At 51.9% G+C, this 68,270-nt stretch overlaps 4 protein-coding genes across 4 annotated transcripts in view; 2 read left to right on the plus strand and 2 right to left on the minus strand.

The window, feature by feature from the left end:
* Window positions 1-7,739, minus strand: part of FBXO24 (F-box protein 24) — a 12,960-nt gene extending 5,221 nt beyond the window's left edge. Inside the window, exons 1-9 of the mRNA XM_042471858.1 lie at window positions 7,546-7,739; window positions 6,248-6,346; window positions 5,935-6,121; window positions 5,274-5,512; window positions 3,339-3,615; window positions 2,544-2,702; window positions 1,864-1,985; window positions 1,097-1,228; window positions 182-352 (exon numbers count right to left, since the gene is read on the minus strand). Of these exons, the coding sequence (XP_042327792.1) occupies window positions 182-352; window positions 1,097-1,228; window positions 1,864-1,985; window positions 2,544-2,702; window positions 3,339-3,615; window positions 5,274-5,512; window positions 5,935-6,121; window positions 6,248-6,346; window positions 7,546-7,653 (1,494 nt within the window). The 5' untranslated portion in view covers window positions 7,654-7,739. The remainder of the gene's footprint in view (window positions 1-181; window positions 353-1,096; window positions 1,229-1,863; window positions 1,986-2,543; window positions 2,703-3,338; window positions 3,616-5,273; window positions 5,513-5,934; window positions 6,122-6,247; window positions 6,347-7,545) is intronic.
* Window positions 7,740-11,915: 4,176 nt separating this feature from the next.
* LRCH4 (leucine rich repeats and calponin homology domain containing 4) lies at window positions 11,916-52,207 on the plus strand. The gene is given in 18 exon segments (XM_042471857.1): window positions 11,916-12,143; window positions 39,431-39,575; window positions 39,729-39,855; window positions 40,663-40,704; window positions 40,706-40,769; window positions 40,934-41,070; window positions 41,631-41,749; window positions 41,962-42,058; window positions 42,275-42,362; window positions 42,518-42,674; window positions 43,635-43,769; window positions 44,508-44,565; window positions 44,797-44,845; window positions 45,117-45,245; window positions 48,793-48,902; window positions 49,521-49,658; window positions 49,810-49,887; window positions 50,203-52,207. Coding segments are annotated over 18 exon segments (2,073 nt in total). The 5' UTR covers window positions 11,916-11,950; the 3' UTR covers window positions 50,410-52,207.
* Window positions 52,208-54,403: 2,196 nt separating this feature from the next.
* On the plus strand, window positions 54,404-65,268 carry SPAG7 (sperm associated antigen 7). Its single transcript, XM_042471859.1, has 7 exons — window positions 54,404-54,689; window positions 54,834-54,901; window positions 55,013-55,101; window positions 61,364-61,448; window positions 61,558-61,647; window positions 63,012-63,168; window positions 63,929-65,268. The coding sequence occupies exons 1-7, from the start codon at window positions 54,602-54,604 to the stop codon at window positions 64,063-64,065; spliced, it is 714 nt and encodes a 237-aa protein (XP_042327793.1). The 5' UTR covers window positions 54,404-54,601; the 3' UTR covers window positions 64,066-65,268.
* Window positions 65,269-66,364: 1,096 nt separating this feature from the next.
* The window catches only part of ENO3 (enolase 3), a 7,638-nt gene continuing 5,732 nt past the window's right edge, over window positions 66,365-68,270 (minus strand). Inside the window, exons 8-12 of the mRNA XM_042476882.1 lie at window positions 67,853-68,050; window positions 67,232-67,433; window positions 66,985-67,093; window positions 66,791-66,849; window positions 66,365-66,636 (exon numbers count right to left, since the gene is read on the minus strand). Coding sequence (XP_042332816.1) covers window positions 66,567-66,636; window positions 66,791-66,849; window positions 66,985-67,093; window positions 67,232-67,433; window positions 67,853-68,050 — 638 coding nt within the window. The 3' untranslated portion in view covers window positions 66,365-66,566. The remainder of the gene's footprint in view (window positions 66,637-66,790; window positions 66,850-66,984; window positions 67,094-67,231; window positions 67,434-67,852; window positions 68,051-68,270) is intronic.

Raw genomic sequence — 68,270 nt, forward strand, 5'->3', positions numbered from 1 at the left:
GAGAGGGAATGATAGGAGCTCAGATCCCAAGGATTCCCTGGGAAGGAGAGGCCCAGGGATGAACTGAGGCTCTGAAACCTTGTCTTGTGTCCATGCTACATACTCCATGCGAGTCCAGTCCAGCGCTCAAGGGGGCTTCATTACATGATTTAGCCCACCATTCCCTGTCCCGCTTGCTCACCTTGATCTGCAGCCGAACAAAGGAGGCACTGCCCTTGGGCCACCCAGGCAAGCGTCCTCCCGCTCCACAGCCACAGCCCATCAGGTCCTTGCTGAAGTCCGCACTTTGGCTCAGCACCAGGGTGTGGTTGAGGCCACACCAGAGGTCAACCGGGCACTTGAGGTAGTGCACCTGTTAGCGGGAAATGGGCAGAGGGGGTTACAGAGAGATCATCAGGGTATGGTGGAAGACTGTCCCCCCAACACACATTTCTTATGTAGACTGCTTTGTGCTGGCAGCGAGAGTTGGTGGTCCACAAAGACTCCCGCCCAGCTCTGCTGCTGTATGAGGGTTGTGGTCAAAGTTTGGAAACAATAAGTCACAAGTAACATAGTTACCTCTAAAAGCAGTTTAACAAGGATGCAGCACAGCTACATTTCAAATGTAACTCAATGAATAAGAGGGGAAGTCACTCCACTGGTGTAAGAAGCACAGGTTTCTAGTTATCTGAAAATGCTACCCTTTAAAGGCATTTTGGGGGCATTCTGATATTAATGTTTTGAGATTTAAACTGCGTTTATCAACCTTATACAGCTTATTTTCCCTCTTAAACATCATGGGAAAGCAACAAGCAGGTCAATATTTAACACGAGGGGCATTCCTCCTCCCATCACAAGGAATAATGGCAATGGGATGCTTCTCAAACATAATGGCAAGAAGGAATTACTTTTCAGAAATAACCTCCCTGGCTCTGTGGATCCTGTGAACAGAGAGAGGCGAGACTGGCCCCAGTGCATAGGAGACAGAATGAGGGGAGACTGTCAGGAGCCCAGCACAGAGGGTTGGGGTGTCTGGTTCCCACTTATATGTGCCACCCAGTGCCCTGTTTTAGGGAGGGTCCCTTGGGAAAGGGGCAGGCCGAGAGAGAGGCCTCACCTGGGCTGGCTCCCCACGGTCTATCTTGTCCCCCGTGCCTAGCTGACCATAGCGGTTGTTTCCTTGCATGAAAATCCGACCAAACTCGTCCACTAGCCCCAGGTGGTTGTAGCCAAGGGCGCAGCTGAGCACCTGGAACAGAAGCAGAGGGGCAGAAGGGCTGAGAAAACCTGACCCACATTTGGGGCCCAACAGGTGGAGCAGGAAAGACGATGGCAGTGGGAGGGGAAGGGACAAGGCAAGGCTCCTGCTGGTCAGCTCCAAAGCCAGCCTTCAGTGCCCTCAGGACTTGCCCTTTCCACTATGCTTGAGGGCCGGTGACCAGGAGTGGAGCAGAAAGCCAGAAAACCTTGGCCCCAACCCTGAATTGTGCAAAGTCTGGACCCCTGGTTCTCCAGCTGCTCTATGAATTGTTGCTCCTCTAAGAAGTGGCTGCTTGTACAGGCTATGGCTGCCTAGGATCAGGCTTCAGGAGGCAACATGGCACTTGCAGCCTACACAAGCCTCACAAGAGGCTTTAGTGCCTGGGCAAGGAAGGGGAGAGATGAAGGTTCCTGGACCCACCCACCCCCACCCCAGAGAAGCTGAGAAAGGCCCCAGATCTTGGGGGCTCCCCCCAGAATCCTCTCCTGCCACCAGTTTCCTATATGATCTGCTCCTGCTTCAGCAATGATTCCCCCCCCCCACCTCCCATCTTGTTCCATCTGCCTGCCTGCCTGCCTCCCTGGGGTGGGCAGGGCCAGAATTACTGCAGCCCCTTGAGTTACCTTAGCTGGGAGAGAGAGCGCCAGGGGCATCTGCTGATCCAGTGGGTCAAAAGCATGCAGGGTTCCAAAGAGGTCACGGTAAACTCCGGGTGAATGGACCTCAAAGTACACGGTGCCCTCTTCTGCCGGGGAAGACAGAAGCAGGGTCAAGCCCAGCCATGCAGGGAAGTGGGACTCCCCCACCTCACAACACCTGTACAACCCAATGGAGAAATGCAACTTCCTGAGGGGATGGATAAAGGATGGTGGGCTCTCCCCAGGGCAGCCTAGCAGAGGCTGGAAAGAAGGGCACCACTTCTACCCTGGCACTGATTCTGTTCTCTCTACCTGCTACTTGCTCTCTGTGGGCTCTCTTGCCCACTTTTTCAGCACATTTCCTGTTTCCATCTTTCTTTGCTTGTATTTCTGGTTCCCCCCACCCACTGCAAGCCTCCTTTTCACAATTCCCACAAGTCCCTTCTCAGCCTGGGGCCTCTCTCTCCCAGAATCACTTCTAAGCCCCCAAGGTGTGTAGCTTAACCGCTACTGTCTTTATTCCATGCAGAAAACAGAAAGGAGACAACCTCCATGTGCTGCTGGATGATCCAATCTTTATTCTTTTAAACAGGTCCATAAGTCATAACTAAGGCTTCTGTAGAGCCTGAGGCTGTCCTCACCAGCAAGGGAATCTTTTGAGTTACCTGTCAGGTAGACTGCACTGCTCTGGTTGGAGTGCATGTTGCGGATGGAGACGTGGGGAAGGCACTTGGAGACTTTGCGCAGGGCCAACTGCACTGTGTAAGAACGTGGCTGGTCCAGCTGAGTCTCATTTACCACCAGGCTGTAGATCTTTCCTTCCTCTGTGGATAAAGGATTGCCCCACAAAGGGCAATGATGGGGAGTGTTAGGTGGCCTCATTCAGACAAGCAAAAACAAGTGGCATTAAGGAGTTGCATCAGGTTTCTAGAAGGAAGGAGGGGGCTCATAGCAAACAGCTTAAGGGCTCTGTGCCTGTTCTGAGTATAAAGTAGTTCTTCAGTCCTCCCCTTCACCCACCCCCAAAAGAAGTATATATTTAGTAGGATCATGTGATGATCTGCAGCTAGAGGGGAAAAAATACTCTTGGGGACTTCAACTCACAGAATCCTCCCAGTCAGAATGGGGATTTTATAGGATGCAGTCCAAAAGGCACAGTCTTTTTCATCTCCATGCTTTGGTCATGGGATCCCACCACCCTCTGGTGCCAACATGGGCTACTCCGTGGGGGACAGTAACACCCAGCAGAGTTTGAAGCAAATCCATTGGCTCCTCATTGGAGGGGAGCATCTTATTCTCCCATCCCAGATTGAGCAAGAGCATGTGGGGGGCACACTTCTTGAACTGTCATCAGGGTTGCCATAGGCCTCTGCGTCTTGCTAACTCTGTGTGCCACAGGGGCGGGGATGTGCGAGGTCAAAGGGGCCAGGGGAGGCCAGTCTCTGGACTCCTCCACTTACCTGTCAGGAGCAAGAGGGACCTTTCCGTCTCCTGCCCCACCAGCACAATCTGCTTGAACTTCATAGAGAAGTGGAAGGTCATCTTGAAGACCCGCTGCCCGCTGGATTGCAAGTAGACTTCCACGCAGTCACAGAGGCGTACCCCAGAAGCTGTGCCAGTGCCCTCGCTGCGGCCTGAGGTGGCTGCAGTGGCTGAAGCAGTGGCTGGCTGCTCCCGAGAGGCCAGCACATACAGGTACTTGCGGTAAACCGTGTCACTCCGGGGGTCTGTGGCAAACTGTGGGCAGAAGAACACAAGCATCAATCAGTCTGGAAACGGGGATCTAGAAGAGGAATAATCTAGGAGAGGAAACTTGAAGGAAGGAAAGCAATCAGGAAGGGCCAGTCTGGATATCCCCTGCCCACTTTGGGAGAAAGGTGGCATATAAATGAAGCAAATGATAATAAACAGGGGTTGACCAGTTGTCGGTCACTGTAAGAAAAGTGGAAAAGGTGGGTGACAAGTGGACCTGAGGCCAACATGTCTCATTCTTTGTTTCTGTCATCTGTGCTCCCTTCCCTCCAGTCAAACTGGTTGTCATTCCACCAGATTTACATATCATGGCGCCAGCAAAGCAAACAGGCAAAAACCCAAACACAGCATTGCTGCTCGAAAAGTAAGGCACACGTTTTGCACCCCCAAAAGGAAGGGCTCTTTTGCTTCTCTGTGTATGTGCTTTCAAGTCATCTGATGACTTATGGTACCCCCAGGAATTTCATAGTTTCCTTAGGCAAGGGATCCTCAGAGGTGATTTTGCCAGTTCCTTCCTCTGAAATAGAGCCTCCAGCACCTGGTATTCAATGGTGATCACCCATTCCATTATTAACCTGGGCTGACCCTATTTAGCTTGCAGGATCAGACAGGATCTTAGGTATTTAGGCCAACATGTTTTCTTCTGGCAACAACAAATTCAGAAGCCTGACAGTGTAGTGTGTGCCTCTTAGCTGCTCACCTCTGTCTTAAAAACTGATATATTGCAACCAGAGCTTCTCTAGGCCTTCCCGAGGCTCCATCAATTTATCCTCAAGCTGCCTCAGGTCCTTTTGCCATGTTTCCCTCAGGGGAAATGAAGCTCTCCCTCCTTCCCCACGCTTCCCTGGGTCATGTTACTCCAACCTGGATTGTCTCCTTGTCATTTGAGCTATCACAAAAGTAAAGCCACTGAAGCCAACAGAAGGGCTGTGATGGCACAGCAGAGAAAAGGACAAGATTTTATCAGCAGAGCCTGGTGGCGTTCCTATCAGTGCGGATGATGACACAATGCCCAGTTTTAGTTTGTTGTTGTTGTTAACTGTCCTAGAATACACACTTGGAAAAGGCCTGGGAGGTGCTGAACTCTCTCCCTGAAGCAGTTTCCACAGTGGCTTGCTGTGTCCAGCACTCAAACCATTACACCATGCTGGGTCCCAAGGTTTACTAATTTATCTATTTATTTATTGGATTTATACCCCACCTTTCTACCAAACTGGGATTCAGACTTACTTAAACGTTGTAAGGTAAAATATGCTGGCAATTTTTTTTACCTTGCTTTTTTGCCTATCGCACAGGCCACTCCTGGAATATGGCTCCTGAGACCTTGTCTGGAATTGAATTTGGCCCTTGGTGGTAGAGGTGGACTTAAAAGAGTTTTCCCACCTTTGTGTTAAAGGGGGGGGGGGGGGGGGGGTAGATCTTTCTCCTTTTCCTTTCTCTCCTCGGGTTGAGGGAGAGAAATAAAGACAGGGCTGGAGCATAGAGATGGTGGGGACACTCCTGCTTTTTCTTCTCTTTCTCTCCCACCCCTCCTTTTCAACTGCTTCTGACAATGCAGGGCATTCTAGCCCTCTTCTGCCCCATGTTGGAGGGGGAAGAAAGGCCTGTTGGAGGCCCAGGGACTCCCCCTCCTTAGCACTTACGTCTTTGGCACTGCGGCACAGCACCATGTAGCGGCAGGCCCGGCGCCACTGAATGTGTCCCATGTTGGAAGAGACCAGGGCATTCTTGAGGAAGAACAGGGTGCCGTTGTAATCCAGGATGAAGACGTGGTCCTTGGTGGGCAAGAACTTCTGGTAGCCATGAGAGAGCAGTGGGGCAACTGTCTTGCTGACAAAGTGCCGTCGGCCGCTGAACATCTGGAAGTACAAGCCCTTGGTGTCTGTGCAAGGGACCCAAGGGCAGGGAAATTTGGGTCTGTCTGGAGGAGCTAAGACTCCACACCACCGTCCCCTTCCCAGTATGCGGGAGCCACTTTTGAAGGAGAGAAATTCTCTTCTCTCTGAATTACTACAGCTCAGAAAACTCGGTTGGATTACAGCTCCCAGGATCCACCAGCCAGCACAGCCAGAGGGACTCTATTAGCCAAACATATAACAATCCTGAACTCTGAAAAATGGCCATCCCACCTTTCTCTTGTCAAAGCACCACCATCTCCCATGCAAAGCTAGCCTTTTCCCACATGCAAACGCACACACATACACATCCTTTTCTTTGTGCAAATTCCTTCCTGCTGTCCCTCCCACCATTTTCCTTGTTACCCCCCCCCCCCCAAAAAAAAAATTTACACCATGCTATACTGACAGTTGAGGATGGCTGATCTCTTCCAGGGCCGGCTGCCCCCTGAGTTCTCATCCCGCAGCCGGGGTGAAAGGCGACGGCAGATGCGCTGCCAGACCCCCTCGCTGTCGCACACCTCGTGGAAATACCGACAAGTCTGGCTGAGAGCCACAACATCCCTCACAGGCAAGAAGGAGATGATGTAGTACAGCTGGAGAATGGGGCCAAGGGGAGACAAGAGCAGGGCCAGCGAGGCTCAGTTAAGATGAAGGTCATCCTAGACTTTGGACCCCACAGCAGAACCCTTCACCCATCTAATCCAACCAGGTTTACGTACCAATTCTGGAGGGAAGATCTGGATAGAGGTAGAATTTCCTCTGCTTTTTTTGTCTTCGGGGCTCTCAGTGGATGAACTCCTTCGCTTCTTCTTGGGTTGCTGAAAGCAAGGGAAAAAGAGGTGGTGAGAGCGTGAGAACCAGAAACCATCTTACTTCCACATGTTTACAGCAAAGAAAAGCACTCTGTGCCAGACCTCCTTCTGAAGAATCATGTACCTTAATAAAAGCTGCACAAAGGGCAGGATTTCAAGAAGTCAAGCCTCCCCTTATTCCCAGCAGCTGGAGATGCAGCAGCAAAAGTAAAGGAAATAAAAAAGTGTGACTTGTACATCTGCAGAAGCTGGGGAGCATCCAATGGAATCCACAGAAGGAAGAACAGCTACATCCCAGGACACTCAAAATATTCCTCTTTCATTAGTAAAAAACCCAATTTCCTGTTAATAAAACAACCATCTTTTGAGCATCTTGTTCCTTTTGTTGAATATCTTGTTACCTGACCCTTGTCAAAGGCCCTGGAAATGTGTCAGGAAAGTCATAACTTCCTTCTGAACTAGGAATTGCCTGCACAAAACAAGGGTCTCCACGGTTCTTTAAGGGAGATCCGTTCGCCCAATGCAAAGCCACTTTCACAATCCCTTTTATTTGCTGTGCAGATGCTAGGAATGCTAGATGCGGGGTGCACTTCCTTGGAAGAGCACTAGGGGGCAACCGCGCCCTTCCCTTAAAAAGGGGGACTGTTTCTGCCAAAGTCATCTTTATTTTTGGGGAACAGGTTCTCTCCTTCCTTGCTTTGGGTGGATGCTGCTATGAAGTGTTTTTTCCCTCCTACTAGAGTCAATGCATGTGACAGTTGTTTACACAGCTAAGGAAACATGGGTTGGCTTTTATTTTTTTGCAGTTGCTTTGCTGTGTTGACGCAATGGCCTGAGGCACGGCCTCATGATTTGACTTCCTTTCCAAACACTTTCCCCCCAAAATGTGGTGAATCAAAATCTTGACATATTCTGATGAAAGGCAAGAAAGTCTGCTGAAATAGCCAACTTGTGTGGATCTCTCCAAGCTGCAATAGAAATATCATGCAGAAGCTGGCCTGAATCTGGCTAGCCGATTTGCCTTCAATCTGCAGATGCACTCAAGCAGCGAGAGAAGCCACAGCCCTGTTTGGACTGTGTGCAATCTCCGAGAAGAAGGCCTTCCAGCTCAAGCCTCTTCTTCACCCTTCCCTGCCCTCCCATTCTCACAAACAGCCCCACAAAGGCCTCCTCCCTGCCTAGTGGGCAAAATAGAGCATGCTCACTCCAAGGGGCTCCTCACTGCTAGAGATGTGGGAGAAGCGCTGGAGCTTTCTCCTTCTGAATTTTCGGGCGATGTGCCTGTCGCTCATCATGTCTGCCCGCCCAGCCATAGCCTGCAGGGTGGGTGCGAGTTCTCAGACCCACCCTTGCTGCTGGGACCAGCATGGCCAAGGCTTTTGAATGCCTCTGCCCACAAAGTCAGTCACCCCGGGGGACATGGCACTATGTGATAATGGCCTGTCCTGATGGCTTCACAGAGCCTGGGGTTTCCCTGGTAACTAGGGAACTGTGACATCAGTGCCCACCTGGGACTGCCTTTGTGAGCCAGGCACTGGGGACCCTCCTGATCCTGGGGTCCAAGATCAGGCAGGATGTGTGTTGGGCTCTGGATCGAGCAAAGAGCTTCAAGTGGGAGCAGAAGCCTGTGTGGTCTGGTCTGTCTCCCAAAATCTCTGATGCGCATGCTCAAGGGGCCATGGGACAGGAGAGAGGCTGGGCCTTTCTCTTCTTGGAGTCAAAACTAGTTGCCTAATTGTTAGTGATTGTTACCTACAAGATTTCTGCCTTGCATTCCAGGTGGCCTTAAACCTGAAAGGCTGAGAGACAGAGGGTGGATGAATCAGGACCAATCCTGTCTCTTGTGTATCACACACACACACACACACTGTGTTGTGTGAGTGTGCCTTCAAGTCACCTGTTGATTTATGGCAACCCCATAAACTTCATAGGGTTTTCTAAGGCAAGGACTCACACTCAAATGTGCTTCTGCAGTTCCTTCCGCTAAAATATAGCCTAGTATAACCTGGTATTAGTTGGCAGCCTTCCCTCCAAGTACAGTACTAACCATAGCTGACCTTGCTTAGCTTCTAAGATCAGATGGGACCTGGTGCTCTTTGGGTATTTAGGACCCTACATAGACTATGCTGACTTATAATTGTGAAATGCAAGTAGGGTAGGATAAATAAGCTAAGGTAAAATAAGGTGAAGTCATTAACTCTTGGGTTAATGGGGGAGTATGTTAGCTTTACTCGTTTAGTAGGGAGTGGGATTCTGGTCCTACTTATTTTGGGGATGAAAGGAAAGACAACTGGAGAGGGGGAGATCAGGCAGGCCTATGTGTATATCAGTGAATGGATCATGATGACATGTCTTTGAAAACTGCCCCAGAATAATAAAGATACAACAGGCATCTTCTCACTGACCAAAGCAAATGCAGCATATGCTGTGGCCAGATTTAGAGTTTTAATCATTCCAGGAACCTGTCTCTTGGATGGTTTCACCTTCGGATCTTGCCTGCTGGCTTGTTGCCTACTTCTCCTTCCCTTCCAGAGAACTCAGGGATTCTAGATCCTGCCCTTTAGTTCCAACCCAGAAGTGCCCACTCTCATTCTAGAAAAGGCAGGTGTCACAGGATTTTTGGCTTTTGTCTCCAGACCCTCTTCTTTTGTCTGCCAGCCCTCCCCTTCTTACCAGCGATCAGCACCACTTCAGGCTCTTTTCAATGGCTGATTCTTTGCTGGCGTCCAGAGAGGTCCAATGTGGATGGTAGGATTAATTCTTGCACCTGATGAGAACTGGAGTTCCATAGATTGGAAAGCCACAAGCAAACACTATGGGAGCAGAAAAAAGACACAGGTTACCACAGTTCAGCTGAAAAACTCACTTTAAAACATAACCTTATGCCTGCTTGGTTGTACTTTAAGCTCCCCAAAATCTGTAATCTAACAGGCCATAGGGACTTTATCCCCTGCATACTTCAAGGTATACAGACGGCACCCAATTATTGCTAGCAGGAAACAGGAAAGCTTGGAAGAAAATTCTGGAAGGAAGTGCTAAATCGAGGTGCAGCTGAGTATTAAGAAGACAAAAATAAGGACAGAAAATGTACGTAACTTTAAAGTGGGCGATATAAGCGCCTACATTTTCTGTTCCTTGGCTCAACCATCAATCAAAATGGAGACTGCAGCCAAGAAATCAGAAGCTTTCTCAGACAGACAACGATGAATGAGCGTGTCAGACAAAATCTGTAAATGTACAGATTTCTCATTGGATACATAGTCAAGATCATCCATGACATTCTGATTTCTAGGTAGGGATGTGGAAGATGGACCATTAAAAAAGGGCGACGGGGGGAGGGAAATGCCACTTGAAATGTAGGGCTGAAGGCCACCAACATTTTGCTTTGGTTCTGTGTCCTTCCTTCATGGCAGGCCCTTGTGGTCTCTTCCAAGGCTATGATTCAATGGTTCCATGAAAAAGACTTAACAAATGGGCCCAAGAGCAAATCAAGACCGAACCTTGCCTAAAAGCCAAAGCAACTAAACTGAGGCTATCGTACTTTCGGTATATGATATCATATAATATCATACTTGGGAAAGAAAAGAGGAAGACCGCAATACAGGGGCACAGATGCCACCAAGGAAGCCCTGGCTTTGCAAGACCTGGGCAGGGCTGAGGATGACCGAGGGAGGATCCGGGAAGTCTCTCCTCCGCCACAAAGTCGGCGCTGAAGATGGGACGCTTGGCCGCCTACTCCCTCCTACGTTGCTCCTTAGAAACCTCACCCAGTCGCTCTTTTAAAACCCGTCTCCTCTTTTTCCTTTCCCTGTTCCCATCCCACACAAAGGCGACGGAAGCGCAGCTCTGGCGGTGACAGAGAGCGGTGGGCGCCAAACTGCGTGGCCGCGCAGCCAGAAGGCAGGCTTTGCCGAGCCGAGGACAGCGACAACTGCGTGTGGCGTGAGGCTGCTGTGACACAAGCAGCAGACAAGCGGTGGGCAGCCAGCCCCCTGAGGCTGTGGATGAATGCCCCTGCCTTCCAGTTGAGCGCTTCAGGGAAGCGGCTCTGCCGAAAGCCCTGGAAGAGCAGCAGCAACTTGGTTCCCGTGGGTCTGGCGGAGAGGGGAGCCAGCACAGGGCCCCTCCAGTCTGCCTTGGCCAGGCCCTCCTGGGATAACCCTGGGCCCAGTTCTGGGCAAAACAATTCAAGGAGGACGAGGAGGAGATGGAGCCATGTGTCCAGAGGAAGGGGGCTCAAATGGCCAAGGGCCTGGAAGCCATGAAGCCCTTTGAGGAGCGACTGGAGGGACGGGGGGCAGCCCTCTTTCAGGACTTGAAGGGACCTGGCTGGAAGCAGAGTCGCCAACAAGCCTCAGAGATGTCCCCCGAAGCTTTTAGCAAACCCCCGGAACTCCCCAATCTCTACGGTCGTTACTCAGCCAAAATCCCCGGAGAGAATCCCCCGGAGATCGGCAGCCTTTCCATCCATTCCCTGCTGCTCCAGAGAACAGGAAACACAGAGCAATGGAGCCTGAGTCTCCTTCCTTGGAGGCCGGAGGGCCATCTGCCTCTTCAGGGGCTGCTTTAGGGAGAGGTCTCTCCCAGCTCTGCCCCGCTGCGCCTGCCCCAGTGTCCCTGTCTGAGGGGCTGCTCCTTCCAAGGCCCTGCTGCTGTGGGAGAGCCAAGAGGGGCTCCCTTGGGGCAGCGGTGGCCTCGGAGGCCAGGCAGCTCTCCAGCCCTTGAGGCAGGCAGGCAGGAGCCAGTCTTGAGCCCCAGTTTCAGGGGAAAGGCAGGGGACATCTTCAACGTTCAAACAATAAACTATAGCAGACAACGAACTGAAAACGGTTCCCAAGGAACTCCACTCTGCACATGCTCTAGAAAGGCCTTTCATTGAGAAGAAGCCATAATACAGGGGGAGGGGACTGTCTGGCTTCACCGCCCCTTTTTCACATTAAGCAGCGTTGCTACTGGCCTAAAAACCCGTCAATCATTTCCCCCTCCTGTTGATTGGCTCGCCCCTTTGTCACTCAAACTGCCCCCTCGCCGCTCCTGCGGTACCTCGAGCTCTGATTGGCCTTTGGGTATTTCGCCTGCCAAAAGTAATAAGACCCGCTCAGCCGCCTCTGCTCTTTCAACCGTTGCCGCCATAAGCGCGGGAAGGCGCCACCTTAGGCCTGATTGGTCGCAGGCCGTTCCGTCATTACCGAAAGTCCGTTCGCGAGAGCTGTGTTTGCTGCGATTCCGAGTGACGATTGGCTAAGAGTTCCACGCACCGCCTTCTTCCACTGGGCCGGACGAGGCGATTGGATGCGGCGTTTAAAGGCAGCCCCTCCCTTGCAGGCGATTGGTTGAAACCGACGCCAGTCTACACTCCACCAAGAAGTCATTCGCGAGACGCGAACGGATTGGAGGAAAAGGAGGAAGACCCTACTGTCTCCTCCTATGAGATTGGCTTCCGGGATCGGGTTTATCCAGCCTGGCTGCCGGCGATTGGCGGCCTCCTGCGTGGCCGCATCCTGATTGGTCGCGGCGGCGGCTCGAGGTCCGCCCACTCTGGCTGGGGTCTCGCTGCCTCTGCCTCGGAGCTTTTATTCGGGCAGCGGCTGCCGCAGCGCAACAAGCGGAATGGCAGCGGGCGAGGGCGGGGCCGAGGCGGTGCCCCCGCCCTCCCCCTCCCAGCCGGGCCCCCTTCCGGGCCCCGAGCGCGCCTTGGAGGAAGCGGCGGCCTCGGGCAGCCTGACCCTGGCAGGGCGGCGGCTGAGGCACTTCCCCGGAGGAGCCGCACGGCGCTGGGACCTCAGCGACACCACGCAAGCCGGTGAGAGATCCCGCCCCGCCCCGCCCCGCCCCGTTTCCTAGCAACTTCGCATTGGCTCCGCCCACAAATAGGGCCCGCGCTCTCCCTCTTCCGCGTTTGACCTCGGCCCCGCCCCTTAAGGTTCCTTTGGCCACACCCTCCTCCCTAAGCGCCTCCCACCCTTTTGAAGTGAGCTTTTTTGATTGACTGGAGTGGAGAGAGGGTCGGGACCTTGGACTAGGTCTGGCTCGACCTTGTGTGTCCCTGTTTGTCTTCACAACGCCCCTGCGAGGTGGGCCAGGCTCACCAGTTGGGTCCTTCTTACTCAAGGGGTTGCCCCAGGGGCTTGCCTCACCTGCCAGGGGGCCAGGCAGGCAGGCAAGGTCTGTGATTTTTGGAGCCCTTCGGATGAGGGACACCTGGCTTAAGAAGACTTCTACGTGCGAAAGGGATTTAGGCGGCCAAGTAGACCACAAGTTGAACATGAGTCAAGAGTGTGATGCGGCAGCTAACAAGGCCAATGCGATTCCAGGCTGCATCAATAAAAGAATAGTGTCCAGATCAAGGGAAGTAATCGTCCCACTTTGTTCTGCTCTGAGTCTAGTTCTGGGCAAACAGTTCAAAAAGGACATTGAGAAACTGGAGCCATGTGTCCAAAGGAGGGCGACTAAAATGGTGAAGGGCCTGGAAACCATGAAGCCCTATGAAGAACGACTGAGGGAGATGGGGATGTTTATCCTGGAGAAGAGAAGGTTAAGAGGGGATATGATAGAGCCCTGTTTAAATACTTGAAGGGATGCCAGATTGAGGAGGAAGTAAGCTTGTTTTCTTCTGCTCCAGAGAACAGGACACAATGGAGCATTGGATCCAAGCCCCAGGAAAAGAGATTCCAGCTCAACATTAGGAGGGACTTCCTGAGAGTAAGAGCAGTTTGACAGTGTAAGATGCTGCCTTTGAGTCTCCCTCCTTGGAGGCTGTCTTTAAGCAGAGGCTGGGTGGCCATCTGTCAATGGGGATGCTTTGATTGTGAAGAAGGGGCTTGGACTGGATCAGGGCCCTTCTTGGGCTCTCTTCCAACTCTAGGATTCTATGAAAAGGGCCTGTGCTGCCAACCTAGAGTTGGACGCAAGTAGAGCCATGTGCCGGCTCAGACCAAAAGGCCGCTGTGGGACGCTGGGCAACCAGGTGCCTGTTCAGGGAAGTCCACCGGTGGGATTTTGGGCCAGGAGTGCCCTTGCACCCGCGCTCCCCAGCCAGGGCTCCCACAAGGTGTACTGCCTCTGCTGCTGGAGGCTCCATTTGGCCCTCTTGACCAGTTGCCATCGATCCCCCCCCCCCCCAGCCCTGTGGATTTGGCTAACTTCCCCTCAACTAAAGCCACCCAGATTGGCACAGCTGTCAGTGGGGCTTGTGGTAAAAGATCCTACGATTCAACAATGTTGTTGTGCGATTTTTCTTACTTGAATACTTGGATGCCTTGCTTTAAAAACCCCAGTGGAGTGGAGCATCACAGAAGCTGAAGCCGTCAGACCAAAAGGCCTAAAGGTCAACCGACGTTTCTTTGTATAACAGAAAATGATATAAGCGCCTGTTCAGATAAATGTCTTTGTGCCAAAAAGAATACAGAGTCGGTGCCTGGCCAACCTTCTGTGGGAAGGCCCCCCAAATGAGACTCTCCCCTCCATCCTGAGCCTTCCTCTGCTCTCTGCTTCAGCAAATGGCCCTGAGTTCAGGTGCAGCACCGCTCAAATTCTCCTCAGTCCATAGTTCTACTGATTGGACTCTTCTGATCCTGGCCATCTCAAACTGCAAGATCAGAACAGAGACAGGAAGCCCTTCCTTCTAGCCTTCCCTCTGAAGGGAGTCTCCCCAGCCCTCTGCACGTTTTGGCCCCCTCTTTCTGCACTCCTTCTGCCTCTGCTGGACCCTTTCCCAGAGCATCTACCATGTTCCCAGTGTGGTTGTGCCACTGGTTTGCTTAGGGGCACCACGACACCAGTACTTTAAAACCCTTTCCTTGTTATGCCCTGAGTGGGATCCTTCCTTGGAGGCCTTTATACAGAATCTGGATGGCCATCTGTCAGGGGTACTTTGGTTATGATTTCTTGCATGGCAGAAAGGGTTGGACTGGATCAGGGCCCTTGGGTGGCCTTGCTTGTGCTCAGAAGGGTGACCACATTGTCACATCTGGAGAGTTTTTAAAGACACAATGCAAAGCTCTTCTCAGAGTAGGGGCTGTGAAACACAATGCTTTGGTTACTGTCCTTCTATATAAAGGAGTCCAGCACCAGTGGGCCTTACTGGTCAGGTTGTGTCCCTCGGGTCAGAGGCTGTTTCCTTTGGGCTCATCCAGGCCTCGGCACACTTCAGAGATGGATTTGTCAGACGTTCTGGCTGCTTTGAGCTTTCTCCTGCATGTCTGCTCAGCCTACATGAAGAAGGAGAAGGCGGTTTCCATGACAAAGTAAAACTGCCATTGAGAGGCAGCTGCTCAGGGCTGTTGCCTCCACTGAGGAAGGGGACCATCAGGCTGAGCCCCCTCCTCAGGGGCAGGGTCTCCAGCTAGAGCAGCCCTGGCAGCAGGTAGGTGCCCAGCCTCCTTTTGAAGAGAGCCAGTGGAAGAGGTCCCATCATCCCTCTTGGCAGCAGGGACCATTGCCCAACCCCTCCGACTGTCCTTTTAACGTTCTGTTGAAAACTACCCTCCTGTAACTTCAAACCCTTAAACCCAGTCCTACCTTCTGGGGCAGCAGAGAATAAATCTGTCCCCAGTTCTCTCTGTGGCAGCACCTGAGGTATTTAAAGAGGGCCACCATGTCACCCCTCAGTCTTCTTTTCACCAGGCTGAACATGCCCAGTTCCTTCAACTTTTCCCCATATGATTGGCTCTCCATACATCTTATCCTCCTTGTTGCTCTCCTCTGAATCCGCTCCAACCTCTCTCTCTCCTTCTTAAAATGAGGCACCCAAAATGAGATGCAGGACTTCGGGTGAGGCTTGACCAGGCTCCTCAGGGTTTCATCCTCAGGATGCTCTGGGTGATGAGTGCGGGGGAAGACAGAACCTCTCCTGGAAGGGAAGACTTTAAACATCTTCTGGATGTTTGTGTGTGGAAGTGAGGAGCCAGGATCGAGGCAGCTGTGCTTTGGTTGAAGGGGAAAGGGAGGGGAAACAAGTGCAACTTCCTGTTTCTCGCCTTCCTGTCTTCACAGTGATCTGGACACTGCCTTCTGCTTGAGTTCCCAAGGAGCCACAGGCCCCAACACTGCTGCCACCACCACAGCCCTGGCAACAGAACCAGACAGATGGTGATTTGGGTGGCAGGGATTTATAGTGCGGTGCTGGGTGCTCAGAAATTGAGGGCTGAGCCCTCCTGCTGGGTTGCTGGAATTAGTAGAAATGTCTGTGGTTTGGATGTGGGGTTGAGCCCACCCTCACGCACCCCTGCCATCAAGAGGATCTGCCGGAGCAGCTCTTTCTTTTCCTTTGAGGGCGAGGTTTTGTTTTCTTCCGCCTCTTTCTGCTGAGGAAATGGGTGTAGAGGCTTGTGTCTGTAAGAGATCTCTGTCTTATACTGACATGGTTCTTGCTGGCAAAAACTGGAGCAAAATGGAGGTGTTGAGGAGAGACTCCTTCCAAAACTCCCAGCTTCTGCTCATTTTGGATCTCATAGAATCATAGAGTTGGAAGAGACCCCAAGAATGGCCCTGATCCAGTCCAGCCCCTTCTTCTGCCATGCAGGAAATCCAGATCAAAGCATCCCCATTGACAGATGGCCATCCAGCCTCCCTTTGAAGACCTCCAAGGAGGGAGACTCCACTACACTCCGAGGAAGGAGTTTGTTCCACTGTCGAACAGCCTTTACTGTCAGGCCTCCTAATGTTGAGTTGGAATCTCTTTTCCTGCAGCTTGGATCCATTGTTCCTGGTCCTGTTCTCTGGAGCAGCAGAAAACAAGCTTGTTCCATCTTTAATATGACACCCCTTCAAATATTTAAACAGGGCTATTATCATATCACCTCTTAACCTTCTCTTCTCCAGGCTAAACATCCCCAGCTCCCTAAGTCGTTCCTCATAGGGATTCATGGCTTCCAGACCCTTCACCATTTTAGTCTCCCTCCTTTGGACACATGGCTCCAGTTTCTCAATGTCCTTTTTGAATGGTTTTGCCCAGAACTGGACACAATATTATTCCAGGTGGGGCCTGACCAAAGCAGAATAGAGTGGCACTATGACTTCCCTTGATCTAGATACTATACTTTTACCTTTTTAGCTGCTGCGTCACACTGTTGACTCATGTTCAACTTGTGGTCTACTAAGACTCCTAGATCCCTTTCACACGTAGAAGTCTCTCATTCAGCCAGGTGTCCCCCATAATCCTATATCTGTGCTTTTCGTTTTTCCTCCCTAAGTGCAGTACCTTACATTTCTCCGTGTTGAATCTTATTTTGTTAGCTGTGGCCCAGCTTTCTAGTCTGTTCAGGTCATTTTGAATCTTGATCCTGTCCTTTGGAGTATTAGCTACTCCTCCTAATTTGGTGTCATCTGCAAATTTGATAAGTATGCCCCCAATTCTGTCCTCCAAGTCATTGATAAAGATATTGAATAGCAGACTGGGCCCAGGACAGAGCCCCACTGGACACCTCACTGGTCACTTCTCTCCAAGGTGAAAAGGAGCCATTGCTGACCATCCTTTGGGTTCGACCGGTCAACCAGTTACAAATCCCCTTAACAGTTGCCTTGTCTAGCCCACATTTTACAAGCTTGTTTGCAAGAATATCATGGGGAACTTTGTCAAAGGCCTTAGTGAAATCAAGATCTACTACATCCACAGCATTCCCTTCATCTACCAAGTTGGTAATTTTATCAAAGAAAGAGATTAGATTTGTCTGGCATGACTTCTTTCTCTGAAACCCATGTTGACTTTTTGTGATGATGGCATTGCCTTCTAGATGTTCACAGACTCTCTGTTTAATGATCTGCTCCAGAATCTTTCCTGGGATGGATCTCAGACTAACTGGACGATAATTGTTGGGATCCTCTTTCTTCCCCTTTTTGAAGAAGGGAACAACATTTGCCCTCCTCCAGTCGGCTGGGATCTCTCCTGTTCTCCAGGAGTCCTCAAAGACTATTATTGCCAATGGCTCCGATATGACATTTGCCAGTTCTTTTAGTACCCTTGGATGTAGTTCATCTGGTCCTGGAGACTTAAATTCATTTAGATTAACAAGGTGTTCCTCTACTATCTCTTTACTTATTCTGTGCTGAAATCCCCCTATTCTGTCCTCTGTTCCATTATCCTCAGGTTGAGCTCCCTTTGCCTTTTCTGAGAAGACTGAGGGAAAGAAGGTCTTGAGTAACTCTGCCTTTTCTCTGTCTTCTGATAGCATTTTGCCATCTTCTCCATTCAGTGGCCCTACTGTTTCCTCCTTCTTCCTTTTGCTGAGGACATATCCAAAAAAGCCCTTTTTGTTGTTTTTAACCTCTCTAGCAAGCCTGAGTTCATTCTGCGCTTTAGCTTTTCTGACTTTATCCCTACATGTGCTCCGGTCCGGTGCTGGATATCCGAGGAGCTTGGCAGCTCCCCTTGTATCCTGACACTGGGTAAGGAGGTAGCTAGAGGGAGTGCTTTCTTCCTGGCCCTCTCTCTCTCTTCCTCTGAACTTATTGGTTAAGTGGAGTTGTCTAATTTTAAGTGTGTGACCTTTGAAGCCGTAACAATCTGAAGGGAGACCAGGCTAGAGCCTGACTTCTGTGTGTGTGTGTGAAAGAGAGAGAAATAAGAGAAAATGAGAGAGAGGTGCATTGCTTCCTGTGCTCCTTTGCATATGTTCCTTGCAGTTTTGGGCAGTTCTGCAAACTCTGAGAACAAGGTGGCAGGGGTGCCACCATAGATAGCCAACTTCTCTCCTCCTCTTCTTTGGTGCCACAGGCATTTGGGGCTCGGATGCCTCAGTTATCTGCTTATCTGTGGTTGCCTTGGGGGGGAAGATGCTGTCAGGCTTTTGAGGCCATAGAGGGCCAGATCCTTCTCCCTGGGGAGGGCCAAGGGAAGGCAGCTGAGGCTGTGTGGCTTTGTTTCTTCTAGAAGCCCAAGTCAGGCTGTCTTGCTGGCTACTAGGAGGCCTGCCCTCGACCACTGCTCCATGGATGTGGAGTTGCTGCGTTCTCTGCATCCCCCCCCAATGCTTAGAAAACCAGGGACCCATCTCAGCCAGCATCCTGTTTCTCATAGCTGCAGGCCAGCCAAATGCTTCCAGGAATCCCACAAGGAAGACACTGATGTTGCACACACACATGGCCCAGCCCAGCCCCTGGTTCCCTCTTGAGAGTGAATAGCCATTAACAGTCTCCTCTTCTTCTGTTAAAGCTGTCTCAGCCAAAGCCTGCATCTTGTGGCAGCGAATTCCACAGGGTAATCAGTGTGCCCTATTATTCTATTGTATTGTTGTTCACTTAGGTGCAGTTCCCTTTTGGCCCAGCTCAGGTGTTTTGAGGGGAATGGCTTCCACCTTCATTGATGCTCTCAGAAACGCAGCCTCTCCCTTCATCCTCATTCAGCGCCTGCAGAAGCCTGCCTAGCCCTCTGCTCTTTTCAGGTAGATGCAAGCAGCATGGGAGAATTGTGCAGCTCCTGCCAGTCGAGTCTTGTCCTATAGTTTTTGCTGCAGCCATGCTATGCTTACTTCCCTCTGACAAGGTATAGTCATGTTTATGTTTCCTCAGAAGCAAACTACATTGAGTCCCATGGGGCTCAGTGTGTGTGGGACTGCAGCCTTAATTTCCTTTTATAGGAAATCTCTACTTCTCTACTCTTGCAGGTGAGAGGCAGGAGCAGTGGGTTGCTTTGTTACATTGGAAAAGTTGGGAGCTAAGGCTTCCAGGTTTTGAGGCGTGGGGTAGAGGATCAGATCAGGGGTGTACTTCCGATCCTGTTCTTGGCTCTCTTACATGATCTAACATGCAACCCATCTTTCTGTCCTTCTAGAACCCAGGTTAGAAATGGTGCACTCAACATATAGGGGCTTGAGCATCAAACCAGCACCTGAACCCCCAGACCTAAATCGGCATAGCTTGGCTCTTTTCTTTTCTGCTCACTGAGGTTAGATCTGGTGGTCTCAGGTGGAAGAACAGGGGCAGCCATTCATTCTGGTTTCTCAATTTGTGGTGAGGTGTGATGGGTATAAACCGAGGTGTACGTATCTATGGGAAACCGTAGTTTCTGGTTCTAGCCGTTTGGAATTTCTGGCTTGTCAGTTCTTATGTTGGAAAGTTGTGCTAACTTTTTTAGTTCATGAGACTTTTTTAGCGTTCCTTCCAACTTCCTGCCACGCAGTGTCTCCATGAACCGGGGGGGGGGGCATTTCCACCTCTTGGATCCTTCTTATTGGCCCAGTTGAGTTTCCATGAAAGCGATGCAGTTTGCCATCTCTCCTGTTCTGTCTTAGAGCTTGAGCTGGCAGCATCTTTCAAGGCTGGGCGCAGGCAGCTCATGCAGACAGATCTTGCTGGAGGTGACTCTCCCATGGAAAAAGTGACTGGAGACTGTTCCAGACTGAGATGTGGAGTCCAGCCCCTCTTTGCATACCTTACTTAGCTGTTGATTAGCCTGCCGTGGCACATTCCTGCAGAGGAGGCCTGCTTTGTTTAATCCCTCCAGTGAAACCAAGCTGTAAAGCAGCAGTTTATAGGCAGAGACTTTTTATGAAATCTGGGATCCTTGTCAAATTTCTGGGGGCCCATGTTTCTTACATGCATGGCTGGGAAAGGGCCCCCCTCCTGGTATTTGGGCACTGTGTGGATGGTGTACACCTGCATTCAAACAGAGAGGAAAAAGAGCTGGTGTGGATTTGCAAAGGCAAACCATAGCTTTATTTTTTCCCCCTTACCCTTCTGTTTCTGTTTTTTGTATATGTACATGTATGTATTGGTCTCCTGATGCTCAGAACCTAAGGGCCATTTTTTACATATTGATGGCACTGACTTATTGGGAGAGCAGGGCAGCAGTTTGCGCTTGAATTGTGTTTCCCACATTTCATCATTTCTTCTCCTGTTGGTTTGAGTAAAGTGCTGGAGGGGAAAGATGGCCAGCCTGTTGCCCAGCTGCACTGTTGATACACCGGTTCCTTGGAGCAGATTTGGCATGGCCCAAGCATATTTTCAGAACAGTGTAAGTTGCTCCTGAGGATGACCTTTGGGGTGGGGGAGACATTGCCTGGAGACGCATACAAGGCCTTGCGCCCCCCCCCCCCCCCCAGAGCTGGGTTTCAGAGCAGGAACTCAGGCTGGTAGTTTTGGTCTCCCCACCCTCCCCCTCCAGTCTCTTTTAATTGTACTGCTGTCTGTAAAAAGTTTGTTTTCTCTGCTGTCTGAATCTCCCAGAGAGGTGTTATTAATTCTCTTAGACATTTCTGTGCCCAGAGCACAAAGGGAAAGTGTGTGTGTGTGTAAGAGATGAGGAGAGGGAGAGGCTGTCCTTGCACACAGCAAACCATGGGCTGTCTGAGCTAATCAGTGCCACGCTGCTGGGGACTATGTCACACCATAGAAGAGGCCCTCGTCCAGAGTTCTGCATCTTGCAGAGGAAGGAGTGTTTTGAGATGGCCACAGACCCACTTACAAAGCCACCTGGAAGTGTTACTGGATGGAGGAATTGACCACTGGCTTCATCATATTTGTTTGCTTCTTTTTAGTGCCCCTGTCTTCTAGGTCTGAAGCTCATTCTTCCTTGCTCCTGGCGATCCACCTGCTAGCTCAAGCCTTTCAGATCAGAACAAGCTGCAGGTGTAAAATCATGGCAGGGTTTTGAACTGTTCTTTGTGGGAAGCCTCCGTGTTTAGCCTGGGCGAGGGAGAGTGTTCATCCCCATGTGCTGTCAGTCCCGGAATAGCCTTTCACTTTGTGGCTGAGGGAGTGTGCCTGCTCCAAGGCCTGGTGGCCAGTGATGGCTCCAGGAAGGCATTAGCGTTAAGGACAGCTGCACTGAGTGGCTTGGAAGGGGTGATATGAGCCAGTATTTGTATTTATGGTCATCTTTGCAGGCTCTTGAGATGCAAAAAAGCCTATGAAGCTGGTAGTCCTAACTAGCAGTCCATGCTCTGGGTGAACTGCATCGGGAGGGAACTGTGACCTTGCAGTGGGATGCATCTGATTTTGGGGGACAGAGGTGCCTGGGTACACTGGAGACCCACAGTGAGGTCTTGAGGAGGTGGCAGTGGATGGCTGGCATCTAGATAGCTTTTTAGCCCAGGAAAGAAAGAAAGCAAGCCTCCTCTCTTCACCATCTGCACTGTTTGTGGCTCCAAACTGACCAGGACCTTTTTCCCCTCCAGGAACCTGATCTCCTCCAGGGCCTGGCTCGCATTAAAGGGAAAGAGGAGGGACTCGCCAGAAGAGCAGGAAGGGAAGACGAAGGAAGGAAGGAAGGAAGGTCCTCCTGCTTTCTGTCTCTCTCTCTCTTTGTCTCCTTCCTTGCAGACCATTCTTCTTTGGACCCCTGGCCCAAAATGTCTAACCAGAGAGGTCTTTCTGATCATGGGCAGAGGCGACATGGTGGGGGGCTACCATTCCCCTCCACCCACTGCTTGCTAAACTGAGACGCCACCCCCTCCCCAGCCAAGCAAGACAATAGAGGCAGCCACCAGTGGGAAGCAGTTTTTCGGCTTTTGTTAGCTGCAGGCAGCAGCTGTCCTTCTCATTCTGGCAGGTGGGTGGACGCGGGATGACGGCAAACTTCAGAAACAGCCCCCCTCCTGCCAGCGCCACCAGTCTGCAAACTCCAGGGCAAGCAGGAGGGCTCTGGTTTAGGTGCGGTTGTCACGCCAGCTTTCTCTTGAATGAAAAGTAGAAGGCAGTCGGGACAGGAGAAGGAGATTGGAGAGGGAGCAGCCTTGTGCTGGGCTAGAGGAGGGGGCCAGGCAGGGCAAGACCCCCACCACCATGGAAGAAGGCTTGGCAGATGTGGGACTTGGAGCCTAAGGAGGAATACCCACCCCTTCTTTCCATCTTTTATTCTCTTGCTGTAGGGGTAGCTGGATAGAAAGCCAGTTTGAAAAGTTTGAACTGTAGCTCCCAGAATCCCCTAGCAGGCATCTGACAGAGGCATCCTCTAAGAATGGAGACTAAATACAGTCCCCCCTCCTACTTGCGGATCTGAGATCCATGACCTCGACTGTGTGCGGAGGGGCGATCGCCTTTATTTCTAACAGCACCCTATTTGAGGCTTGAATACACATGAACCTCCGTTTTTGTGGGGGGAGGGGGTCCGGAGTGCATCCTCCGTGCAAATGGAGGGCCAGCTGTAAAATCTTTAGTCATTGAGGTGCCACAAGAGTCTTTGTTTTTACAAACGGCCATGCCCACCAATCAAAAATGTTTGGACTGCAACTCCCATAATTCCTGAGCCATCATTCAGTGGCTCACTGGCACTTTCAAGAATGTGGTTTCCTTTGGGAAAAGAGTTGATAGAAAAGCCTTGGGCACTTGGTGGTGGTGTGTTAATGGGGGGGGGGGGCCACCTGCCACAGAGCTACTCTCCCCCCCCCTTTCTAGTCTGGTGGGATGAGAGGTCTCTTCTGGGGGGCATGCCTTTCTCATCAGCGCCCCCCCCCCCCCGTTATTACAGGCCTGGTTGGTGAGGGCACAGGTGACGGGACCTTCTCGGTGGCTTCCCTCAGACTGAGGAATCTCAGCTCCCTTCCCATCAGCAGGCAAGGGTCTTCTACTTTGCCATGGCCCTTCATTTGAGTGATGTTGTGCATCTCTCCCTACGAAGGACCCAAGGAGCCTTACAGCAAGACTAAAACAAGGTATAGCTAAACACCTGGTTGTATTTTTTAAAAAGCAATCAAGTGAGCTGAAAAATATTCCTAATTTAAAACAGTGTGTAATAATTTATAAGAGATGCCAATAAAGATAAAATGCAATAGATGGAAGTGGCAATGGGCAATGTCCTTGGCTAGCCCCTGGGATTCGGAGGGCAGCTGTGAGGATGAAGCCAGCCCCACACTGGCCTTGGAGGGCAGGTTTGCAGAACAGCCAAATAAGCCTCAGGCCTTGGGAGCACATGACGCTGTCCCATGCAGGGAATTGAATAAAGTGGGGGGCTTGATACTGGATAGGGCCGGGTGTCCCTTGGCCACTTGTGGGGTGGGGGTGTACACTTGGAGACATCCTTCTGCTGTCTCACCCTCACTTCCCAGTTGCCCTTCCTTCCTTCCTTCCTTCCTTCCTTCCTTCCCTCACTTTGCTGAGAGCACAGTTCAGGGGAGCTCCTTTTAGGTCTTGTTGTAGGGAAGGACCTTTAAAGGTTTGTTTGTTTGTTCTTCCTCCCTCCTTTCCCTCTTTCCCCTTGCAAGGCATCACCTTCCTCTAACCCTTGGATCACTCTCAGCCCTGAAGAGTGTTTTGTGGGAAGGGGGAGGCACTTTGCCAAGCCAAGCCAGCTGCTTGTGGGGCAGGGTGCGGGAGGACAGTGGGCAGAGAATGAGCAGCCAATTGCTGGACGTAATTGGATTAACAGACTTTCTCTTCCTTTCATGCGCTTGGGGTATGTGTCTGTCTCCAGTGCTTCTCTGCCTGAAGTTCACTTCCAGAAAGGGTTCCATAGATGTTCAGTCTTGCTATCTTTCAGTTTCAGCAGCTTGATCATCCAAGTCTGTGCTGAAGCAGAAGGAAATGTAGCCGCAAAGGGAAACTGGGTGACTTGCGCAACTGCCACGCCACCGACACACTGGCTCCCTGGGGCCAGATAGTGCAATTCTGCACTTCCATGGTCAGGGAAGACCCTTGAAAATCACCTGGGTGGGAGGTAGTCATTACCTTTATCTGGACATCTCTCTGTTCTCCAAAGCATGAGAGAGAGGCAGACACTGAAGCTGTTCCCTTCTTGCCCCCAGAATGCCCCATGGGGGTCAGCAGGTGCTGCTGCCTGGCCCTCCTGCACTTCCCCAGAAGGCCATGCTCATGTCTTAGGAAACCCTCTTTTGCCCAGTGTTGTTTTTTTTTAAATAACAGTTCCTTCCCCTTCTAAAAGATGAAAAATACTTTCTAAGGCTCCATTATCAAATAATATTTGCCAGCGATTGTGACTTTGTCCCATTTGCTCTCCTCTGAAACATGCCCTCCCAAACTTCTCTGAAATTGAATTTGGGTTGAATTGGTAGGGCCCAGGGCCAAATGTTTACCCCACCACAGGTTGCTGCAAGCCAAAAAAGTGTGTTTAGAAATGCAACCTAGAGGTAGCCACCGGTCAGTTTCCAGCTTTGGGTTTTATTTGTAGCTCCAGGAATGAAGAATCTCGTCCTGCTTTCAATTTTTCCTTGCATGGGGGGAAGGGGCACTGGGGACTGCTAGTTCCAAAGAGCTTTTGGCCGGGAAGGGGACATCTGATGTCGCAGGTGGGTTTCCCTATTCCCTGGGCGCCTCTTCCCCCCGCCTGGAAGTAGCAGCTGTTCAGCCTGGGGTTTGGGCCTCCATTCTGAGGTCTCTCTCTCTCTCTCTCCACAGGTGTGTCTGTGTGGCTGGGTGTGGTGGAGTGTGTGTCTCTTTGTGAGATTGGTTGTGGCATCTTGTATCCCTGCAGCCGATTACAGCAAACAGAACCCCTTACCTGTCACTAAAGCGGCAGCTGGCACAAAGTGGAGGAGCTGGCAGAGCAACCAGCCAAGCGCAGTTGCCGGGAGCTCAGAGGAACCCTTCCTGGCGCATCCTCTTCATGTGTTCCCCCGTGGGCTTTCCTCAGACCTGGGGTGGGGGGACCCTGCAGTCAGTTGCAACATCCTGGGGAAATATGGACTCCTTCCTGGAAAGCTGGTCTGCAGTCTTGGTCCTCCTCCAGACAATCTAGATGGCTCCAGGGTTCCCAGAGCCCTGGGAAGGAAGGGAAGGGGCACCAGAGCTTGGGCTGTGCTAGCTGGGGGCATTCTCAGGGTTACATTTCCCCTTCCCCCAAAGAAAGGAACTTCCCAATCCTCTCCCACACAGCACTTGAGCTTAAGGGAAATGTGAGACATTCCTCTCCTCCTCAACCCTCCCAGCAGCCCAGTTGAGTGGCCTGGGGGTCTTTCAATGGGGCAGCTGCTGGGAAGGACAGCCCTCCCTTGCTCTGTTTCTCCAGGCAGTTTCCTTTGGCAGATAACAGGAGCCCAGTTATCCCATCTGTGCCCTTCTCTCATCCTGCCTTCTTTGCACACATTCCAGTCTGCCCCATAGCAGCCATCTTCTCTGGGATAAACATGCTTTCTCCTTTCACCCCTGTTAGCGTGGTGCCTTCAGCTTCCCTAATGGTGTTGTTAGATTTGAACTCTTAAGCACAAGGAGCCTGTCCTGGTCATTGCTGTGAATGACAAGCTATAGTAGCCTTCTGTTTTGTTGAGCCTGGGATGAACCACAGCTTCCTGGGGCCCTTTCACACAATCATAGTGCTATGATTCCACTTTAACTGCCATGACAATATCCTGTGGAATCCTGGGGTTTGTCTTTTGGTGAATCATGACAGCTCTTTGTCTGAGAATCCTAGTAGTAGTAGCAGTAGTAGTAGTAGTAGTAGTAGTAGTTGCTATTGTTGTTGTGTGCCTTCCACTGACTTCTAGGGTAAGATGACCCTAAGGTTGCAGGTTTCCTTGTAAAGCTTGTGTCCTCATGCCATTGCGGACTCATTCACTCGCGCGAAAGTCATGCTGGCGTTTGGGAGAGAAGGAGCTGAAGAGAAGGGTTGGTGGCCAGCCCCACAGTGTGTGTCTGTGTGCTGAGATATTGGGGGGGGGGCAGAGCTATTGGGACTTTATCCGCACTAGGAGCTGTCTCTTATCTCTTCTGAGAAGTAGAGCAAAAGCTGAAAAGGGAAAGGTGGAGGGGAAGGGGCCTCTCTAGTAGGATAATACATATAAAATACATAGCAATACAGGAAATGATTCAATAAAACAGGCACCAAAAGAAATAGCAAGTGAGAATTATGCAATGCCTGGGAACGCTTCTCTGAACAGGATGGTCTTCAGCTCCATTTTGAATCTGGTTAAAGAAGAGATGGCTCTTGTTTGTGGGGGAAGAAGGTTCCAGGAGTGAGGGGCAGCAAGTGAAAAGGGGCAAATCCAGGATGAGGCAGAGGAAATCCTGGGCTGAGACAGTAGGCCTTGACTACCAGAACGGAGGGCCCTGGTGGGAAGGTGAGGAGAAAGAAGGTCTGATAAGTAAGGAGGGGCAGCCCATGGAGGGCTTTAAACGTTGACAGCAGGCGCTTATACTGAATGCGGAAAGGGAGGGGGAGCCAGTGAAGGGATGCCAACACAGGAGAGATGTGGTCAGAGCGGTGGATGGAGGTGATAATGCGTGCAGCTGAATGCTGGACAGAGATTAAAGGACGGAGGTGAGAAAGAGGAAGCCCAGCCAGGAGGACATTACAGGAATCCAGTCGTGAGATCACTAGGGCATGGACCAGGATCTTGGCAGTAGAGACGGAGAGATATGGTCGGATTTTGGCAATCTAGAAGCCTTGGCTGTGGTCTGGATCTGAGGGATCCACGACAGAGAAGAGTCAAAGATAAAGCCAAGACTAAGGGCTTGCTGGACTGGTTGAATGGAAATGTTGTCCACAGAGACAGAAAAGGAGTGTTGAAGGGTGGGCTTAGGAGGAAAGACAAGAAGCTCTGTCTTGGACACGTTGAGCTTCAAATGCCGATGGCGCATCCACTGCAAGACAGCTGTGAGGCAGGACGAAACTTGCTGTTCAAGCCTTGGAGAAAGGTCAGGGGCGGAAAGATACAGCTGGGTGTCATCGGCATAGAGATGGTAGGAAAAGCCAAGAGAGCTAATGAGTTTCCCTAAGGACAGCGTGTAGAGAGAAAACAGAAGTGGACCCAGAGCAGAGCCCTGGGAACTCTAACAGAGAAGGGACTTCATCCTCTGTTCCCTTATCTGTTGGAGTTGTATGGGGAGAGGCAGTCCTCCAAGTACCCTGGGCCCAAGCCATTTAGGGCTTTATAGGTAATAACCAACACCTTGTATTGCACCCGCAAGCGAATCTGCAGCCAATGTAGATCTTGCAGAATAGGTGTTATATGGCTAGTCCTGGAACATCCAGTAACCAGCCTTGCTGCCATATTCTGGACCAATTGTAGCTTCCGGGTTTGGTACAAGGGTTGCCCCATGTAGAGCGCATTACAGAAATCCAACAGAGAGGTTACCAGAGCATGTACCACCGTTTCCAGGTCCCCCCGGCCCAGGAAGGGACGCAGCTGACATATCAGCCGAAGCTGATAACAAGTGCTCCTGACTGTCGCATCCACCTGAGATGTAAGGTGGAGCGACGAGTCCAAAAGCACCCCCAGACTGCGCACTGAGTCCTTCAGGGGGAGCGTGACCCCGTTCAGGACAGGTGGACAAATATCCTTCCCTGGGCCAGGGGAGCCTATCACGAGTACTTCCGCTTTCTCTGGATTCAGGCTGAGTCTGTTTTCCCTCATCCAGCCCATTACTGACTCCAAGCAAGCATCTAGAGGAGAGATGCCATCCTTAGTCACTGCATCAGTCGGAGACACAGAGAAACATATTTGGGTGTCATCAGCGTACTGATAACACCGCGCCCCATGTCTCCGGATGATCTCTCCCAGCGGTTTCATGTAAATGTTAAATAGCATGGGGGACAAAATCACTCCCTGAGGGACACCGGATGTCAGGGCCCTCTTATCAGAGCACACGTCCCCCAGCTGCACCATCTGGATAAAGACAGTGGTCTCCCTTGGACCAAGGCCAGGCGCTTTCCTGAGAGGCCACAGCCCTAGTGGGCAGCTGGAAGCTGGGGAAGTGTGGAGGCTGGGGAAGTGTGAGGCCTCAGGTGCAATTCTCCCCATTGAATTTGTCTGCTGGATCTGACCTGTGGGGCATCTAGGGTGAGTCCTGGCCTGGACCAGAGGAAGTCAAAGGGGTTAAGAACATAGGGTGTGATGCTTCCTCATCCTCTAAAACAAGACCCAACCTGGTGCCCCCAAAAAGAGGGAAGTAAGAAATGGAGGTGTTGAGGTGGAAGTGTAGCATAGCATGGGGGGAGGCTCCCCATTTTGCTTCATGCACTTGTAGGGGGGAGGAGCAGCCAGTGATTGCTTGCAGGCTCAGACCCATCTTTTCTGGGAGACAGGACAGCTTGCAGCCAGCCCTTCATCTCCTTGGGGAAAGCTAGAAGATGGATGGGGGGGGGGGGGGGGGGGGGGGGGGGGGGGGGCTTGGCAAGGCCAAGGCCAGCCAGCCATTCCCCCCTCCCCATTGCATGCGGAGGAGCTTTCATGCCTACAGATCCTGTGCCATCCCCTCAGCTGTCTCTTGGAGTGCCCCAGGAAATCTTTTAGCCCTGGTCCCTAAAGGGATGCCAGCTTGGGAAGATGGCATTTTTTTCTTTGCTCTTGGTGGAGCCCCAGGGAATTTGTTTTGGCAGAGTCCAGCCCTGGGGAGGGAATTTTGGCTCTCCCTCTCTGGCAGGTCAGCAGGGCTGCCTCTTGGGTACTCAGCCCTGACAGGGATCATTGGTAGGGGACTGATGCACCTGGCCTTCCTGAGCCCTCCGGTTGTCTACTGGGCGATGGGAGTTGTGCTCCAACACAGTCAGAGGGCACCAGGTGGTGGGGAAGATGCGTCAACTGCGGGCCCACCATCTACTCTCCTGTCCCCACACTTCCAGATTTCTTCTTGGGATGCAGGGGAGCACCTGGGGCAATACCTACCCTCCCTTCCTGGTGCCTTGGGGCTGCTGGCACAATGGAAGTATTGACCCATGGTGCAGAAAAGAAGGGCTTGCCTGTGTGGGTAGACCCCCCACTTTCTTGTTTCAGGCCCTCTTGGGCTGGTGTTTGGAATACGTCTACTTCCTTTTTTTCCAGGCTTTTAGAAACATAGAGTGGGTTGGTTGTTTGGTTGGTTGGAAGGAAAGTTGGTTGGTTGGAACCCAGGACAACCCCCCCCCCTTTCCTCTTTCCAGCTGAGGCTGCTTTCTATTTGGCTCCCCTCCTGGGTTTGCAGGCAGGAAGGCAGACAGGTGGCACCCTGGAGCCCTGTCTGTCCTGCAGGTGGCTGGTGCTGCAGTGGGCTTTGGCATGACAGTGGCAGTGGAGGGACCTGCCGTTGGGGTCCTTCTCCCTTGGCATGCCTTGCTTCCTCCAAGCCAGGAGAGAGCCCTTCCTGTTCCCTCTATAGGGCTTTTTTTTTTTTTTGGGGGGGGGGGGGGGAACCAGGCAAGCACATATTTGGCTCCCATCGGGCTTTTGAGCCTAGATCTGTATCATGGCCAACCAGCAATTACAAACCCCTTCTTTTCTCCAAGAAAGAAAACATCTGGCACATGGTGCTTTGTCCCCCCCCCCCATCCAGTTCTTATTTTTAGCCAAGGGATTGGAGTTTCTCTTGTAATCTGCTTGTAGTTCAGGTTCACCTCCCACTCCCCCTTGGTTTGTGTGTGTGTGTTTGGGGGGGCAGTGCTTCAGATCTACTTGCAGCTGCCTCTCTTGGCTGAATTTGGACAATGGGGGGGGGGGGGCTGCAAAAAGCTGCTGTAGCCTGAGGCTGGGAAGGAACAGCTTGCAGGCAAGCAAGCAGCCTCTCACGGCCCAAGTGCTGGCTCAAGAGGAGGAAGGACTGGGCCGGCCCAAGCCCCTCTCACTCCTTCCTTTGAGGGTGGGGTGCCAGCTGTTTTTGTTGTTGTTGTTGTGTGCCTTAAGTCATTTCTGAATTCTGGTGACACCTAACGGGTTTTCCTGGCTGAGAGAGTGTGATTAGCCCACAGTCACTCCTTGGGTTTCTGTGGCCAAGCGGGGGTTCAAACCCTGTTCTCCAGAGTTGCAGTCGAGTGGTCAAACTATGACACCAGGCTGGCAAACAGGGCTACGGCCAGATGTTATGGCAGCTGCTGCTCCATTTTTTCCAGGCACCTGCAGTTGGCTGCCCTGGGCTGGGCTGAGGTCAGTCTCATGGAAGACTTTTTTACCCTCCATCCCAGCTTAAATCAAGCTTCTAGTCCCTAGACTGCCCCACATCCTGCAGAGTCCCTTGGGAAGCCTGACTCACTGGCTCTGGGAGCATAGAATCCACTCGGTCAGACTTATTAATGCAAGAAAAGAGAACCCTCTGGTTGCATTTCTCTTGTTCCCCTCTGATGGCCGCAGCTGGACTGGGGTGAAGGCAAAGGGAGGGCCGATGGCCTCTCTGCATCCATCTTAGAATCATAGAATCATAGAATAGTAGAGTTGGAAGAGCCCACTAGGGCCCTGATCCAGTCCAACCCCATTCTGCCATGCAGGAAATCCAAATCAAAGCATCCCTGACAGATGGCCATCCAGCCTCTGTTTTAAGACCTCCAAGGAAGGAGACTCTATCACCTTCCAAGGAAGTGCATTCCACTGTCGAACAGCCCTTACTGTCAGGAAGTTCCTCCTAATGTTCAGGTGGAATCTCTTTTCCTGTAGCTTGCATCCATTGCTCCGGGTCCTGTTCTCTGGAGCAGCAGAAAACAAGCTTGCTCCCTCTTCAATATGACATCCCTTCAAATATTTAAACAGGGCGATCATATCACCTCTTAACCTTCTTTTCTCCACGCTAAACATCCCCAGCTCCCTAAATCGTTCCTCATAGGGCATGGTTTCCAGACCTTTCACCATTTTTGTCGCCTTCCTTTAGACACATGGCTCCAGTTTCTCAATGTCCTTTTTGAATTGTGGCGCCCAGAACTGGACACAATATTCCAGGTGGGGCCTGACCAGAGCAGAATACAGTGGCACTATTACTTCTCTTGATCTAGACACTATACTTCTATTGATGCAGCCTAAAATAGCATTGGCCTTTTTAGCTGCCGCATCACACTGTTCACTCATGTTCAACTTGTAGTCTACTTGGACTCCTAGATCCCTTTCACACGTAGTTTCATTCAGCCAGGTGTCCCCCATAATCCTATATCTGTGCTTTTCGTTTTTCCTCCCTAAGTGCAATACCTTACATTTCTCCGTGTTGAATTTCATTTTCTTAGCTTTGGCCCAGCTTTCTAGTCTATTCAGGTCATTTTGAATCTTGATCCTGTCCTCTGGGGTATTAGCTATTCCCCCTAATTTGGTATCATCTGCAAATTTGATAAGTATGCTCCCAATTCTGTCATCCAGGTCATTGATAAAGATGTTGAATAGCACTGGGCCCAGGACAGAGCCCCACTGGTCACTTCTCTCCAGGATGAAAAGGAGCCATTGTTGAGCACCCTTTGGGTTCGGCCGGTCAACCAATTACAGATCCATTTAACAGTTGCCTTGTCTAGCCCACATTTTACAAGCTTGTTTGCAAGAATATCATGGGGAACTTTGTCAAAGGCCTTAGTGAAATCAAGATCTACTATATCCACAGCATTCCCTTCATCTACCAAGATGGTCATTTTATCAAAGAAGGAGATCAGGTTTGTCTGGCATGACTTCTTTCTCTGAAACCCATGTTGACTTTCTGTGATGATGGCATTGCCTTCTAGATGTTCACAAACTCTCTGTTTAATGATCTGCTCCAGAATCTTTCCTGGGATGGATCACAGACTAACTGGACGATAATTGTTGGGATCCTCTTTCTTCCCCTTTTTGAAGATGGGGACAACGTTTGCCCTCCTCCAGTCTGCTGGGATCTCTCCTGTTTTCCAGGAGTTTTCAAAGATTATTGCCAATGGCTCCGATATTACATTTGCCAGTTCTTTTAATACCCTTGATCTTCCAATCCCCCCCCCTTTTCTCTGTGCCTCTGTGAAGCAAGAAAGCGGGGAGGAGGAGAGAGGGAGGCCTGCAAGGGTTTGGGGTGTGTGGGATGAAGCCCTGAGAACCTCCTCTGGTTCTTGTCCTTGGAGGAAAGGAGGCAGAGGTGGCCACTGCATACCTCTTCTCCCCTCCTTGGTCCCTCCCAGTCCTGGGCTGGGCAGAGCCTTTGAACCCTCCCATCCCAGTTCCCAAACTGGCTCATCCTTGTCTCATTAATTCCCATGATGTACAGCAGCTGCTCTCTTGAACCTGTTGCAGAAATGGTACTTGGAAGGAGGGAGCCAGGGCTCTTCTGGTATGGAATGGATGCACCCAGATGCCAAGGAATCCTTTTATTGGGCAGATGAGTCTGGAGAGAGCCTGGAAAAATGGGTTCCTTGGACTACATTTGGGGATTCTGGTTGTTGAAATCTGAAACGGAGGCTGGGCAGGCGATGTGGCTCAAGCAGGCACAAAGGAGAAATAAGTCTTGCTGATAGGCAGGGAAGAAATTGAGTACAGCCTCCCAGAGTCAGGGCGAAATTCTCTTTAGAGCATGGTGCATGTGTGTCCTCCATCCTAGACACGAAGGACACAGACTTTGACTGCTTCTGCCGCCCCTCTCCTTCCCCCTGGTCCCAAATAAGAGCTGGTCCCCACACGGGGATGGTGCCCTGACCGTTCCAGACATGCTGCTGCTGCTGCTGCTACTCCAGGAGGGGTGAAATATTTCCAGCCTTATTTCTCTGCCACTCTGGTACCAGCCTTGTTCACCTTTGGGAAGGGAAGGAATATGCAGTCCTTTGGATAGGAAAGCTATATACCTGAAAAGTCTGAATGGGGAGGAGCAAGTGTGAGGGTTGGTGGGTGTCCTAATAGCAGCTCCTGAAAAGCAGCTTCACCAGTGGCTTCAGAGGCCAGGATGCTTACCTTAAGAAGTGTGCTTTCCACAGACCCCCAAACACAAACTATCAGGCCCAAACTTGGGGTCTGGAGGGGCCTTGCGTACGAGGGGGGAAAGAGAGGGATATGGTGTAATCTTGGGGTGTCTTCCAACTTTCTTTCCATCACATCTGCCAAAGGAAGGGTTGCTTTTTCAGGCCATGGTGATGACGATGATGACATCAAGAGCATCCTGGCTGCCCCCATCACGCCAGATAACCCCTGTGGCTTCTTCTGGGCCTGGACACACTTTTGAGGGGCCTGATGATTCTGTGCCCCCCTCCCTGGACATATGGCAGGCAAAAGGTTTACCCAGCCCACCAAGGCCCCCCTTGCAGAAACAGTAGGCATCTGTTCCAGGCGGTCACATGGGCTGGCCGTTCTGTCACTATTGTTAACCGGAGGTTGGGGTGGGGTGGGGACTTGCAGCTGGCACTGTCCCACCATCTACCAGGCCCTGGACATGGTTCCCTCACCTCCCTCCACACCCAGAAAAGGCTGTGAGATCGAGCTGGAAATGGGGAGGGAGTGGGTGGGTCTCTCTCTCTCTCTCTCTCTCTCTCTCTCTCTCTCTCTCTCTCTCACACACACACACACACACACACACACATATTGTGCCAGGCAGACACAAAGAGGGGTTCTGGAAAATGCTGGGGATCAAGGAATGGATTTCTATGTGGAAGGAACTTGTGGATGGTGCTTGTATTGATGATGATGATAAAATTTATTTCTATACCACTATTCCAAAGATCACAGCGGTGTACAACAAGTAAATAGAACAATAAGAACAACAAACCCCAACATACACAATATCATATTACAATAAAACAATAAAGCAGTTAGTTAAAAACAGTTAAAACCATGCAAAACAACCCCATACAAATGGCTGAAGATGGATTCCACCAATTACATTGCCAGGGGAAAAAGAAGAATACCAACAGGCTCATGGGGGAAAAGCCTGGCGGAATAAAAAAGTCTTCAGGTTCCTCTTGAAAACATCAAGGGTGGTAACTGTACGGAGCTCATGGGGGAGAGAGTTCCAGAGCTGAGGGTCCGAAACTGAAAATGCCCTCCAAGATGAATTAAGCCGAGCATCTGGAACTCTTAAAAGATGTTTCCCACCCGACCTGAGAGTGTGGGGCGGATTGTATGGGGAGAGGCGGTCCTCCAAGTACCCTGGGCCCAAGCCATTTAGGGCTTTATAGGTAATAACCAACACCTTGTATTCGGCCCGGAAGCGAATAGGCAGCCAATGAAGATCTTTTAGGACTGGTGTTATATGGCTGGCCCTGGAACATCCAGTAACCAGCCTTGCTGCCATATTCTGCACTAATTGAAGCTTCCGGGTTTGGTACAAGGGTTGCCCCATGTAAAGCGCATTACAGAAATCCAACTGAGAGGTTACCAGAGCATGTACCACCGTTTCCAGGTCCCCCCGGCCCAGGAAGGGACGCAGCTGGCATATCAGCCGAAGCTGATAACAAGTGCTTCTGACCGTCGCATCCACCTGGGAACTAAGGTGAAGCGACGAGTCAAGGAGCACCCCCAGACTGCGAACAGAGTCCTTCACAGGGAGCGTGACCCCATTCAGGACAGGTGGAAAAATTTCCTTACCCAGGCCAGGAGAGCCTATCACCAGTACAGTGGTACCTCGGGATACGAAATGCGCGGGTTACGAAATTTCCGGGATACGAAAAAGTTGGATTGGCAAAAACTGTTTCGGGTTACGAAATATTTTTCGGGTTACGAAATTCATTTCGGCGCGAAATTCAAATGCTATAGGCTTCCAGCGCTAACGGAAAGCTATTTCGGGTTACGAAATTATCGCGTTACGAAGGGAATGGCGGAACGAATTAATTTCGTAACCCGAGGCACCACTGTACTTCCGTTTTCTCTGGATTCAGGCTGAGTCTGTTTTCCCTCATCCAGCCCATTACCGACTCCAAGCAAGCATTTAGAGGAGAGATGCCATCCTTAGTCGCTGCATCAGTCGGAGACACAGAGAAACATATTTGGGTGTCATCAGCATATTGATAACACCGCGTCCCATGTCTCCGGATGATCTCTCCCAGCGGCTTCATGTAAATGTTAAATAGCATAGGGGACAAAATCGCTCCCTGAGGGACCCCAGATGTCAGGGCCCTCTTATCGGAGCAACAGTCCCCCAGCTCCACCATCTGGAATCTACCCGAGAGGTAGGAACAGAACCACTGCAGAGCAGAGCCTCCGATACCTAACTCACTCAGGCGATCCAGAAGGATACCATGGTCGATGGTATCGAAGGCCACTGAGATGTCCAAGAGCACTAACAGGAACACACTCCCCCTGTCCATGCCCAGGCGGAGATCATCAACTAAGGCAACCATGGCAGCCTCAACTCCATACCCTGCCCGGAAGCCGGTTTGAAATGGGTCCAGATAATCTGTTTCATCCAAGATCCCCTGAAGCTGAAGGGCAACTGCCCTCTCGATCACCTTCCCTAGAAATGGCAGCAGCGAGACAGGCCGATAATTATTCCGAATTAGGGGGTCAAGGGAGTGCTTTTCAACAAAGGTTTTACAATGGCCGTCTTCAGAGTAGATGGAAACTGCCCATCCTTGAAAGATGAATTAATAATACGGTGCAACATATTTGTTGCAACCGTTCCCCCTTGAGCTGTCAACCATGAAGGACAGGGATCGAGAGAGCAAGTCGTCCTCCTAACACTTCAGAGAATCTTGTCCACATCCTCAGTACTTACAGACTCAAAGTGATCCAGTTTAACCAAGTCTACGGAAGCTCTGGATACCTCTACTCTAGATTCTGAACTAATACTGGCGTCGTGATCAGCCCTTATCCGAGAGATTTTATCCGCGAAGAAGTTATTAAACTCGTCACAGCAGGCTTTAGATGCTTCCAAAATAGGGTTCAGGGGGAGGGGCAGTTGGGTTAGCTCCCTCACTACCCTGAACAGCTCTGCCAGACGCGACTTCGCGGACGCAATACGTGCAGCATAGAAAGAACGCTTTGCTGCACCTATTGCCACTCCATAGGCCTTCAACTGAGACTCTAGGAGTGTCTTGTCGGATAAGCGCTGGTGTTTCCGCCAGTTGCGCTCTAGTCGTTGCAGAGCCCGCTTCCTCATCCTGAGATCTTCCGTATACCAGGGTTGTTTTTTGAAAGCAGGCCTGAAAAGATGCTTGGGAGCGATGCTGTGTAAAGCCCTGGAGAGATCAGTATCCCAGGTGTTAGTCAGGGCAGTCAGTTCCAACCATATACCCCTCTAGGGCTTCTTGGAACCTTTTGGGTTCCATCAGCCTTCACGGGTGGACCATCCGAATAGGTCCGCCACCCCCGGGAGGGTAGAACCCTTGATACTAGCCTCGACCAGGAAATGGTCTGTCCATGACAAGGGAGAGACATTAATAACCTCTGTCCACGGAATCTCCATATCCGTACAGAAGAGAACATCGAGTGTATTACCAGCCAAATGCGTGGGCCCTGAGACTAATTGGGACAGGCCCATGGCTGCCGCGCCTGTTGGACCATGACTGGCCTCGAAAGGGATGTTGAGGTCCCCCAAGACAAGAAGCCTAGGGGACTCCAACACCAGTTCCGAGACCAGCTGTGTCAGCTCAGATAGGGAGTCAGCGCACGGGGTGGCCTGTAGACCAACAAAATCCCCAAACTGTCCCTGGTCTTCAGGGTCAGGTAAATGCACTCAATGTAGTCAGTCTGACGCAAATGGTTCCTGGTCAAGGAAAGAGTGTTCTTATGGATCAAGGCAACACCCCCCCCCCCCCCCCCCCCCACCCGCACCCTGGTCCTTAACCCAGCTGGGAGGGCCTGAGCCCACACCGCTTCACTTTCAGGCCCAAGCCAGGTCTCAGTAATGCATGCCAGGTCACAACACTTCTCCTCTAGCAGGTCGTACATTATGTGGGTCTTATTCTTTATGGACCTGGCATTACATAGGAGCAGAGACAGGGTTTGTGGTACAGTTGGACTGACCCACAGATCTCTTTGGTTAGGAGAGTGGATGGAAGGAGAGATAGATATTACACATCGATCCCGCCTTCCTTTCCGATACGACTCCACTCTCCTACCGCTATATCTCCCCCTGATGATGATGATGATGATGATGATGATGATGATGATGATTAACCTTTATTTATCACAAATTCCTGGGCTGGACACATGCTCAGAGGTACCCTCTTCCTTTTCTGGGAGTAATCCTCCTCCTGGAGGCGGAATTTTGCATTTGGCTCCAGTTGGTTATGGGCCTTTATTTGGGGGTCCGGCAGAAAAGCGAAGGCAATCCCACTGCCTGAGGCCTGCCTGTCCATCCTGAGGCAGAGAGTCAGGTCAGGATGATCACCTGGCTTCCCAGCTGACTTCCTGTGGGGGGGGACCACAGCCAGGCATCCCTCGGTGGAGGGGTCATCTAGCACCTTTCGAGGTGGCCGCCTTCCTCCTTGCTTTTCCATTCTTGCTGATGAACTTGGGGTGGAGGTCCCATTCCTTTCAACTGTTGGCCTCCTTCCTCCAAGAGCTTTTGGGCATCTGGAGGGTCAACCTGCTTTCCTCTTCCATTGGAGGGCACTATGGTAGGCTTGGTGGCATGGGAGAAGGAAAGAAGCGGTAGTGCCATGCACCCCGGTCTCTCTTGTTTTTCTGAAGGGGGCAGGTACTCCTGGTTTAGAGAGGCGACTCCTGACCTCTGGCCTCACCTGGGCCCTTTCCTTTGCACAACCCCCAGAGACAGCTGGCCAGCCTTGGTTTCCTTGTAAGATGCATTTCTGGAGCAAGTGGACTTCCCTCTCTCAGCTTTTTCTGTGTATCTGCCTGTTGGGATGACCGCTTGCCCTCCTCAGACTGGAGAGTACCCCTCACTTTTCCTCCACAGACCCCAAAACCTGAGGTGGGGTCCCACCAGTTCCTTCTGACATGTTTTCTTTACTCCCTTTTTCTCACTCCTCTTCAGGACTCTTCCTCCCCTGCCTTTGCTCCTCCTTCCAGAAAGAAAACAGGAAACTCTGTGCTTGGCTGACTATTCCACTTTGCCTTACGAGTAGAACGGGTTAACTTCCCCAGCCCAGGCCTGGCCGGAGGGGGAAGCATCAGATTTGGGATTGGCCTATATATATGCTGGGTTTTCCTTGGAGGCTGGTTTGCAGGAACTGTATTTGTAATGGTGTCTGTCTGCATGTGAGCTTGTCCCCCACCCCAAGTCACAATTCTAAAATGCTCCAAGAGGGGTGGGGAGCCCTGAAGTGAAGGAGCTGGTCACCCGGCTCTCTGATGAGGAGAACTTCAGGTGGGGATTTTCTTCACACCAGTGGAAGGGAACACCTTTGGTCACTCTTCCAAGCGGAGAGGAGAGCAGAGATGGGGCTGGCCCTCCATCTGCCCACCTGAGGGGACTGCCTTCCTGCCTTCTTGGATGGGTGGGAGTGGGCTCAGGCTGATGCTAAATTTAGTCTCTTCCTCCCTTTGCCTCCAAAAGATTATCTTAGCAGACCTTGCCTTCAGTCCATCTCTCTGTCCCTCCAGATCCACATTTGTACCCCAGCATTGGTTCTCTGGTTCCAACCCTTTTGCTTGGGGTGGATGGGTGAAGGTGTCCCAGCAGCTTGGCCTGAGTACCATCCGTTCCTGGATGGGCATTGCATCCTGACTTGGCATCTGGGAGGCTCCAACGCTCTGTTAATACAGGCGGTGACCATTTTTGGCTGCACTTCCACATTCGTTTTTTTAGAATTAGAACTGGAGTTGACCTGACATCATGTCTGGTTTTGTTTTCAGCCAGTTTTTTGAGGAAAGCAAAGCTGCCACATTTGGAATTCCCCCCCCCCTTCTATCCCCCCTAAAAACAAATTGGCTTGGGCAGGGGCCTGATGTAGGCCAGACCTTCCCACCCTGGCTTAGTCCCTACTCTTGAAGAAGCCTGGCTGAGAGTGGAGAGCTCTGACCCTATCCATCTTTTTGTGGATGGTTTTTCAAAGTGGGGAGACACCCTTCCTTACCCAAGAGAAGGGCATTTGCCATTTTGCTCCAAGTGCGACAAATTTTGTGCTAAAGAAAGCTTCGCCAAAACAGCCCCAGAATGCAAAAACTACTAGCCGTGCCCCGTGCAAAACCACTTGTAATCTCACTCAGCAGTTACAAAACGTTCAATATTTTTCTTTGCTACCTAGGAGAATGAAACACGTGAAGAGGTGTTATTCCCAATGGGGACCATGGTGCCTCAAGATATTTCTGGGCTGGGAGTCTTTCGGAAGAAGGCCCCCAGAGCCAGCTGGAATTTGCTTCCCGGTTTCCTGCCTGAGTTTGTCTGAACAGGAGCAAGGAGTTCCCCAAAGGGTTGTGTTGTTTGCTGTGAGGCGAAATTATTGTTGTTTCTAGTTATACAAATATGAATTTGTAATGTGCAAATTTCTAGTTAAGTCTGTTCTATTACATTTGTCTTACTAAACTATTGCACACACTGTCCTGGGAAGTTCTCTGGCTATTTTATATTGTAAGCTGCTTTGGGTTCCATTTGGGGAGAGAGTGAGAAATAAATCAATAGAAAATAAGTAAACAAATATGAAATAGAAATGAAGGTTCTTGATGGATCCTATCTTGCTCCCTCCCTCCTCCCTTGCAGACCTGTCCCGGAACCGCTTTGCTGAGGTGCCCGAAGATGCGTGCCACCTGATGTCCTTGGAAGGGCTGAGCCTGTACCACAATTGCCTACGCAGCATTCCTGCTACCATTGCCAACCTCCAAGCCCTCACCTACCTGAATGTCAGGTAATGCATGCGGAAGGCAGCCCAGGCTGGGTGGGGACCAGGGTTGGTGGAATAGGGCCTCCTCTGGATTATTGTGCAGAGAAAGCCCCAATCCCCTGGCTAGTCCTTTTCCCAAGGGGGGCATTTTCTTGGCTAAGGTCTCTTTCCCCGCAGCCGGAACCAGCTCACCTCCCTGCCCTCCTGCCTCTGCCGCCTGCCCCTCAAAGTCCTCATCGCCAGCAATAACAAGCTGGTCTCCCTGCCCGAAGACATCGGTGCCCTCAGAAGCCTGCGCCAACTGGTGAGTCCAGGCTCAGGGGGGGCCAGTGGGTGCAGCCTCCTCCTTACCCCCCAACCTTGTCCTTTGCAGCATCCTGTAGTGGTCCAGTTTTGCCGTTACTTGTTGAGGTTGAAGACATGTGGAGATCAGGAGAGTTAGGAATCCCCATATCTCACATCCCCCTCCCCACAGACTCAAACAGTGGGAACAATAGAGTATGTAACTGCTGGCTTCACTACTGGCAGTGCAGCAGCAGTCAAAAGCTGAACAAATACAGGCTAAATGAAGCTGAAAGTCCTGAAGGAGTTGCCAGCCTTTGGTAAAAGACACTTTGGGGAGAGGAATCCTTGAGGCCAAAGTGCGGGGGAGGGGGGGTGTTAGCAAAAGGAAAGGCCCTCCCCTCCTCCTCCTCTTCTTCCTCCTCCTCCTCTCCACCCATCACCACCTGCCTCCGATCCGGAGAGCAGTGGGACCTCCTCAGGAGGAGTCTGAGAAAACTCTGAGCTGGACCCTCCAGAGGAGGCAGGCCCAGGGTTCCTACCATTGCTGTTCTCTGAACTGGGCAAAACGCCTTCTCTTTATCTGGTCCCAGTTACTCATCCCCCCCCCCCCCAATGATTTTAACTGACTGAAGTTTCTGAGTATCCTTTGAGGCCAGTCTAATACTACAGCCGTTAGCAGCGCTGCTCCCTTCCCTCCATCACATGCCTCCTTCCCAGCAGACAGTGTCAGGGTAAGGGTTTTTTTTTTTGGGGGGGTGCTCTGTGAGGGGCCCGAAGGGGGACTGTGTCTTTCATCTTTCGTCTCCTTTAACTCTTTCCTGAGCAGGACGTCAGCAGCAACGAGTTGCAGTCTCTCCCAGCCAGCATGGGGGGGCCTGGAGTCTCTTCGGGACCTCAACATCCGGAGGAACCAAATTGCCATCCTGCCTGAAGGTCAGTCCCCTTCTGGGATGTTTTCCTTGCTGTCTTTTTCACAGGTTTCGTAAAATTCCCCAGGGGAAGGAGCAGCACTTGGGAAGAGCCAAGGTGGTGCCTCCCACCTCCATGCCCCCCTGACACACTAACTGGCTCACACCTGTGCTGTGTCTCCCTCCCAGAGCTGGCTGAGCTGCCCCTTGTGTGTCTGGACTTTTCCTGCAACCGTGTCACTTGCATTCCTGTCTGCTACCGCCACCTCCGGCACCTGCAGTCCATCCTTCTGGAGAACAACCCCTTGCAGTCCCCCCCAGCACAGGTACTCAAGGTGTGGCTGGGAGGGAGAGACCATTGGCAGGCAAGGGCCAAAAGCACCAGCTCACCCTCTGCTGTGAGAGGTGGGGAAGGGATGACCTCTGGTTGTCCGACTCTGTCCTCCTTGGGCAGAGTCCTTGCTCCATTCTGCTCCTCCTTAGCCTTCAGCACAAGCAGTCTCTGCTGCTTGTGGCTGCCAGCATCCCTGCCAGCCTCTGCTATTGAGAGCCTCTGGGGAAATGTAGAGCCCCAGCCTTAGGTGCCTCTGGACACAGGTTGGGCTGTGGTTGGAATAATTTGGATTTTCTCTCTGCCTTGAAAACTCCCTCCCAATCCTGACTCCTATTCCAGGCACTCTGGCCTAGTGGTCATGGCACCTAGGTCGAGAGCAGGCCCCATTGGACACTTGGAGAGATATAGGGACCCATGACCCCCACCCCACAAGGGGATCATTGTCAAAGCCTCTTCAGGTTTTGCCTGAAGGTGCCCCTATCAGCGGTGGCAGCTTTTGTCCTGTGGGGGAGGTGCTTTTGGACCTTGACCGGCCGGCCATTTTACCCACAGATTTGCCTGAAAGGCAAAATCCACATCTTCAAATACCTGAATATTGAGGCCTGCAGCAAGGGCCGGGTGGACCTGGCAGAATTCGCCCGAGGGAGCCGCCCCACTGGCTTTGGAACCTGGTGAGGAGGGGGCAGAGGTGGGGTGCTGCAAGGCTGCACCCCTCGCCAAAGGAAGGAGACTCTTAGGCCAGCTTGGCAGCAGGATGGGATGGAGTGGGTGTTGCTTTGGCATCCTCCGGGGAGAGCAAATAGGCCTCTTGGGAGGACAAAACCTGGCCTCTCCTTTTTCCCACCTCATCGTGCTTCTCTTTTCTCCTTTGCCGCCCTCACAGCCTCCCAGATGATTTGTACTCCATGCGGCAGTATGGCGGCCTGGACTCGGGCTTCAACAGCGTGGACAGTGGAAGCAAACGGTGGTCGGGGAACGAGGTACAGCAGGGCCATGCTTGGAGTGCAGGGGTAATGCCAGCTGCTTCTGAAACTGCTGGCTTAGATTGTGGGTCCCTGTCCTCATGCAGCCCCACAAACTGAGAAGGATGTGTTAAACTGGCTGGGAGAGCTGAGCTGGTGTTTTCTCCCCATTCGTCCCATGGAAGGCCTTTATACATTTTTTCCCCATCTGATCCCCTTTTCTCCATCTCTTAGTCTGCAGATGAGTTCTCAGACCTCTCCTTCCGCATCGCTGAGCTGGCCCGGGACCCCAAGCAGCTGAAGAGGAAGAGCAATGGGGCAGGTGAGGCATTGTGGCTGAGGAGGGAAAGCGGAGTCAGGAACATGTGCCAGCCTAGGTACCTCTGTGTGTGTGGTGTCACTGGTTGGAGAGTGAATGCACAGTCAGAGAATGGGATGAGAAGTCCTGAGAGCAAATCTTTCTCTTCCTAAGCACAGCTGATGCCAGTGACCTGGATCAGGTGGACTACATTGACAGCAGCATTAACGGCGAGGAAGAAGAGGAGGAGGCAACAGTGGTGACTGAGGGCAAGTTGGAGAGCGGGGCTGGGAGAAGCGCATTCCTCAGAGTGATGGAGCCCGGTCTGACCAGCAGGTGAGCAGCGACCCCTGGCGGACCTTGCGTCAGAGCACCCCTGAGTGCCTTTTTCTCTTTTCTGTTGGATGGAAAAGGGGAGAGAAGCCCTCACCACCAATGACTGCCCAGAAATCTTAAGCCAAAAAGGCTGCCCAAAAGCTACCCTGAGTGGATTTATCACCCAAACTTCTAAGTCCTCTGTCAGGACATTGAGGAGGAAGCCATCCTGGCATCCAAAGCTTGGGAGCAGCCACCGAGATGGTCCTGTTTTGTATCCCTGCTCGAGTTGCCAGTGAAAGTGGGAGAACTAATAGAGGGGCTTTCCCTGAGGCTCTCAAAGCCTGGATAGCTTTCCATATCGGGACATATACTGTATTTAATAAACAATAAGTATGGGGAGAAAGGTTCCTTTGTATAGCCTAGTGTACTGTATAAGGCTGCATGGGGAATAAGCAGCACTTTGAACTGTGCCTGGAAATGGACTGGTAACCAGTGGGGCTGTGTGCTCCTTATGGCCAGCCAGTTAACAAATCTGGAGGCAGTTCTTTGGACCAGCTGAAGCTTCCAAAGACTCTTCAAAGGCAGCCCCATGCAGAGTGCATTACAGTAATCAGGACATAATTAAGGCACATGTCACTTATGCCAGATCAAATGTGGCATCTGAGGGTAGAAAGGGATTCCTTCGCCTCCGCAGCCACTAGAAATTAGCCAGAACCAAGACGGCTGTTCTGTGCATGGGCTTGATTTAGTCTCCTGCTGCCACCGTTGATGTTCAGAGTAGCTCTCCTTTCAGGGTCTGCAAGGACTTCCTTCCGGCTGACCTATGCTATGGAGGTGGCCTGCCCTCCTTTACCAGTTCTATGGCTCATTTCTAGCCTGCTTTTCTTGGGGATCGGCTCTCCCCTTACTCTAGGAAGGTGAGTGGGAATGGCATCTGGGGGGCTCTGCTGTTTGGTGACTTGCCCGCTCACTCTCCAGGGCCAGCCTGCCCCGGCCAGAGCCATTTGGTGAGGAGCGCCGGCGCCCAGAGATCTTTCAGCTGTGGCAGGAACAGGAGCGGCAGCAGCCACCACCGCGGCCTCTGTGGAGCCAAGGAGCCGAGAAGCGTGAGAGGTACCAGGCTGGATAAGGTCCTGGGAAGACAGCTGGGCCCATGCCCCCTTTTCCCCGACAAGCAGGCTCTGTCCCCAGAGAAGTTCCTTCTGAGGCCAGTGCCTTGTTGTGGCTGCCCTGTGGCTTCTGGCTAGCTAGCTTCCTTCTTCCCAGGATCTGCCCATGGCCCTGCCCAGTTCGCTTGCCCTGAGCTGCGGAAGGAAGGACAAAGTCTCTCCCTTGTAGGAAGGGATGCCTTTTCTCTCACTTCCCACCTCCAGCCTTCCTTTTCTCTCCTCTGCCACCAGACATGGTTCCTCTTCTCCTAAGACAGCAACCCAAAACTCTGCTCAATAGATTCCTCCTCCTGTTTCTCCTTCAAAGGGCCTTCCTCACTTTTTTTAGTACTTAGTAGATACCATTGCTTTCTCTGTCATGAGAGCCCTGTGAGGCAGACCACTGTGACTTCTCATTTCATGATTGGATCAGGAGGAGAATAACTGGCTCAAAGCCATATATTACCTGACAGAGGCAGGGCCTCCTTGCTCCAAGTCCTACTTTATTACCTATCTGGCTACACTGGCATTACTTAAGAAGAAGGTTGGAGTCCCTCTTTAAAACCCAGCAGTTGATTTTGTCAGGGAAGCGAGGATACCAGATGCTGCAGTCCAGGGAAGTCCCCCAAAACACAGCCACCTGTGCAGTGGGCATGTAGTTCTGGCTTTTCTTTCTGACACTGGGGTCTTTTTACCTCCACAGCAACAGTCTAACAGAGAGTAGCAGCAGCCTCTCCCAGCTGAGGTATCGAATGGGCAAGGTAACTGTCAGATTGCTGCTTGGCTGTAGCCAAATTATTGCTGTGTGTGCATCAGGGGGAGGATTGCATGCAGTGCTCTGTGTGGCTTCTCTTCAGAGAAAGAGAGTGTGTACATGTGTTGTGTTTTGCAGTGCCCCTCCGACACTAGCCGCACAGATGGCTATTTTCTTCCTTTCTCCTCCTTTGGGGGCAGATGGTCAGTCTTCACCTCTTCTCTTTGTTTTCTCACAGGGAGAACAGCTGGCTGGTTCCCTCAGGCAGAGCCCCTTGCACTATGCAGGTAAGTTGGGCCCCAGCATAAGTGCAATAGCCAGGGAGCCCTTCTGGTAGACAGGGCAGAAGGGGCTTCTGGGGAGGGGGCACGTGTCTCCAGGGCTCCCCACTTGGAGGTGAGGAGAGGCTGCCAGTGGAGGAGATAGGTTGGCACAGCACAGGGGATGATGTGGGGACCTTGGCTGCTGGCTTTCGCTGTGCATGAGCTGGCATGGGCCGCTAGAAGCTGAGGGTCGCCATTGCTAAGCCACTTCCTCCGTCTCTCCCTCTGTGCGCAGATCCTTACCACCCACAGAGTTCCATGGTGGGCGCCAACTCTTTGGCCCGTGAGACCAACTCCATGCAGAAACCTTCCAGCTTCCTTTTCCGCTCCTCCTCACGTCACAGCATCCAGCGGGGAGGCTCTGGTAAGCATCAGGAAGGGCAACCTCCAAAATGAAATATGGAGGATTCCTGCTGTGGCAGATCATACACTTTGCTGGCTGGCCAAGCCCTCTGTGTTGTCCCCTGGATTCGTGAGAGGCGTCTTTCCTCTGTCAGTTACCATACACAGCTGAAAGTACACACACACACACACACACTCTTTGCAGTGAGAGGAGCCAAGAAGTCAGGGGACAGTTGGAAAGAACACTTCTTTTGATTTACTTACTAAATGCTTATACCAACTTTCTACTGAAAATAGTTCCAAAGCATTTTAGGAAAGAGGGAGAAATCAGTAAAAAGGACCAACTAGGTGAAAATCTGCTTCAGCAGCAAATCAGCTTAAATGGCAGGAGTTTGTATCTGAAGGATGGCAGAAATGAAGGCCACCTGGCTTCCCTTCTCAAGGGTTCCAGAGCCTGGGAGCAGCCACTGAGAAGTCCTTCTCTCATGTCTCCCTCCCTCCAAATTGTGCCTCTGAAGGTGACAAGACATCTCCCTGGGATTGTGAAACCTAGGCTGGAGGCTGACGTGGGAGAATGTGGTCTTTCAAGCCACTTGGCCACAAAACCAAGCACTTCAGCTGTCCTCTTTTGGCCCAGAGGATTCTGGCATTAGCCTAGAAGTACTTCTGTCTGAGGCAAGTGCATTTTCTGCATAGACCCATACCCTTCTTTGATGGTTTGGCTTTTTCCATATGCCTGTGGCCTATTTCCACCCTGTCCCCATTTACCTGGTTGAAATACACTCTTCCCTTCGTTGCCTGCGGACAATTCAGCCTGAACCAGTGACTTCCCAGCTCCTGCCAGTTCCCCCCTCCCCCAGTCCTGTTTAACAGCTTCTGTGTCTCCTTGTTAAGGTTAAACCTCCAGCATTCTTGTTCCAGGGAAGGGTGTCCCTTTCATCCCAGAAACATTCCTCATTGCCTCACCAAGCTCAGTCTGCCTACAGACATTATTCTCAGTGTTGCTATTGCTCTTTCAAACAGCCAGACAAAGAGAAGGCAGGCAATGACTGTGCAAAAGTACACTAAGTCTTGGGGAAAGGTGATGCATACAGCTCTCCAAAGAGCGTGGAGTCACAGAGAAGCCCCCAACCAATATATATATATAAAAGATATGCTTCACAAGCTGATGGGCCAGTTAAGTAGATGAGAGACCTGAGCCCACCCTTGATCACCTTCCAGCAGCCCTTGTCTTGCTCCAAGGACGTAGCCAGGGGGGGGGGGGGGGGGGGGGGGGGGCCCCCCCCCCCCCCAATCAGGTCCTGGGGGGCATTCAGGCTCCTTCCCCCCCCCTCCCCTCCATTAAAACCACGGCGAGGGAACAGAGGAAAGACAAAACAAAAGTTCCTCTTTTCCCTCTCCGTGGCTTTAATGGAGGGGGGAGGGAGGAGGAAGAGAGGGAGGGGGAGAGAGACAGACAGAGAGAGAGAGGGAGTCCCTATGATTCGCTTTCGTTTCCTTCAGAGTCCTGCTTCCTCCTCCCCTCCCTTCCTCCCTCAGGGAGAACTGAAGAAAAGAAGGAAAAGGTGACTTCTAACTTTTAGCTGTTATATCCATGTACAATATAGTATAATAATAATAATAATAATATCCCTTACCCAAAGTGTTGAGGATTAGATGTATTTTGGATTTTGGAGTTTTTCAGATTTGGGTATATTGATATACAGTATGATGTCTAATGGGATATTATACTGGGAGATCATGGGATCCATGTATGTCTCATATGCATCTCATAGACATAGACTGAAGGTAATTGAATGCACAATATTTTTAAAATCATGTTGTGCTTCAGCAAAACCCTGAGACCACTATGCCGCCTTGTATCATTCAATAATTCAGGATTTCCAAGTTTCCTTGAGTTGGGGGTCAGACCAGATGCTCTCAGGGTCAGTTTGGGGTTTTGGAAGTCCAGAGAAAGGAGACTCAGGCTCTACTCTGGACATTTCTCCTGAGAATGGACTCATCTTTTCAAAAACAGTCATTTCTGGATTTTTGCAACAACAAAAAAGAGGAGGAAGGTCTGTGATGCAAAAAGCAAGAGGCTTCCTTCTTCCAGCCTTGTTTTTTCTCTTTTTAAAAGACAAATAGAATAAACTACAGTTAGCTGGCCCTTTTTCAGCATGTCAATGGGGATGCTTTGATGGAGAGTTCCTGCATGGCAGAATGGGGTTGGACTAGATCAGGGCCCTTCGTGGGGTCTCTTCTAACTCTATGTTTTTATGATTAATTAATATATGGAATCAATCTAAGATGATGAATCGTGGCTGTGGAGTCCTATGGCCCTGCTCCAGGCAATGCTAGACTGCAGGCCCCATCATCCAGCAGCACCACAGACTGATGGGAACTGCAGTCTAATAAGGCTGCACACTGCAGAAATAATCCAGTTCGACACTGCTTTAATGCTATGGAAAATCCTGCGATTTCCTGACAAAGAAGGCTAAATGTCTCACAAAACTACAATACCCAGATGTTGTTGTTGTTGTTATTTTCTTATATCCCGCCTTTCTCCCAATATACAGACTCAAGGTGGTGATTTTTCCATAGCATTAATCTATAGTATATCTTTCTACAATGTAGATGGACACCTCCATTACATAATTTGTTGAGGATGCTTTGACTGGGAGTTCCTGCATGGCAGAATGGGGTTGGACTGGATCAGGGCCATTCTAGGGGTCTCTTCTAACTCTATGATTCCATGATTCTGTAGCACTCTGAGCCTACTGTGATTTTAATAGTTTTTAAAGGTATAAAGGTATAAAGTCTTATAATGCAAGCCATGCACCGATGGACTATTGCACTATAATTTTTTATTGATTGATTTTATACCCTGCCTTTCTCCCAAAATAGGATTCTCTTAAAAGGGTTTGTTTAATATAAAAAGAAAGGAACGTATAATGGCTTGGAATTAAAAATTATGATTGATAGATAGATAGATAGATAGATAGGTATTGGAATTAAAAGGTGTGTGTGTGTGTCTCAAAATTAAAAATCCCTCTTGGAAGTGGGAATGAAATGTGTGGATGCAGCCTGGGTTTGTAGCTCAGCTCAGATGTTGGAATACAGTGTCTCAAAGCATGAGCAGAGTGCCTCTGAGCATGAACAGAGTGGCTGCCGCTCATTGCTTGAGCAGCTGCACTTTGCTTTATCGAGCTGAATTTATCTGATGTAAACACCTTCAGAGGAAGGACTCAGTTTGCATCTGCACTGAAAAAATAATCCAGTTTGATGCCACTTTAATTGGCCTTGGCTCCATGTTGTGAAATGCTGGGATTTGTAGTTTGTTGTGGCACCTGACAGATGACTCAACTACAGTTCCCAAGATTCCATTGCATGAAGCCATAACGGAAGTTAAAGTGGTGCCATCAAGGTGTCGCGGGTAAACGCTCGACCCTGTTTTTGTGTCTTGGGGGGGACTCTTAGCCTCTCAAAATGGTGGCACTTAGTCTTGACCCCCCCCTTCCCAAAATCCTGGCTACGTCCTTGCTTGCTCCCAAAGAGCTCCTGCTGATTCTGCTTCCCTTTGTCTCCAGGCTCCCCCTCTCCTGATCTCTCCTCTTCCTCTGAGCTCAACAGTCCCTGGAGGTTGAGGCCTGGGTCGCAGGCACTGGATGAGAGAGGACTGATGCTTCAGCTGCACAAGGTAGGGAGACCTCAGCGGACACACATCTGGCAGATGCCATCCTGGAAAAGCAGGCAGTATTAGCCGCATTGTGGGAGTCCAGGCTGGGAGGGCAGGAGGCTTGGCTCCTGTTTGACCAGAATCCCAAACGTGGGGATGGCAGAGGAGGACAGCCTAGCCTTGCAGGGTTCTTTGTTACTCAGAGCAAAAGTAGGCTTGCTCAGTGCCTGCCATATTCTGTGGTCCAGCTGTGTTTGGGTGAGGATTAGGAAGGGGCGAGGGAGGGATTCTAGGAGTGGGAACAGAGGGCCTTGAGGTGGAGCAGGGCCACAGGAACTAGCTGTCCAGGACAATGAAAGTTGGATGGTGTGAACCTGCCTCCATCTGGCAGTGTATTCTGTTCATCTGGCAGGCTTTTCCTGCTGAGGTGAAGGTGAGGCCCCTAGCCATCATTGTTAGGAATCTAATTGAGTTGCAAGGTGAACTCTGCAGCCTTTATTGAGGGCTAGGGGCTTGCTTTTAATAAATCAAGAGCTGCTCCTTCCAGGGTCAGAGAAGTCCTGGGCCCGGTTGCATTCCAAGGGCCCTTCTGGAACCTCCTTTCCCACCCAGGCTTGACACCATCCTCTTCCTCTCCAGGCGATTGAGTCTCGGCTGAACATCATGCTAGCTGAGGATCTGGGTGAGGCGTTGGCCAATGGGGTCGTCCTCTGCCAGCTAGTGAACCATCTGCACCCGCGATCCATTCCCTTCATCCATGTGCCCTCTCCTGCTGTGGTGAGCCTCTGGGGGGAGGCAGGGGGCTTCCAAAAGTGTCCTGTCCTTGTTCCTTGAGGCTGGGTTCAATCCAGGCCTGGTTGGCTCCTCCAACCCACAGCAGATAGGGACACATCAGTATCTCTCTCTCTCTGCTTTTCTTTCCTAACAGCCAAAGCTGAATGCTGTAAAAAGTCGGAAGAACGTGGAGAACTTCTTGGCCGCCTGCCACCAGTTGGGAGTTCCGGAGGTGAGTCTGGTGGGCCCTTGGAGTGGGGTGGGGGACATGGCAGTGGTTAGGGAGAGAAGACCTCCTATAGCAGGGACCCCAAACCCACCCTATTTGTAGATTCTCTCTCACACATGCAGATGCCCTTTCTAGGGTTCCTGACTTCCTCCTCCCATGGCCCCCCTTTCCCCCCACGCTGCCCTCCACTCCCTTCTGGGCTCCCTCAGGGGCCTCCTGGCCAGCCCACCGCTCGGCTAGCTCCACTAACCTTGCCATGTCTCTGTCTGTGTCCTTCCTCTCCCTCTCTTGTCCCTGTGTCCTCTCCACCTGCCGCAGGTCTCTCTCTGTTCTGCCTCTGACCTCTTGCAAGGCAACGTTCGTGGGTTCCTCCGCCTCCTGGAGGCCCTGCTGCTCCTGCATCCCCCCGCGGGGAAGCCCCTCGCCCCGGCCGCCCTCTCGGAACACCTGGCCGGCTTTGGCGTCTTCTATGTCTTCGTCATGCTGCTCCTGTATCTGGCCTATTGCAAGCTCTGTGGCTGCTGAGGGGGTGGGGGGGGGGCAGATAGCTGGAGGGCCAGCTGCCTGGTGGGGTTCGGTCATCCTGGGCAGAGGTCCCAATCTGGTCAGGGCCTCTGCATTTTTAGTTGGTGGGTGTCCCTCCTCCTCCTGGCCCTGGCCTCCTTGTGAGGCCGTTTGGCAAAGACTCATAATTCAGGGGGCAGGAGGAAGGTTGGGGTGGGCCAGTCAGGAATAGGGCTGGGTGAGAGGGTTGCTGCTTTGGGCAGGGCATGTGCCTTTTTCAAGCCAGCAGCCCTAGAAATGCTCCCTTTCTCCCACTGGAAACAAGCCCCAAGCAAATGGGGATCGCAAAAGGACAGGTCGCAAAAAGGATGGTCCCTTGCTTGGAGCAGCTCCAGAGCTGGGGAAAGGCGCTTTCTTAGACTATAGCTCCCAGCATCCTCCAGCCATCAAGGGTTATGGGGAGTTGTAGTCCAAAAAAGCAATGTCCACATTTTGAGTCCAGGATGCCCTTTCCTGCTGCCTTCCCAGCCGCCTGCTTCCAAGCATTCCCTTCCCTGGTTGTATCTGTGCCTTGTTCCCTTAGTGAAAGTGTTTGGACACTAAACTTCATTTTGGACACTAGAAATAGTTCTGCCTGGCAAGAAGCCACAGTCTCCCCACAGCCACTTCTGTGCACTTATACCGTGTTGCACTAATTCACGAGTGCCTGCCGAGGGGAACACAGGCACACACGCACACCAAGTTGTTTTGGTGGGGGAAACCCCACGCGGTGCGTCTCAAACCCTTCATGTCTCAGGGCAGCTGCGCTCCTGACTTGGCGGCACTTGAAGCCTCAGGCCGCTTCTCCCCAACCGAGGGATAGAGGACAGGACGTCCTTTGCACCTTGGGCATCCCCCCAGGCCCCGTGTTCTGACTTTAAGAAACACTAAGCCAAAGGCACTCCCTCCCACCCCTTCCCCACACCCCAAAAGACTGGCGGGGAGGTCTCCCCAGAGCTTCCTTGGCATGGGGGTCCTTCCCATCTCCCCTCAGCTGCCCCCGAGCCCCCTGTCCACTGGCCTTTTGGGCAGGTGGGGGGCCCCCTGCAGCCTCCCTAGGAATCCCTTCTCCGTTCGGTTGCTGCGCCTGCCATCCCTTTAGGCCCAGCCCTAATGCCACTGCCTGGGAAGCTTAATTTTGGAAACTTCCAGAGGGGCTTTGATGCTTGGAAGTCTCTTCCTTCCCTGGGTGCTGAGGGCCTGACCTTACCTTAACTGTATGGTTTGGAGAGGGCCAAAGTGAGGGAGGAAGCAGAGGAGGAAGAGGGCACTCGCTCATCTGTGCAAAAGCCTCCAGCTCTGCTTTGTCAGGCGTACTTCAGCGCAGATGGCCTTGCAACCCACAGATTAAACGGAGATACCTTAATAGCGCAAGGAGCAAGCGGACCCAAGATCCAGCCCTTTGAGTCTCTCCGTTTGCTGCCTTAAATATATTAAATTATACATACATACATATATATATATACATATATTTTATATTATATATATATATATATATATTTGAAAAGAAGAAAATATAGACTATTGTAAAGATATTTGCCTTTTTACGCATGTACAATTTTGTAAATATTCTGTGCGCTATTTATCCTTTTCCTCCTCGTCGGATGGAATTGTTTTTAAAAGGGCTCCAGTTCTTTCCTTCATTTATGATTATTTGTTTGGCTGTAAATTCACTTTTGTGTGTTTTGTGTGTATAGCCTGTGTTTGGTTTTTCCCTGCCCTTGGCTCACTTCTGTATGTTGAAAAACGTGGAGATATGAATTTCCACCTAAAAAGACAACCTTGTGGCTTTTGTCGTTGTGTTTGCTTAGGAATTGTGAGGGCTGGATTGTCTACAGTCTCTGCAAAGGCTGCATTAATGCAAATGGTCCCAGAGAGCACTGCTGCTATTGCTGCTGCTGCTGCTGCTGCTGCCGCCCCTTCCCCTCTTTCCCAAACTAGGGCTGGGGGGCTCCCCTTCCTCATGGCCCCCCAGGAGCAGAAAAAAATGGCAGGGAGGAGTGGCAGGTGGCCCTCGGACGCTGCTCCACTGCAAGTGCCAGCATCCACCAGCCTTGGCTACTCATGCTGGGATCTGCAGTCTGGCAGCATTGTGGGCGTGCAAAGCTGCGAGGGCATCCCTCCAGGCTGGCTTTCCTTCCTGAAGGGGACGCAGGTTGGAGGGGCATGGCCTGGACCCAGAGGCAGGCGAGGGGTCTCTCTGCCCTGCCAGGTTGGCCGTCTCCTGAAGGGTCTCCTTCCTCTGAGTCTGGAGGCAGAGCCCTGGCACTTTTGGGGTGGAGGGAGTCACTTTCTGCCCAAGAGGAGCTCAGTGGTTAAGATGGCCGTTCTGATGATCAGAGCATTGGGAGGTTGGCAGTTGGAGGCCCAAGGGCTGCATGATGGATGGACTCCCAGCACTAGTCCCAGCTCCTGCCAGCCTAGCAGTTCAGAAGCAAGCAAATGCAAGTAGACAGACAGGTGCCACTTCTCAGTGGGCCCCCGGAGCAGCCTTCAGGCAACACTGGGCCTTTAGCCTAGAAGCAGAGAGGAGCCCCGGCCCCTGCAGCCCTTGGTGGCTAGGCACTCGGGTCAAGGGACTGCCTTGGCCTTTGGCCCAGCCAGAGCTGGCAGAGGCCATGCGCACTCTCACTGCCCTGGATGGATGAGGAGTATTACTAAACTTATCCAGTGCTGAATGTACAATCCGGATGGAATAAGATAAAGCTGCCTAGAAGCATAATAGACATGAGCGCTTAAATACTAAACCCAGCAAGCCACAAGCAAACACCAGCCCAGTCCTGGGAGCGCTTCCCAGGCCAGTGCCGCCGCCGCCGCTCTAACCGCTGTCCTCCTCCCCAGGAGCGCCTCTGTGGCCCTGGCCCCCTCCTGGAAGAGGAAGGCGAGGAGGGCCTGGCCCACCCCCTTTGGGCCCTGCTGCAGCTGCTGCTGGAGAGGGGCCCCGGCGGAGCCTCTCCTCCCTCGGAGTGCTGACCCGGCTGGGCCTCGGGCAGGGAAGGCGGAGGCCGGCTGCGATGGACGCCTTCGAGGGGCTGGGAGCCCAGGGAGAGAAGGCCTATGATGTAGCCCCTGATTGGAACTGGGACTGGCTTGATGCCAAACTGTGCTTTTCAGTGACTGTGAGCCATTCTGCTCTTCAGCTGCAAACTCTGGTTTTCACAGAAGTGCTGCTCTTTCAGGGATCGCTGCTGGAAATGAAGGAAACGCAGACATTTAGGAGCCCCATTTGGAGGCTTCCTCCCAAAAAGTGACAGCATCGCAGGACGCCATTGATGCCAAAAGGAGCTCCTCTCAAGCCCTCTGCTTCCGAGCTAAAGAAACCTATGAAGAGCAACCATCCAACTGTTTGTATCGATGCTCTCTCTCTCTCTCTCTCTCTGGGGTTCTCCTGGCGTTCAGGCCTTGCTTTCCCGCTCAAGGGCAGCGCCAGCAGGGAGGCCCAAGGGCTCCCAGCCCCTCAGCGCTTCGCGATTGCTTCTATATGATTTAAATGACACAAATAGTAGGCATTTTAATATGACAGGGACCGATTCGCCAATAGAAACGAGGCAGAGGCCAGGTCGCTGGAACCGCAGAAAGTCCCCTCGGTCGGAGGTGCTTCCCCCTTCCGGCCACAAGAGGAACTACTGCTGCTGCTGCCAACCCTCCTGGGATTCGGGATCAGTTGCAGCAGCAGCAGCAGCAGGGTCGCTCTAGTCTACAGATCGCAGAAAGCACAGCTAGTCCATTCTCGTCGGACCAAGGGACTTCCTGCCTCACTTCCGCCGGCGGCCCTCTCGAGAGGCGGGGCGCCTGCCGGTGACGTCATCACGGCTCGCCTTGGCCGCCAACGAGGGGCAGGTTCCGCCCCCTCCCGCCCTGGACTACAAGGGCCACAATTCCTCGAGCCGAGCCTTGCCGGCGGAGGACCTCGGGAGTTTGCCATGGAAGAGAAAGCAACTTCCGCAAGGTCTGCCTCCGACTGAAGTGACGACGGAGAGGGAGCGGGTGGTATCGTCCTCCCAGAGAGAATTAGTGCCCTCCGACTTTTAAAGGAGGCGTCCCGGGAGAAGGCCGCCCCGTTCGCCAGCCGCAGCAGGGGCTGCTGATCAGCGTCGCCATCGTCGCATCCTTGACGTCACGCGACGCCGTGCGTGGTGGGCGTGGCCCGCCCGCTCTGTGCCGTCCGTCCAAAATGGCGGAGCTGGACCTGCTGGGCTCGATCCTGAGCTCCATGGAGCCTCCGCCGCCGCTGGCAGGAAGAGAGGCCCGGAGGGCGAAGGGTGGGTCGGAGGGGGGTTCTGCTTGGCTTGGCTGCCCTGGGCCAAGGCTGCGGGCTCCGGGGGCCCCGAGCGGAGCTTAGCTGCAGCCATGGATGGAGCCCCTGGCCTTGAGCCTTGGCCGACCCTTTCCCTCTCTCCCTTCAGAGCAAACGGCTCAGCTGAAGAAGCTCCAGGAGCAAGAGAAGCGCCAGAAGGCGGAGTTCCGGAAGAGGGTCGGTTCTGCCGCTGCCTTGGAAGGGAGGCAGGGAGGGCAAGAGAGCAGTCCCGGGCCTGGCCCCCTCCTCCTCCTCCTCACTGGCCGCCTTTCCCTTCTTCCTCCGCAGATGGAGAAGGAGGTCTCCGACTTCATCCAGGACAGCGGCCAAACCAAGAAGAAGTTCCGGCCCATGAACAAGATCGAGCGCAGCATCCTGTGAGTCTCCGCCTCCCAGGATCCTGGGGCTCGGCTCCCAAAGGCACTCCTCCCTCCAGACTTGCGGGCTTCCGATCTGCGGATTGGATTAATACGTTCTGTCTAGGGATATCTAGGTCCTCCACTGCAACTCTATGGTCAACATTAACTAAAGGTTGCACTGAGAGACCTAGAGATCCCTAGAGAGGACACTCTCCTAGGCCTTTGTAGCTCTTCCATCTCAGTTCTATGGTCAGTGTTCTGTCGGACGTTGGCCACAGAGTGCCCTGGAGGACCTAGAGATCCCTAGGGAGAGGACACTTCCTGGCCTTTGTAGCTCTTCCATCTCAGTTCTAGGTCAGTGTCTGTCGGACTTGGACCACAGAGTTGCTGGAGGACCTAGAGATCCCTAGGAGGACACTCTCCTAGGCCTTTGTAGCTCTTCCATCTCAGTTCTATGGTCAGTGTCTGTCGGACGTTGGCCACAGAGTTGCCCTGGAGGACCTAGAGATCTAGAGAGGGACACTCTCCTAGCCTTTGTGCTCTTCCATCTAGTTCTATGGTCAGTGTCTGTCGGACGTTGGCCACAGAGTTGCCCTGGAGGACCTAGAGTCCCTAGGGAGGACACTCTCCTGGGCCTTTGTAGCTCTTCCATCTCCGTTCTATGGTCCGTGTCTGTCGGACGTTGCCACAGAGTGCCCTGGAGGACCTAGAGATCCCTAGGGAGGACACTCTCCTCTGCCTTGTACTCTTCCATCTCATTTCTATGGTCAGTGTTCTGTCGGACGTTGCCACAGAGTTGCCCTGGGGACCTAGAGATCCCTAGAGGGACACTCTCCTAGGCCTTTGTAGCTCTTTCATCAGTTTCTCTGTCGTGTCTGTCGGCGTTGGCCACAGAGTTTGCCCTGGGGACCTAGAGATCCCTAGGGAGGCACTCTCCTGGCCTTTGTAGCTCTTCCATCTCAGTTCTATGGTCAGTGTCTGTCGGACGTGCCACAGAGTTGCCCTGGAGGACCTAGCGATCCCTAGGGAGGACACCTCTCCTAGCCTTTGTAGCTCTTCATCTCAGTTCTATGGTCAGTGTCTGTCGGACGTTGGCCACAGAGTTGCCCTGGGACCTAGAGATCCCTAGAGAGGACACTCTCCTGGCCTTTGTAGCTCTTCCATCTCATTCTATGGTCAGTGTCTGTCGGACGTTGGCCCACAGAGTTGCCCTGGGGACCTGAGATCCTAGAGAGGACACTCTCCTAGGCCTTTTTGCTCTTCCATCTCAGTTCTATGGTCAGTGTCTGTCGGACGTTGGCCACAGAGTTGCCCTGGAGGACCTAGAGATCCCTAGAGAGGGACACTCTCCTAGGCCTTTGTAGCTCTTCCATCTCAGTTCTATGGTCAGTGTCTGTCGGACGTTGGCCACAGAGTTGCCCTGGAGGACCTAGAGATCCCTAGGGAGGACACTCTCCTGGCCTTTGTAGCTCTTCCATCTCAGTTCTATGGTCAGTGTCTGTCGGACGTTGGCCACAGAGTTGCCCTGGAGGACCTAGGATCCCTAGAGAGGACACTCTCCTAGGCCTTTGTAGCTCTTCCATCTCAGTTCTATGGTCAGTGTCTGTCGGACGTTGGCCACAGAGTTGCCCTGGAGGACCTAGAGATCCCTAGAGAGGACACTCCCTAGCCTTTGTAGCTCTTCCATCTCGTTCTATGGTCAGTGTCTGTCGACGTTGGCCAGAGTTGCCCTGGAGGACCTAGAGATCCCTCGGAGGACACTCTCCTAGGCCTTTGTAGTCTTCCATCTCAGTTCTATGGTCTGTCTGTCGGACGTTGGCACAGCGTTCCCTGGGGGAACTAGAGATCCCTAGAGAGGACACTCTCCTAGGCCTTTGTAGCTCTTCCATCTCAGTTTCTATGGTCAGTGTCTGTCGGACGTTGGCCACAGAGTTGCCCTGGAGGACCCTAGAGATCCCTAGAGAGGACACTCTCCTAGGCCTTTGTAGCTCTTCCATCTCAGTTCTCTGGTCAGTGTCTGTCGGCGTTGGCCACAGGTTGCCCGGAGGACCTAGAGATCCCTAGAGAGGACACTCTCCTAGGCCTTTGTAGCTCTTCCATCTCAGTTCTATGGTCAGTGTTCTGTCGGACGTTGGCCACAAGAGTTGCCCTGGGGACCTAGAGATCCCTAGGAGGACACTCTCCGAGGCCTTTGTAGCTCTTCCATCTCAGTTCTATGGTCAGTGTCTGTCGACGTTGGCCACAGAGTTGCCCTGGAGGACCTAGAGATCCCTAGGGAGGACACTCTCCTGGGCCTTGTAGCTCTTCCATCTCAGTTCTTGGTCAGTGTTTGTCGGACGTTGGCCACAGAGTTGCCCTGGAGGACCTAGAGATCCCTAGAGGGACACTCTCCTAGGCCTTGTAGCTCTTCCATCTCAGTTCTATGGTCCAGTGTCTTTCGGACGTTGCCACAGAGTTGCCGGGGACCTAGAGTCCCTAGAGAGGACACTCTCCTAGGCCTTTGTCTCTTCCATCTCAGTTCTATGGTCAGTGTTGTCGGACGTTGGCCACAGAGTTGCCCTGGAGGACCTAGAGATCCCTAGAGGAGGACACTCTCCTAGGCCTTTGTAGCTCTTCCATCTCAGTTCTATGGTCAGTGTCTGTCGGACGTTGGCCACAGAGTTGCCCTGGAGGACCTAGAGATCCCTAGGAGGCACTCTCCTGGCCTTTGTAGCTCTTCCATCTCAGTTCTATGGTCAGTGTGTGTCTGTCGGACGTTGGCCACAGAGTTGCCCTGGGGGACCTAGAGATCCCTAGAGAGGACACTCTCCTAGCCTTTGTAGCTCTTCCATCTCAGTTCTATGGTCAGTGTCTGTCGGACGTTGGCCCACAGAGTTGCCCTGGGGACTAGAGATCCCTAGAAGGACACTCTCCTAGGCCTTTGTAGCTCTTCCATCTCAGTTCTATTCAGTGTCTGTCGGACGTTGGCCACAGAGTTGCCCTGGGGACCTGTAGATCCCTAGGGAGGACACTATCCTAGGCCTTGTTAGCTCTTCCATCTCAGTTCTATGGTCCAGTGTCTGTCGGACGTTGGCCACACGAGTTGCCCTGGAGGACCTAGAGATCCCTAGAGAGACACTCTCCTGGCCTTTGTAGCTCTTCCATCTCAGTTCTATGGTCAGTGTCTGTCGGACGTTGGCCACAGAGTTGCCCTGGGGACCCTAGAGATCCCTAGGAGGGACACTCTCTAGGCCTTTGTAGCTCTTCCATCTCAGTTCTCTGGTCAGTGTCTGTCGGACGTTTGCCACAGAGTTGCCCTGGAGGACCTAGAGATCCCTAGGGAGGAACACTCTCCTAGGCCTTTGTAGCTCTTCCATCTCCAGTTCTATGGTCAGTGTCTGTCGGACGTTGGCCACAGAGTTTGCCTGGAGGACCTAGAGATCCCTAGAGAGGACACTCTCCTAGGCCTTTGTAGCTCTTCCCTCTCAGTTCTATGGTCAGTGTCTGTCGGACGTGGCCACAGGAGTTGCCCTGGAGGACCTAGAATCCCTAGGAGAGGAACCACTCTCCTAGGCTCTTTGTAGCTCTTCCTCTCAGTTCTATGGTCAGTGTCTGTCGGACGTTGGCACACAGAGTTGCCCTGGAGGACCAGAATCCCTAGAGGAACACTCTCCTCAGCCTTTGAGCTCTTCCATTCAGGTTCTATGGTCAGTGTCTGTCGGACGTGGCCAACAGAGTTGCCCTGGGGGACCTAGAGATCCCTAGAGGAGGACACTCCTAGGCCTTGTAGCTCTTCCAATCTCAGTTCTATGGTTCAGGTCTGTGGACGTTTGGCCACAGAGTTGCCCTGGAGGACCTAGAGGAGATCCCTAGAGGACATCTCCTAGGCCTTTTAGCTTCTCCATCTCAGTTCTATGGTCGGTCTGTCGGACGTTGGCCACAGAGTGCCCGAGAGGACCTAGAGATCCCTAGAGAGGACACTTCCTAGCGCCTTTGTAGCTCTTCCATCTCATTCTATGCGTCAGTGTCTGTCAGACGTTGGCCACAGATTTGCCCCTGGGGGACCTAGAGATCCCTAGAGCGGACACTCTCCTAGGCCTATTGTAGCTCTTCCATCTCAGTTCTATGGTCAGTGTCGTCAGACGTTGGCCACAGAGTTTGCCCTGGGGACCTAGAGATCCCTAGAGAGGACACTCTCCTAGGCCTTTGTAGCTCTTCCATCTCATAGTTCTATGGTTCAGTGTCTGTCGGAGTTGGGCCACAGAGTTTGCGGACCTAGAGATCCCTAGAGAGGTGTCCTCTCAGGTAAAAACATGATGTTTTTGTTATTTGCAATTTTCCCCAAATTAATGGGGGTCATTTGCCCCTAAACCTAGCAAATATAGAAGGACAAGTGTATATATACAGTCAGCCCTCTCTTTTCACAGGGGATCCGTTCCAGACACACACCTCTGCGGAAACAGAGACTTGCAGATATTGAAGCTCCATAGGCTTCAATGGGGGCATGTGTCCACAAGCAGCCATAGGTCCATACCCCATGTTAATCCCCTCCGTTTTCTCCTCATGAGTAAGCAATGGTGACAGGTCTGAGGTCCATGAAAACAGAGGGGCAACTCTGTGTGTGTGTGTAAAACACAGAACGATGGATGCAAGCTCCAGGAGAAGAGATGCCACCTTAACATCAGGAGCTCCCTGAGAGTAAGGGCTGTTGGACAGTGGACCAAAATCCCTCCAATAATTTGGTGGAGTCTCCTCCTTTGGAAGTGCTTAAAGAGAGGCTGGGTTGGGGATGGTTTGATTGTGAGTTCCTGCATGGCCCTTCTTAGGGTCTTTTCCTAGTCTATGATTCTATGAAATACACATAGACATATGCAGCTGGCCTTTTTCCAACACTGAAGTTCACAAAACAGATATAAATACAAATGTATTCTACAAAACACACTAGAGTGCTTGAACTCCCCAAGAGGAGGGTCTCAGACATTAAAGCTGTTTCAGACTCTCTCCGTGGCGTCTTCAAGCGCTTGAAAGCCTTTGTTGTTGTTGCTGTTGGGTGCCTTCAAGTTGTTTCCAACTTAGAAACCTAGAGTTGGAAGAGATCCCAAAAAGACCCTGATCCAGTCCAACGCCCTTCTTCTGCCATGCAGGAACTCTCCATCAAAGCATTCCCAAGAGATGACCATCCAGCCTCTGCTTAAAGCCCTCAGAGGAAGGAGACTCAAAGGCAGCATCTTCCACTGTCCAACAGCCCTTACTGTCAGGAAGTTTTCCTGGAGCTTGCATCCATCGTTCTGGGTCCTGTTCTCTGGAGCAGCAGAAAACAAGTTTGCTCGCAACAGTTAAGAAACCATCAAATCAACAATTGTGTTAAAAAGGAGAGACAGTGTGGTGTAGTGGTCTGAGCACTGGACTAGGACTCTGGAAACCTTGGTTTGAATCTTTGTTTGGCCATGAAAATCCATTAGATGACCTTGGGCAAGTTACATTCTCTCAGACTCAGAGAAAGGCAAATGCAAACTCCCTCTGAACCTCATGATAGGTTCACCTTTGTGTCTCCATAAGCTGGAAAGGTTTTGAAGGCACACAACAACAACAAATCATTCTCAGCAGCATTTTCTAATTAATGCTTTTCTGTTGTTGTTATCTTTATTTCTGACTCGCTTCCCCCCCAAATCGGGGGCTGCTGCTTTAATTGTCATGGCTCCATCCTATAGAAACATGGGGTTTCCATCTTGTTGTGGCACCAGAAGGCTAAATGTCTCACAAAGTACACATCCCAGATTTCTGAAAAGCAGAGCGGCTGCTTCCAAATGGCTCCTGAGGCAGGGCCTGGCCCTCAAGCTGATCGAAGCATTGCACAACAAAAAGCAGCCTTGGGCCAGGGCAGTTAAAGCGGTGTCAAATTGCATTAGTTCTGCAGTGTAGATGCAGCCTGGGTCTAAGGGCTTACATCTTAAACTGATTGCAATACAGTTAAGGGTCACCTTGAGTACTGGTTTTGGGGAAAGGGCAAGATGTAGCGGTTATAAAAAGAAGCAAAAAACGCATATTAAGAATGTGATTATTTGTATGAGGAAAGATCTCTAAGGCGGTCTGTTGCTGGCCACTCCATTGGCTTTGGAAAGTTACCTTGTTGGTCCGTAACGCCCAGCTTCCACTTTGTCCATCTGGCTGACCCTGGAGTTGTTCTGTGCAAAGTACCTTTTCTAGTCCTTTTGGCACTTGATGAAGTTCAGGGTTGCTCTTGCTGCTTCTTGCATGAAAGGCTGCGTTCTCCACCTTCCATTGTGACTTTTCCTTTCAGGCACGACGTGGTGGAAGTGGCCGGCCTCACCTCCTTCTCCTTTGGCGAGGAAGAGGAGTCGCGATACGTCATGATTTTTAAGAAGGCAAGTGGGAGGGAGGTCTGGATGAGGCTCTGCCCTAGTCCCCTTTCCAGGAGTCTGGCCAGATTTCTAGCCTGCAGCTCCCACTTTTGAGCCGCTCTTCTTTTCCTAGGAGTTTGCCCCGTCGGATGAGGAGCTGGAGGCCTATCGCCGGGGAGAAGAGTGGGACCCACAGCAGGCCGAAGAGAAGCGGAGGCTGAAGGTGAGCCATCTTCCTTTTGAGGGGGAAGGGGGTCGCAACTGGCAAGAGTCTGGGGTCTCATTGAAAGCCAGCGCGACGAATATATGGAGACTTACTCAATTACCGTTAGTTGTAAACTTGAGCTGAAACTTTCTTGTTTTCTAAACATTTGGTGCAAAGCCAGCATAGTGCAGTGGCCTGATAGTTGGACTGGGGCTCTGAAGAGCCAGGGTTCAAATCCTCTTTCAGGCAAGAAAAACCTCTGAGTGACCTTAGGCAAGTCCCACTCTCTCAGCCTGAGAGCAAACACCTCCGAAGGCATCTTCCTTCAAAAACCCCTTGGCATCTCTGCTTTACACTTGCCAGGTGCCCAAAATAACTTGAAGAATAACAATAATATAGTTAATTGTATCCCGCATCTCCCGTTTGAGGATCAAGGCGGCACACAACGTCATCAACAACAACAGCTTCCCCTAAGACACCCCCTCCCTTTTTAAAAAATGGTTCTTTAACATCATTGAAAGCCTCTCGGAGGGCCACTGGGACAGCTTTGCTGTGCTTTCAGTCCCAGCCGTGGAACTCCTTCCAGCAAGAAGGGCACTTGGGTTGTCTGCCTGCCGCCAGGGAAAGGCCTTTTCATCTTGGCAGGCTCTTGGTTTTTAAACCTTGTGGTGGAAGAGTGCTTTCAGTGTTTTTATGTACTTCATTATGTTTTCAGCATAGTTGGTATTGTTTTAACTGTGCCCTTTTTAGTAGAATTGTTGGTGTAATCATTTCTTAACTTTTGGAAAGTAAGATTTTAGCTGAACTTTGTTTGCATCCTGTGCTGCAGAAAGGATGAAGTATTAATGAAAGGGTTTGCAGGCTTGTTTTAAGTCCAAGTGAGGCCATGGGAGCGGGGCTTCACATGGCCTGGGGGTTTGGGGGGGAAGGGGGTTAAAAGATTTGGAGTCCTTTGGCATCCCAGGGAGAGGGCTGCAAATTCAGCTTTGGGGTGCATGTCATCCCTGGGCTGCTCTCTCAGCTTGATCTGAGCAGGTGAGTGTTTAGAAACTGAGAAGCCAGAAAAGAGCTGCCAGGACATCTGCTTGCTAACATTGTTCAGAACTGACACGCCTTTGAGAGTGTCAGATGTGTTCCCAAGATGTATAGGTACTGGGTCATTCCATAAAGAGATGAACACCTCCCTCATTGCAGCCCCTTAACCTCTTCAGGACACATGAAAGGCTGTTCACAAAGGTCATGGTTTCCAGATCTCTCCTTCATCCCTCCTCACTATGAGGGAAGATGAGGTGCCTTCAGTGACTGGAATGGGGACTTTTCTTTGCCCTTTCCTGAGCAACCTCACAATCCCTGCCCATCCACACCCCTTTTTCTGCCCAAAGGAGCTGGCTCAGAGGGAGGCAGAAGAGGACGCTCGGAAGGGGCCCACAGTGGTCAACCCCAACACGGACTACAAGGACAAGTACAGCCACCTCATTGGCAAAGTGGCCGCCAAGGATGCTGCCCACGCTATGGAGGCCAACAAGGCCTATGGCTGTGGTGAGTCCACATACCAGTGAGCGCCTGGCAGAGTTTGGGGTTGGGCAAGGGAGACACTTATTTTATCCGTGTTTTAGAGCATTTGTATCTCACCCTATTGTTTCAGAGGGTACAAGGAAAACAGATTTGAAGTGTTTAAAACAATTAAAATGATTTCGAACTAACAAAACATGTTAAGCTATTCAGTAAGCTAAAATATTTTAAACCATGTCTGGGTGTTGTGGAATAGATTGTTAGCTTCCAAACAGTTCTGTTTTTACCCGATGCTGAAATGAAGCTAGCATTAGTTGATGCCAGTGAGGCATTCCACAAACCGGGTGCCACCTCTGAGAAGGCTCTGAGCCCCTGTCTTCCCTGTCCTGCTGTGGGAAGAGGCCAGAGTCCCTATGGAGGGAGACCAGGAGGGGTGGCTCTCAGGCTCTTCCAGTGTCCCGGTCCAGCCCTAATGGGGGTTTCCAAATGACACCCGTTGAGGTTATGGGTGGTTTTTCACCTCCTGTATGCCCCCCATTCTCAAAAGTTGAAAGTCCTCTCCCAAGAAATAGTTACTGGCAATAAGACCTTCAGGCTGAACTATGGCATCTGGGTGCCACCACCACTGGCACACAGCCCCCAGTAACTGCTCTGAAATTGAACTTGGCCCCCAGGGACCTGAAGGAGGCCCTCCATGTTGCTTCTGAGCTGCCTGTGTTCTCAGGGTGGGGAGCACCCTTCATAGCAGAGTCCCAAAAGGCTTGGCTTCTGTTCTTTCTCCCAATAGTTCCTGTTGCCAACAAGCGGGACACGCGCTCCATCGAAGAGGCCATGAATGAGATCCGTGCAAAGAAGCGGCTGCGCCAGAGCGAGGATGAGGGCGCCAATCTGCCCCCCAGCAGCAGCACCCGCAGCAACTCGTAGGACTCTGGTTTGCCATGGGGGGGGGCCTCATGCCGCCTGGGTGCTTGCGACTAATTCAGGGAAATTTCCTCTCCAGGACAGAGGCTGTTATTTGTGAGTTGTGTTTTGAGGTGCTCCAGAGTGGATTGGGGGGGGCTAAGGGAGAGGCTGCTGAGGCCCCTTTCCTCCCCCCTTTCCTCCCCTCCCTTTCGGTTATTTAACGCCCAGCCTAGGATTGCATTTTAATATTGCCATAGGAGGGGGCTTTTAAAAAAAGTTACTGCGCCTGAGCCAGGGTGGGACCTCGCATTGCGGGGCTCTGTGGGTATCTGTGGACAGGCTTTGAGAGGATGGACTGGGAAATAAAGAGTAACTGTGCCCCTCCCCAAAGGCTTCCCTGGCATATTGTTCAGCCCCTCCTGCCAACAGAAGCTGCCACTTCAGACCCACAGAGGTGGTCCAGTGGTGGGGTTTGTGTTACAGGCCCTGCAACCTCTTCCTCCCCTCCCACCGAAAAGTCTTAGTGCATTGCCCCCCCCCCCCCAGAGTTATAAGATAGACCTGGCTGTGGTCTCACATGGGTCCACTGGGGGGAGCTGTGCCCATTGGCGCCCTCCTGCGCATGTCTTTCTGCCGCCAGAGGGAGAAATCAGCGGGAGACTCAGTGGCTGGACTGCCTCCTTGGCTCTTGGGGTCACTGTTGCCCAGCTCCTCTGTCTGTCAATGGCATTGGCAAATGGTGGCAGTATTACTGCACTGTCCAGAATCCCCAGGCAGCATGACCAGCAACCATGCTGGCTGGCTGATTCTGGGAGTCCCAAAAAGGCCCCTGCCACAGAGAAGGGGCCCTCTTACCCCTTGCAAGGAAAACTTGTTGTGGCAAAGGGATGGTCTTGGCTGCATTGGGATGGCGAGGGGGATCCCTTTGTCCCCAATGGGACGGACCCTAGCTTTGGGAGGCTGCAGGGAGAGCGTGGCCAAGTCTCCTTCTGCTCTTGGCCAATGTTCCTGGCAAGGTTTCCTTGTGAAGTGTGTAAATAGATGGGGAGTTTCGTCCTGCCCTCTTGCTGGGTCTCAGCTGTGGGGAGGGCTGCTGCCCCCATTGTACTCCCCTTGTACTTCATCTTTCTGTGATGTCAGATTGTAAATTCTTCTGGGGGGAACTGGGGAGAAGAGGGCAAAGTGTGTGTTTGTGTCACCCATTAAACGCCTGTTTTGAGTGCAGCTTTGTGTCTGTCTCTTATGCTTTCAGGAGCAAGAACTGGGTTTGTGACTCATTTTAAGCTCAAGAAAAATAAGGGTAGGAAAGAGACAAGCGAGGGGAGGCTTTGATGGTTTTGGTACTGCTAGAAATTGGGCAAGATATCCTGATAAAATTAATCCCACAGCTGACCATTGGTGGCACTTGGTGCTGCCACGAAAGGGGGCTCTGACCTCAAGAGAGGGCTGTCTGGGTGACAGCAGAAGCAGGAGATCCTTGCTCTTGGCTGTTCCATCCTCAATATGACATCCCTTCATATACTTAAACAGGACTCTCATATCACCTCTCAACCTTCTCTTCTCCAGGCTAAACATACCCAGCTCCCTAAGTCATTCCTCATAGGGCTTCATAGTTTCCAGACCACCATTTTAGTCGCCCTCCTTTGGACACGCTCCAGTTTCTCAATGTCCTTTTTGAATTGTAGGGCCCAGAACTGGACTAAGTATTATTCCAGGTGGGGCCTGACCAAAGCAGAATAGAGGGGCACTATTACTTCCCTTGATCTAGTCCATGTCTCTTAGGAAGCAGGAGTAGTTGATGGCAGGAGTTATTAAACTCTGAAGGTGGTGGACTTCCCTTCGCAGGTTTCATAAGCAGGTTGGCTGAGCCCCTTTTCAGATGGCTTTGCTTGTGTATTCCGACATGGCAGGGGGTTGGACTGAATGGCCCTTGGGGGTGCCTTCCAACTCCATGATTCTGCTTGTGACAGTGTAATAGACTCCCTAGGAAGGTCTTTAAAGAGAGGATGGATCCCCACTCTTAGGGGTGCTTTTGCTGAGGTGCCAGCAGTGGCAGAAGGGGGTTGGACTAGTTTGCTCTTAGGATCCCTCCTGCTCTGTGGCTCCATGCAGGACTCCTTCCACACATGCATGACTTTCTGAGGTCTGAAGCTGTCCCTGTCTGGTTCTCTGAAAGTGAGGACAAGAGCAGGCACTGCTGGCCTTTGTGGGCCTTTTAGAGGGTGGTGGAGGCAACGGCGCCCGGTGGCAGAGATGGGGACACTGCAGCTGCGCTCACCCCACGCCCTGCACTAAAGGTAACAGGAGACACAAAGGGAGGTTCTGGTGCAGCTGCCTTTTTATTCAGCCCCCCTAGATGGCATTTGGAGAGGCTCCACAGGTGTGCAGTGAGTATGTTTCCATAACAGCCTGAGCGAGGGTGAGATTCGGATGGCCCCCAGAGCTGTTCTTGGGGGTGCAAGGCAGGAAGAAGGTTGGGTGATCAGTATCTCCTCCTTCCTTTGGAGGCCGGAGCCTGGGTCTTACTTGGCCAGAGGGTTCCGGAATTTGCGCCCAGCGAATTGGGCGTTATTCCCCAGCTCTTCCTCAATCCTGCAAAACAAGAAGACAGGCAGCTGTTCTTAGGCCCAGCCCAGCAGAGGGTTCAGGGTGATGAATGTACAGTTTGAGGGCTTTCCCCCCTCCTCAGCAGCCCCCTGCAAGCCCTGGCTGGAGGGGAGGGGAGGGCTTTTTAAGGACTGCTCACCTCATCAGCTGGTTGTACTTGGCCAGACGCTCCGACCGGCAAGGGGCTCCGGTTTTGATCTATAAAAGAGCACCCAAAGTATTATAAAACCTTGCCCAGTGAGTGGGAGAAGGTGCACTATGAATTAATATGACCAGCAAAGAGAAGGTGCACTAGGATGGTCCCTTGGCTCCAGGTGAACAGTAGCCTCTCACCTGTCCTGTGCAGAGCCCCACCACCAGGTCAGCGATGAAGGTGTCCTCTGTCTCCCCGGAGCGGTGGCTCACCATGACCCCCCAGCCGTTGCTCTGGGCCAGTTTGCAGCTGTGAAAGGGAGCAGGAGAAGCCATCAGAGGGGGCATCGGGAGCACCCCTCCCAGGAGCACACCTCCAAGCCTCCCCAGGCGAGGTGGGCCCACTTGAGAGGCCCCACGTCCCTCTGCCACCCGGCCAGTCACTCACGCCTGGATGGACTCTGTGACAGAGCCAATCTGGTTGACCTTGAGGAGGAGGCAGTTGCAGGCCTTCTGCTCCACGGCCTTCTGGATGCGCTTGGGGTTGGTGACTGTCAGGTCGTCTCCCACAATCTGAATCTGCACCTGGGTCAGGAACTTCTTCCATGTTTCCCAGTCGTCCTGGTCAAAGGGGTCCTCAATGGAAACAACTGGCAGGAGTGAGTGGGGAAGAGTTTAAAAGGTAGCACGTCCTAATGGTCTCTCCCTGACCTGCTCTGTCCTGGATCCAAACATTGCTTTGAGAGGCAAAGGAGGGCCCCAGGGAGCCTTGGGCATGGGAAGAGTGCTCCTGGCCATATACAGAGCGCTCCCCCGCATGGCTGTCAGGGGTCTTTGAAGAAGGCTTGCAGTGCATGAGTCAGGACTGCAAGGCAGGGTTGAGTGCTGTGGATCTGCTCTGGGTTACAGGCTGAACATTAGAAGCAGGTCTCAAGTGCTGAGCCCTGTGTTCAAAAAGGCCTAGTGGCTTGGAAAGTACTTTTAATGTTCAGAGCTGAAAACGCTGCCTGCAAAGCTGGGTGGGATGAGCAGAGCGTCGGGGTCTCCCTCCCTCAGCCATCCCACTCACCAGGATAGTTCTTGATGAAGCTCTGGTAAAGCTCCCCCAGCTTCTCCCCAGAGATGTAGCGGTTTGGGTCGTCGGGGGACTTGAAGTCCAGGTCATATTTGCCCTTCCGGAAGAACTCAGAGGCTGCCACATCCATGCCAATGACCACCTTGTCTGGGTAGCCAGCCTTCGCAATGGCGGTCTTCAGTAGCTCCAGGGCTGGGGGGGAGGAGAAAAGGAGGGTAAATGAGGAGGGGGCACATGAGTGCCAAGGGCCAGCCCACTCTCCCCAGAAACAGCAGTGGCAGCAGTGCTTTTACACTGGATTGGACTTTTTGTGATTGAACTGGTCTTTTGGTTTGGATGAGGGTTGATGCATTCAGAAGGAAGGCTGAGATTTATTCCAAGGAAACTGCCTTCCATTTTCATGAAGTGGGCT

The sequence above is a fragment of the Sceloporus undulatus genome, chromosome 6, assembly GCF_019175285.1.
Source record: "Sceloporus undulatus isolate JIND9_A2432 ecotype Alabama chromosome 6, SceUnd_v1.1, whole genome shotgun sequence".
NCBI classification, from domain to species: Eukaryota; Metazoa; Chordata; class Lepidosauria; order Squamata; family Phrynosomatidae; genus Sceloporus; species Sceloporus undulatus.

Bases quoted from the DNA above. Each gene is read 5' to 3' on its own strand.
- SPAG7 (XM_042471859.1), top strand. From the start codon at position 54,602: ATGGCGGAGCTGGACCTGCTGGGCTCGATCCTGAGCTCCATGGAGCCT. The intron at 54,902-55,012 runs GTCGGTTCTGCC...CTTCCTCCGCAG, and splicing joins AGGCGGAGTTCCGGAAGAGG to ATGGAGAAGGAGGTCTCCGA. The intron at 63,169-63,928 runs GTGAGTCCACAT...TTCTCCCAATAG, and splicing joins CAACAAGGCCTATGGCTGTG to TTCCTGTTGCCAACAAGCGG.